We start from the raw sequence: 72,089 nt of genomic DNA, 5'->3' as shown, positions 1-72,089 counted from the left end.
TTTTTTTCCCTTTTGACATTAAATGTAACAAAAATAGTTAGGCTCCACATTTCCTCCCCCATGTATCTAATCACAAAACATTGTTCAATTGTGCAAAGTCCTAAAAACATTTTTCTTTTTACACAAGATGTTCATATTTGAATATATTTGGACCATATCTAAGATTAGCAAGGTCAGCAAAGTAAAATATTTTATCCCTTCCCACTCAAAGTCCCTTAAATTATTTCAAAGGTTATTTAGCAGCAAAAAATTATTTTGTACTCCATCTCTAACCCTTTATAATCTGCCATCTAAAAGCTTAAAGTTTCTTTAAATGTATCCCAAGTATTATTCTTTTCTTTCTGGTATTACTAATTATTTTATTAATTAAAATACCACATGCATTTGGATCTTAGGTTTTAGAATCTTAATGAAATGTCTCATTCAATGTTTTATTAAAGCATCAAATTATAAAAAGTGAAACTTTCAATAGCTTTGTTGTGATACCAGTATTCCTGTCTATTTCGTATTTAAAATATGTAAGTTACTTATTATCCAAAAAGGGGATAAGGAAAGAAATCAATATATCAAAATGCCCAATAATGCAAAATGTGCCTTTATTTATTTATTAAGATACCCTCTAGGAAATTAGCACATTCCCACCTATATTTAGAATGAAGAATCCACCTCTTTGTTAGTTAATCTTCCCACACTCTTAAACTAAAAAAGTACTTTTAATCTATTACAGTTACATGCACTGATTTCTTTTCCCATAACCTTCTGCCAGAACCAGTTATCTTTCAGATGTTGAGTACATGTTTTTTTCAGAATGTTGACTCCAAAAAGCACAGTCTGGTTTTTTGTTAGGGTAACCCCCGCTTATTCCCTCTCTTTTATAGCATATCTTAGTATGGATCTCTACCTGGACTGGAAGCCATTGTTCTTCTTCAGCTTCATTACTATTTTAAAGAATGTCTCCTTCAATTGGATTTTTTACTCTTTGTAATTCAAATCCTCCTTGCAGCAGAGTCCGGCCAGTACTCAAATGAAAGGGGTGCTCATATAATATCATGCCTAATCTGGAGACTTTTTTTACACCACCTTTTCATATCTTTTTTATTTTGAATTAAGAGCTCTTTTTATTTCAACAAACATTTACATTATCTTACACATTAATATCAATCATTTCATTCTTTCAAATAATATTACATGTTTCACACAACCACTCTCAGACACACTTGTTTATCATTCACTCACAGGGATCCCTTTAATACACTATATAACATACACAAAATCACCCAAACCATTGTATCACACTCAACCTTACCCCAGTATTTACTGTATATATATTATTACTTAATATTTATTATTACGCACTATATTTGGAAACAATGCAGCAAAAGGAACCAGAAAGAAAAATGAACTCTGAAGAAGAGCAATTTCCATTCTCACTTAACATTACCACTCAGGACAAATGAACATGAAACTGCCTCTCATGACGTTAGCTGGTGTTAACTCTAGGATACATAACACAATCCTGCTCAGCTCTAAACAGCGCTGGTTTCTGGATCAGGGAGGCTCCATTGGCAAAATGACTGGCGATAATAAGGAATTGCTTCCGTGGTGATCCGTTTCTGCGTCAATAAGGGCAAATCCAACTATCGAGAAATCACGTGGTTCAATACCACAGCAAGACGGCACTCCCAGAAAAGAGGCTAAACTGTCACTGAGAATATTAACTCAAAACAAATAACATGTAAGCTTCAACACGAATCACATATAAGGTTGAATCTTGGCATAAGTGCTAACCACTGCGCCACCACACACTCCACTGTAATGATCCCCATAAAGCACAATTTCACATACACACATCACAAGAAAAAGAAAAGGACAGAAGAAGATTGAAAGACATTGTTTCCCTTTTATGTTATAGTTATCAAAAGAACATTTTTCCTTAAGACTTGATCAGGATCCGAAGGAAAGATGCCTCACATATTTTATAAACATTTGTATAATTAAAACATTTTATCAAATGTTACTCAAATTCATTTCATCCCATATTTACTCAGACCTGTGGAAATATAGATGCACAATTCATTTTAACCCCTATTTAGTCACGAGCTCTGGAAATTTATATGCACAAGGCAATTTCAGCAAATCATAATTGAACTAAATTACCCAGTGCTCTCCATGTTTTCGCTTTCTTACTTCTGCACACACACGCACACTCACACAGAGAACAATTAACGCTCACGCACACACATAATGTGCACACACACATTGAATAAGCACAGACATATATATATATATATATGTATATATATATATATAGACATATATTTTTGTAATATATTATTTCTCTGATCTTTAATTTATATTCATCTTAATTAACTACTTTGGCTTTCATATATTTATTTGCTGTAACTCCTAACAGTAACACCATAATGTATCTCTATGAAAGAAATGCTTGGATTATAAAATCTCACTCACACTCGTTATGTGCTTGAATACTTTATTGTGTCTCTCGGTACCCACTATTTGGGTCCGGAGCGTATTCACACTCACACTTGTTTCCACACGTGTGGTTCATTTTTATTACCACTAAGAGATAATGGAGCTCATGCAGTCACTTACTCAATCATTCCTTATTCGGGGATGGGGCAATTAATATATATATGTATGTGTTTGTCTATACTTCACCTAGCTGCTTTTGCTATTTAATGGTGCCACCCTAATCACTGTTTTTCATTGTTATTTCTAATTTGGTCACAAAATCAGTTTTATCCACTTTACCCAAATGCTCTTCCTGTCCCGTTTCTTTCTCTCCTAATTCTTCCCCCTCATTTCGCATCATTATTTGTTCCTTAAATTTTCCTTTTCCTTCTATCAATGGGAACTCATATGATATGCTCGACGGTGGTGCTTATGGGATCTTATTCTCTACCTCTCTGTCAGTTAAAGACTGATTTATTCTTTTGTAGTGTTGTACTTCTTTTCATTGCTTCCTCCATAAACATTGGTATTATGTTTAGTTCTGCTTTCCTATTATTTTATCCCTTTTTTTACTAAAATCTTCTGTTTTATGATTTTTTGTGTGTTTTATAATTTCTTTGCACAATTCCATATTAAATGGACCTTTTTGGGGTTTACTATTTTAGCTTTGGAAGCTTCCTTTCCTTCACTCACGTTTTCCGTAAAATCATACAAAAAAGTTTGGGAACCCCTCTCAGCCTGCATAATAATTTATTCTACCTTCAACAAAAAAGATAACAGTGGTATGTCTTTCATTTCCTAGGAACATCTGAGTACTGGGGTGTTTTCCGAACAAAGATTTATAGTGAAGCAGTATTTAGTCGTATGAAATTAAATCAAATGTGAAAAACTGGCTATGTAAAAATTTGGGTCCCCTTGTAATTTTGCTGATTTGAATGCATGTAACTGCTAAATACGTATTACTCGCAACACCAAATGGTTGGATTAGCTCGTTAAGCCTTGAACTTCATAGCCAGGTATGTCCAATCATGAGAAAATGTATTTAAGGTGGTCAATTGCAAGTTGTGCTTTGCCTTTTCTCTGAAGAGTGACAGCATGGGATCCTCAAAGTAGCTCTCAAAAGATTAGAAAACAAACATTGTTCAGTATCATAGGGGAAGGCTACAAAAAGCTATCTCAGAGGTTTAAATTGTCAGTTTCAATTGTAAGGAGTGTAATCAGGAAATGGAAGGCCACATGCACAGTTGCAGTTAAAAAAAGGTCTGACAGTCCAAGAAAAATATAGGAGCTGCATATGCACAGGATTGTGAGAATGGTTACAGTCAACCCACAGATCACCTCCAAAGACCTGCAAGAATATCTTGATGCACATGGTGTATCTGTACATCATACTACAATTCAGTGCAATTTGCACGAAGAACATCTGTATGGCAGGGTGATGAGAAATAAGCCCTTTCTGCACTTACGCCACAAACAGAGTCGCTTGTTGTATGCAAATACTCATTTAGACAAGCCCGATTCATTTTGGAACAAAGTGCTTTGGACTGATGAGACAGAAATTGAGTTATTTGGTCATAATAAAAAGTGCTTTGCATGGTGGAAGAACAACACTGCATTCCAAGAAAAACACCTGCTACCTACTGTCAAAGGTTCCATCATGCTGTGGGGCTGGATCCAGGGGTTGGATATTCCAACAAGACAATGACCCAAAACACAGTTCGAAATCTACAAAGGCATTCATGCAGTGGGAGAAGTACAATGTTCTCGAATGGCCGTTACAGTCCCCTGATTTGAATATCATTGAAAATCTATGGTATGATTTGAAGCAGGCTGTCCATGCTCGGCAGCCATCAAATTTAACTGAACTGGAGAAATTTTGTATGGAAGAATGGTCAGAAATACCTCCATCCAGAATGCAGACACTTATCAAAGGCTATAAGAGGCATCTAGAGAATGTTACATTTGCAAAAGGAGGCTCAACAAAGTATTAATGTAATATCTCTGTTGGGGTGCCCGAATTTATGCACCTGTTTAATTTTGTTATGATGCATATTGCATATTTTCTGTTAATCCAATAAACCCAATGTCCTCTGCTGAAATACTACTTTTCCATAAGGCATGTCATATATTAAAAGGAAGTTGCTACTTTGAAAGCTCAACCAATGATAAACAAAAATCCAAAGAATTAAGAGGGTCCCCAAACTTTTTCATATGACTGTATGTATGTATGTATGTATGTATGTATGTATGTATGTATGTATGTATGTATGTATTTAATTGTATCATTATATATGAGTCCAAAAGATAAACTAAAGGTAAAATGCATACAGACTGTGCAGGCTGAGTGGAGCAATGTAAATACAGAATGGATACAAACCAAAGGTGACACCAAAAGAGCATTGAAATGGGATTGTCTGTGTAGATAATACTTGAAAGAAGCACAAAGATCAAAAACAAAACAAAAAAATGCAAAAAGCTTGAAAATTATGTATCACTTCAGATAAATAAATGCCAAAAGAGTATACAGAAACAATAAAACTACAGTAAATATATCATTGATTAGTAACCCAAGTGTATGTGCACAGATTTCTTTCCTCTATTTGTAAAGTAATAAAAAGTAATAAATAAAATAATTTTTGGGAAATCCCACTTTGTTCTGGGCTCCTTCACTGATCTTCTGGTCCATACACTAGATGCTCTTGTTTTGGTAGTTTTATATATTAGGTCAAAGATTATCCCACTCCCTATGCAAGAATCGTAAGAAATACAAAAGACCATTTAATCCTTCACGGGGTCTTATCAGCTAACAGCTTAGTTGGCATATCTTCTCTAGATACCTTTAAATGTTGTCAAGGTTTCCACTTTATCTAGATAGTTTGTTCCAGATTCCCTTGACACTTTCTGTGAAGAAGTCCTTTCTGTCTTCCTTCTTAAAGTCATGCACCCTTAATACCCAGAGTTGTCCTTGTGGTGAAATGTGTCCTGGGTCCATGGTGGATTTGAACAGGTGCAGATAGTTTTAAAAATAGTGTGACTCAGACATTGGGAGAGTGAGTAGAATTATGTCTTTTATATTGTTCTTGCCGTCTTTTCAGTATTTGCTGTCCGTTTCAGTTCTCTGCAGTCAGAATAGACGACATTGATAAAAATTATAAAGTGACTCAAATAATGTTGGATAGACAGAGAGAAATAGAGAGATGGGAGGTGCTAAAGAGAGTGCTTTGGCCACTCTTTGAGATAGACAAATGGGCAAACCATTCCACCAGGTAGACATATTTTAATAATAGATAGGGTAGGCTCAGAAATGCTACAGAGCTTTTAAGTTATACTTCTGCTTATTTGTACTATTTGATCTCTATTACCTACCGACCCTGTGTGCTTTATTTTCATAATAGATGTTGGAAACATTTTTGATACTTTAAATATCTTTGATATAACTATGGGAGATGTAGTATTTTCAATGCTGTTTATTTGATACAAATAGACTACCAAAGATATTTTGTCTCTTTTTCCTCAATTCAATTTTCTGAGTAAGATATCAAAATTGAAAATGGGCTTATTGCAGACATAAAAGTTTTCACCCTTCAGGGTTATTTTTCCCACAAAAATGTTTAAATTGCAAGGAATTCTAGATTTTTCTATAGAAATATCAATAAAACAATAATTTATAAATGAATCTACATTTTTGCAATATTCACATATCTTTACAAGGAAATCCGTATTAGCTGTACACTGGGAACACATAAAAGTAGATCATATGTACTATACATAGTGCCACATGCATTCACATAGGGGACAGCTTAAGGGCTCTGGTGATTGTAATTCTCCACTGCCCCAGGTGTTGGCACTACCACTTCTGGTGTCTATCTGCCTAGACCTACATCTTCCTGCTAGAAAGATTTAAGACTAGAAGATCCACCATCTTGAGACAGTTAAATTGAGAACTTGCATCTGGAAAGAAGTTTTCGCAATTAGTGCATTTCCGTTTTTATTAGTTGCACTTCAGTTGTACGGGGTCACTAGGGTAGCGCCCAAATTGTTTATCATGGTCTATCTGTTCTCTTACAGTAGACATAAACATAGTATTTGCAAAGGAATTTTAAATAATGCAAATTCTTTATTAAATGCAAGCACATTTAAATATTCTTGGCTGAAATCTGATTAAACTGTGAAGTTGTACATTTATTAGTTTCTACCCACAAGTCAAAAAAGTTGCTGAACAGTGAGTCATAAGAATTCAAATACAGTAACATAACAAACAGGGTATATAATATATAATACTTACAAATTAATATTTGTACTGCATATATATATTACAGTAATCCCTCACGATATCGCGCTTCGACTTTCGCGGCTTCACTCTATCGCGGATTTAATATAAAAAGCATAACTAAATATATAACGCAGATTTTTCACTGCTTCGCGGGTTCTGCGGACAATGCGTCTTTTTACTTCCTGTACATGCTTTATCAGTTGGTTTGCCCAGTTGATTTCATACAAGGGACGCTATTGGCGGATGACTGAGAAGCTAACCAATCAGAGCACGCAGTTAAGTTCTCCTGACTGAGAAGCTAACCAGTCAGAGCACGCAGGCAAGTTCCTGCCTGCTGAATGCAGTGTTAACCAGGAAGTCTCGTCTTGCTCATTCAGCATCAACGTGTTTCGCTGTGTAAAGAGTTGTGCTCTTTTGTGTTTATCTTTGTGCATAGTCAAGCCCTTCATTATGGCTCCAAAACGATCTGCTACTGCTTCAGGGGCCGTGCCCAAGCGCAAACAGAAGATGTTAACGATTGCCAAAAAGGTAAACGTTTTGGATTTGTTGAAGGCTACAATTCTTTTTATTTAAAAAGTAGGAAAGGAATATAAGATCTACGCCCGCAGTGTCCTTTTAACCAGGGTGCAAAACAAGTTGTAAGTGGATGTAATAAGGTAGTAGTCTGGATGGAATCTGCTTTAGGGATTTGGATTGAAGACTGCCAGAAGAAGAACAGCGGCAGTGCTACACAATCGCCTGAAGTGGCTCCTTTGGAAGAACTGTAACGCTCTCCTTTGTTGTGCAGTAAAATTATACTCATTGTTATCGGACAAGTCATCGTGTCATTGTTGGTGAGTAACCATAATTAATTTTCTACTTACAGTACTTAGTACATGTACGTACGTTTAGTGTCACTGTACACACATTTACTGTATACTATTTTTCTTGAATTGTACGTATTTATTGCTGGTGGCCTGTCTATCGTAATGGCTGTAACATATGTGATATGACACTCAATATCTTTAAAATAATATTTAGGTTTTACTGTATATAAACAGTGTGTTTATATACATAATTTCAATGAATCTTACCTAATATCTAAGAGAATACAAAGGGATTATGCTGTATAACTCTGCGGGGAATATTTATAAACAGTGTGGGAGAGTTTATAAGGGCTTAAAATATACAAAAATAACCATACAAACATATTGTTTTTACTTAACAGATTTTGACCTATCGCGGGGGGGTCTGGAACGCAACCCCCGCGATCGAGGAGGGATTACTGTATATATATACTGTATATATATATATATAATAGCAAAATACAGAGCGAAGAAGTAGTGTGTTAAAGAAGTAATGAAAAAGAAAAGGAAACATTTTAATAATAACGTAACATGATTGGCAATGTAATTGTTTTGTCATTGTCATGAGTGTTGCTGGCATATATATATATATTGTCGAGGATGCCAGGGGCCACGACCCGGCCAGGACGCCTTGAAGGACCGGAAGTGGGCGTGCGCCCATCTGGGATCACGTGGGGGCCGCCTTCCTGGTTGCTTTGTGGGCCACGGTTTCAGGGCATGGAAGCCCCACCTTGTAGGGACCGCAGATGTTTTTTTTTATTTAAAAGGGTTTTAGTGGGCGACAGAATCAAATAATAGAAATGGACATGAATATTGTAAACTCAAGCTGTTTTAATTTCTGAAAAAAAAAGGCTTTTAAACTGCATTTCAATTCAAAACAAAAACAAAAATATCATCCCTGGCTAAAATTGGGCAGACTTAAAAATAAAGTGGTAGTTTAAGTACTTTAAGTACATTTTCAGAATGGTATTGTCTTTAATAACCAAAATTTCAACATAAAGTGCAGTTTTTCTTCTTAAAAAAATAAGTCAGAAACATAAAAGGTAATTTGACCAACTTAATCTTTAAACTCTGAGTAACCTCAGCGAAAATTATTTTTGTACATTAGGCTAAAACAGTGTGATCATTGAACATTTTGTAATTAGATGTAATTAGAATTATTAACGGTCACGGAAGTCCAATGATCCCCATTAAGAACCACAAAGTCCGCTTTCTGTAATGCATCTAATTTTGCTTGCTTTTCAGTGTGCACAAAACCATGCTTTTATCAAGGCTTCGCTCGGGTAGTCTTTTGAAATGAATTTTGCTCCGATTAGTCGTAGGAACGCGCTTTATTCCGACTCTAACATTTTTGTAGCTGTGATGTGTGCATCAGTGTAATCGATGTACCAGGAAATCATTCATTGACAAAAGTTCCCCTTTGCTTGGAATTGAAAGTGTGATTAAATGCGTTATTTTTTTAACGCGTTATGGAGTACATGCATTGAAGCTTCTTAGCTGTGCTTGTGCTAAGAAAAGTAAACATTTTAAAAATAACGTAACATGATTCTGTGTTAACTGCATATTTTTTCATAAGTCCCAAACCAAGGAGATGCGAGGGTAAAATGAAACGGGAAGCGCACGTACATACTCAGTGCATCCCCTCTCGGGAATTGAACCTCAGATGTCGGCACTAGAGGCGAAGCCTCTACAATTGCACCATGGCGTGTGGCTTGTCTATTTGAGAGTATGCAGATCGAGGTATATATATATATTCGCAGCGGAGAAATAGTGTGATAAAGAAGTTATGAAAAAGAAAAGGGAACATTTTAAAAATAACGTAACATGATTGTCAATATACAGTAATTGTTTTGTGAGTGTTATTGAGTGTTGCTGTCATCAAGGATTTGATTATCATTATTTCTTTCAATCAGGGTCGTATTTGTAGGATGTGTTGTGTTCAAGTTACATTCCGTGTTTGTCAATCGTTGTAAAGATAAGAGGTTTCATTCATCGATTCGTTTCTTACTGCATCAGTAAACAGCTCGTCTTCCTCTTTATCTGAGATGTGACACACTGCATGCACGGGTTTTTTTTTACACTGTGTTCCTTTAGCGGGACATTGACTTTTTCCACTGTGTGCTTTGTTTCCGCAGTAGCTGCACTTATGAATATGCTTGTATGTATCAGATGCTTCATATTTTTTTGCTGCCTTCTCAATTGTGTAATTCGGTTTTTGTTCAGCACTCTTTGGAACTGTTGCTTTTTGTCTATGCACTGCGTCAGTTCACGTGAGCCGCTTGTTGTTCTTGCATAGAAGGTTCCCAGCTGTGCTGGTGCCATCTCGTGTGATGTCCATGGCTGTATGTAATGTTAGTTAAGACCCGGCACTTAAAAGTTTCTCTCGCAGTTTCGCTGAGTTTGTGCCAAACACCACCCTGACCATCTCATCTTCCTCTGCATAAGCACAGTCCTTCACCTGTGAATATTTAGCGGCAGTGTTTCTATTGGATTGCTGCTAACGGATGGCCTTATATGAGCAGGCACTAAATTACAAACGCCAGCGGCAGCCTGTCTATGAACTTAATTTAAAGTTTAGGTTTACACCTTGCTTTCTTTCCGAAGTAGCAGCACTCATGAATATGGTTGTATATGTCAGTCGCTCGCTTCTTATTGTTTCGCTGCCTTCTCAATTATATAATGCATGTTTTCTTCAGTGCTTTTTTGAGCTCTTCCTGGTTTTCTACGTACTGCGTTGATAGTCAGTTCACGTGATTACGTGGGAGGCGTGATGATGTCACATGAAACTCCGCCCCCACGCCTATCCAGCTCAACTCCATTACAGTATATGGAGAAAAATAGCTTCCAGTTATAACCATTACGCGTAGAATTTCGAAATGAAACCTGCCCAACTTTTGTAAGTAAGCTGTAAGGAATGAGCCTGCCAAATTTCAGCCTTCTACCTACACGGGAACTTGGAGAATTAGTGATGAGTCAGTGAGTGAGTCAGTGAGTCAGTCAGTCTGTCAGTCAGTGAGGGTTTTGCCTTTTTTTAGTATAGATTTTATATATATATATATATATATATATATATATATATATATATATATATATATATATATATATATATATATATATATATATATATATATATATATACATATACATATACTGTAAATATTTGCAGCTGGAGATCCACAAAGGGAGAAAATGAATCACATATCATAAAGTAGTTTTTATTCCTGAGCTTATAGTCTTCATCAGAGGATAATGCTTAGACATACAAGAATCAAAGGCAATATATAGCAAAATTAGGTGAGGGGGTGGTGGGGGAGCTAGGTTAGTGTGTTTGGGGGTATTGGTCATAAAGTTTAATTTATTATGAACATGTTTTTCTTAAGTTTACATATGGTGGGTTTACGTCCAAATGTCTGTTAATGGCATTTTTGTTTGATAGCCAAGATTCAGCCAGCTGTCTGCCACTTTTAGTACTGGCCTTAAATCTTACTTGTACATTGTCCCAGATATATATATATATATATATATATATATATATATATATATATATATATATATATATATATATATATATATATATATATGTTGCATGCTTAGTATACCTTTCTTGTATACAGTAGTATTGTATTTTGATCAACTGTTCTGATTAAACAAGCACACAGTGATAAATTGGGCTTGACCTGAAATTCAATAGCAGTAGGGTAAAGCTAAAGATGATTTTCATGTTGTTTACCCATGAGATGTTTTTTGGTATTTTGTTCTGGTTTAAACAAAATAATATAGCACTTTGGAATAAAAATACAGAAAAGCAAACCAAAACTTGAAGCTAAAATGGCAAATATTTCAACAGCTACAGTGTACTTTCCAGGTGAGCTAATATAGGCTGGAATAAAAGTGATCCAAACTGCACAAAATATTAACATGCTAAATGTGATGAATTTTGCCTCATTAAAGTTGTCAGGCAGTTTACGAGCTAAAAAAGCAAGAATAAAGCAAAATAAAGCAAGGAATCCTATGTAGCCCAAGACTGCAGAAAATGCTGCCACAGACCCAAGGTCACATTCCAGTATGACTGTATCTACATAGTGCTTCATGTTTTTGAGTGGTAAAGGAGGGGATCTCATCAACCAAACAATACATATGATAACTTGAATCAGAGTAAAACTACAAACACTCAGCCTCTGTTGAGGAGCTCCAAACCATTTCATGACATTACTACCAGGTAGTGTGGCTTTGAATGCAATTAACACAACAATTGTTTTTCCCAGAATACATGAAATGCACAAAACAAACGCTATTCCAAAAGCTGTATGGCGCAACATGCAGGACCAGTCAGAGGGCTCGCCAATGAATGTGAGGGAGCAAAGAAAACAAAGGGTTAAGGAAAACAGAAGCAGGAAACTCAGTTCAGAATTATTTGCTCTAACAATAGGTGTGTTTCTTTTTATGAAGAATACAAAGCTAACAAATCCTGTAAGAAATGCTCCCAGTACTGATAATGTGGCAAGCAATATTCCCATAATTTCTTGAAAAGACAGGTATTCTATCTCCTTCATAATGCAATTGTCATTTCCTTTGTTTGATCTGTATTCGGGAAGACATCTCAAGCAGTCAATGGCATCTACAATAAAAATGCATCAAGATGTATAAAGTGACAATGAAAATAGTAAAACAACATTAAAACAAAATAGTAAAATGTAAAACAATACTATGTAAAATATTTTACTGCATGCATGCTGTTTACTCATTCAATCCACTTCTGTTTAAACTCAATTTAATTTTTAATCAAATTAATTAATTCAAATGTGGTTAAAGAAACCACAGATTTTTGAAGCAAAGAAAACAAAAACTTTACTTTAATATGAAACTTTAGTATATTGGATAAAATCAACATATTTCTTGACTGAATACATCTGCAGTATTAATAACCTTATTTATACTGTGTATTCCTTCAAAAATAAAAATTGTATAATATATGTACAATAATATTTCACACAATTTTAAATCCTAATAAACCTTTTTTTCAGCATTCTGCGAAAGGTTTGAAAAATATAAAATGAATTTATATGATTGAAAACGATTTTTGGAAAATGATTTAAAATACGACAAATTGACATTCAGGCAACATACAGGTACAGTATATGAGTTTGGCAATTTAATATGAATGTGAATTTGGCAATTTAAACATATTGTACAAGGTTTGCAGACCTGTTGTGTTGCTAATTTCACCTTCAGCACAGGGTATACAGTCATAGCAACAGACTGGTCTTCCTTTCTGAGTTGCTTTTCGAGTGCCAGGCTGGCAGCTTCTGCTACACAAATACTGGGGAATCTTAAACAAGAAAAAATATATATGTTTGTAATAATCCACCTAGGGATAACCATGTCAACAAAACTGGACAAATTAACACACACATACACACACACACACACATTAATTAATTTAAGGGTAAGAAATAACTGAACCTGTTAAAAAAAGGTACATTTAACTAATAAAGAAGCATTTTTGTGATCATTTTACCTGATTCCCAGTACCAGCAAATACCATGCTCTCATATTTAATCTTGAATCTGTGTTCTTCTGATAAATATGCATAGTATGCTCCAACAGTTCCAAATTCTAGGACGTCTTCATTATTAAATTGCCAATTTAGGATGTCATATATTTTGCCTTTCAATGCAGGATCCCCATTTCCCTCAAAGTGAAAGATTTCTCCTTCTTTTGTTGTGAAATTTACATTTTTCAGATAATGTAGAAGCTGTAAGATAGCTATAATTAATAGAATACAAACTTAAAATCACTGAGTTATTTTAAATTAGTTCAAAATTAGATCAAGATTTCATGTAAATAGTTATTTATTTTTAACAGTTTTAAAATGATCTCTGAAGTAAATTAATTAAGGCACTGTACCTGCAGTGGTGTCTTCTTTAATTTTTCCGCACAGGTAGCATTGTCAAGTGAATTTTCTAAAACTATGCAGTCCAGCTGGTTGTGTAGGGAATATGCTATAGCATATACAGCTTTATACACATTAATAGTATATCCAATGTTTGAGACATCTGTATACTGATTATTCACTTCTCTTAGAATTTCATGTCCAGTACACAAGGAGGATGATACTTTTGCATCAGGTTTAGGCCATGTGCAATTAAAAAAGTATTCCCAATATTCATTCAACCCTGTGTTACCAGGGATAATAGAAGGAGAAACACTTAGCAAGAACTCTTTCAGTCCTGACAAAAACGAATTGCTAACTGCGAGTCCAATTGCTCCCTTCATAATTGGGTAGTATTGCAACATTGCAGTATTTCTTGAAGAAATCCATGAATCTGTTCCAATCCACTGGAAGCCAGTAATGTTCTGCAAAAACATTTCTTTTAACAGTATATCCAAAACATTTCCTGTCAGAAATGCTATGATAACTTTCGAAGAAGACGTTTTCATAATATTGATAAGTCTGAGAAATCTTTCCCTTGGGTATGTTCTGTGAATGGCCTCTGAATATTCTACACAAATACCTTCAACCTGTGCAGCTTGAAGAAAAGTGGCCATTCCAAAGTTTCCATAGTCGTCATCATTTCTTATTGCCCCAACCCAGTTCCATCCAAAGTGTTTCACAAGCTGAGCCAAAGCAACACTTTGGTAGTAATCACTTGGTACTGTTCGCAAGTATGTTGGAAACAATTTTTTATTGCTGAGACATGAACAAGTGGCACCATGCCCAATCTAATGAAAGGAAATTAAGAAAACAACACAATTACAGTACAAAAATCAAGTACATTTAGTTATTGAAACTCCTTTATTCAATTTTAGTGTTGCAGACAGCCACAGCCACTCTGGCTGTATTGGGTGAAAAGTGAAAACCAATCCTGAACGAGGTGTGAATATCTATGATAGTTTTATTTATTAATAATGCAATTATTTTTAATTATTTACATTTTTCTCAACTACATTTTCTGGAGCAATCAACATATTACTGTTTTATTTACAGGTAAATAATCAATGTCTGCTAAAGTTTAATTGAAATTACTATATCATTAACAAAATTCACATAATTTTCTTTTTGCAATAATCAATGTGAACATTTTCTAAGTAGCTTAACTGCACAGTCTATATTCTCTCTTTTAAAGAATGTGAAAATGCCTTCTTACCAAAGGAATATTAAATGATGCAAGAGTGGTTGCAACAGCTACTGTAGTTGCTGAATTAGAAGGTCCTATAATAGCTGAAGCGATTGATGGTTTTATACAGGCCCTGTCATTGATAAGTTCTTTATTATGCCCACTGAGCAAAGTCATTGCTGCTTTAATTGCCAAAAGGATATCTCTGCAATCATCATAAATTTTATAGCCAAGCTGGATACCAGGAAGCAAATTAGAATTGTTGTTTATTTCTTCAATAGCAAATATCATAGCTTGTGCAAACTGAAGTTCTCTGAAGCTGAGACTGTGGGAAGCAGTATTGGAATTTACAGTTAAAAAAATATATAATAATATATTATAATATGATGACACATATAATTACAAAGTAATAGTAAAAAACATAGTAAAATGTATAGATAGCAGAATTAAACTCAGTTTTTTACAATGCCAGTATTAAATAAAGCATGTATAATGACAGGCAGTACAATAAACATCTTTTTTATGGAGTAGGGAAACACATAAAAATATAAATATAACTTCATTCTATTGCCAATTATTTAAGTGTTTTGATAGATTTATTTTCCAGAAAGTTAAAACCAACAGGGAGGTGAAGTATACAGTTAAAATTCAAAGAATTATAAACTTTTAAATTTAGATATACTAGGTGGTCCAGATCTAATTATGCAGATCCAGATCATCTGGATGACTTTGATTTATGTGGGGACGATTCCAGTTTGGAGCAAAGGCAATGCTTCATGTCGTCAGTTCGCACACTTCTCAGTGGTCCGGGATTTTTCGGGTGATTTTTCTATATAATAAACTTAATAAGTTATAGCGTAATGAAAATTGCATAATTAGATCTGGACCACCCTATAGTAATGCAATAAAATACTTAAATGCCATAACTTGTTGCTGCATGTCAAATGTGTACATAGAATGAGCAGCAATTAAAAGTGCTGGTATTTAATTACCTTTAAATTCATCTACCATTGTTAGTGTATTTGTAAAGCTGCAAAGTTTTATTACAATATACAACAAAGTTAAGTTAAGATAATTGTTATTTTATTAAGAAATGCTGAGTAACACTTTTTCAAAATCATAATTTTAAAAACTTGTCAGAATTTTCTTTTTTTCTGAATGTTTTTAGAAGGAACAAAGACCTTCACTTACCCTTTGCATTGTAGTATTTCAGGCAAGACTGTAAATGACAGGTTAGCATCTACTGGGCTATTGTGGAAAGAAAAAATGCCTCCTATAATAACATCTCCATCTTTTGAGAACTTTAAGAATTCAGTTTTTCCTCCTAACTTGCAAAGTGGCTCTTCTGCTGTAGTTAAAAGAGACATTAATAGTAAAACCAGGAGAATCATTTCTTATTGCTCTGAATTGAAATGTAAACAGCCTGATTTATATAAATTGTTTTGAATTACAGTTGAATGAAGTCAAACATTTGTTTTACCTGAATATTCTCAAAGGAGACTGCATGGAAATAGTAAGCCTATGAACATATGGCTGTGCAATAGTCCCAGGTGGTTTTTTAGATCAAAATTCTATTTTTTTCATATTTGGACTGATCCTAAACACTTTCTTGGCTCAGGGCAAAACATTAAAGCAGAATAATGAAATGCACCCATGCCATGTCATTCCCTGTTGATGGCAGAGTCTGTCAGTCACCTTGAGGTCTCATTTCTAAGACAGCACAAATGGCTAAAGAAACGTAAAGGGAACAAAATCAAGAGTGAAAAAGAATTTATATTTCCCCTGTAAGAAATGTGTATGATTTGACAAGAGTAGCTTATTGATTGATGTTAATCAACAGTTTATTAATTATCAGTGTTGACTTTGGCAATGCCAGTAATTCATGAAAAAATAATTAGTAAATCTGTGACCTAAGGACACCAAATTAATGTAGTGTGTGTCTGGATTTTAACTTCTGCACATGTAAGGATATATGTTTCATCTTCCAGTCAGGACCCCAGAAATATGAAGAGGTCTATACATGGTTAATAAATTGACAAAAGCCTACATTAAAAAACTTTTACTTACTCATTCTGCGGTCCAGACATGGCAAAAGACTATCTTTCAATAGAGTTTATTCATAACATAAGGAGATGGATGTATACAAGTATAAATATATATACTGTACATATATTTCAGCTGTTTATTAATCTCCATTAGTGCAGTGTGATTAACGTGTTAAAAATTTCTGTGATTACGTTTTTTAATGCAACCCCTAAATGTGTTCAATTTGACCGCACTGCATACTTTATGAAGCAGCGCTACATGAATCCTAGTCTATTAATAGTAGTAGCAGGTGTAGAGGCTGGACCGTCCACAAAATTATTTTGTGACGGGGCCCTCCGCCTTGGAACAGGCAGAAAGCCCCATCTGGGATGCCATTGTGGAGGCTGGCCCGGACACAGACAGGCAGACACGTTCATGTCACCCACAAACACACTTATTTATACTATATACAAGTCCTTAAGTGCCACACAAACCCCTCAAGTCCCCAAAGTGCTGGCCACACAATGCCTTCACTCTCCTCTTCAGGCCGCCTCCTTGCCTCCTCCAGCAAGCTCAGTCCACTTCCACCCGACTCTCGCCCCGAATGAAGGGAGGCGGCCCCTTTTATCCACACCCTGATGTGCTCCAGGTGCTTCCCTGCAATCTACCACTGACACACCCTTGTGTGGCGGAAGTGCCGTCTGTATCCCCGGAAGCACTCCGGGTGTCCCTGCTCCTCTTCCCCCCAGCACTTCCTGGTGTGGCAGAAGTGCTGAGGTCCAGGGCTCCAAAGGCATGTACCCATGGCCCCCAAAGGAACCAGGGCGGTCGTCCCCAGATGGTCTGGGGAAGGCACAAGCCCTCCTCCGGTCCTCCTGGGCGTCCCGGCAAGGTCACCACCCCAGCCACGTCTGACACAGGTCATAGGCATTTGATAATATCCCATGTTGTTTTATGATGATGAACTTAATTCTCATACACCAGCAGAGTTGCTACCTGTCCTTATAATAAGGGATTTTTCCCTTATTGGAATGTAAAATGCTGCATACTAAATTGAACCAATAAGTGATTTGTCCCGTATTTTTTGCACATATTATTTCATACACTTATAAAGACCCATAGGTGTCAAGTGAATTCTGTGCATGGCTGCCTTCCACTTCTTTTCAGAAATAGATAGATAGATAGATAGATAGATAGATAGATAGATAGATAGATAGATAGATAGATAGATAGATAGATAGATAGATAGATAGATAGATAGATAGTGTCAGGGATGCCAGGGGCCATGACCCGGCCGGGACGCCATGAGGGACCGGATGTGGGTCTGTGCCCACCCTGGATCACGTGGGGGTCGCCTTCCTGGTTGCTTTTGGGGCCACGGGTACAGAGCATGGAAGCTCAACCCTGTAGGGGCCCGTGGTCACCGCCAGGAGGCGCCCCAATGCTTAGGGGACCTGTTACGGTCTTGTCCTGGTGTGGCGGAAGTGCTGGGGGGATGAATTAGGACGGCGTAGGTGGGGCGTGGCCAGAAGAGGAATGCTGGGAACACCAGGGGCTCATCCGGGGTCTGTATAAAAGGGGCCGTCTCCCTTCATTCGAGGCTGGAGTTGGGAGGCGGAAGGACAAAGCTCAGGAGAGCTGTGGAGGCGGCCCGATGAGAAAGGCATTGTGGCCAGGACTGTGATTGGGGTATTTGTGCACGTGACTGGGGTCTGAGTGAACAATGAACTGGGGTCTTTGTGACCACAGCATTTGTATATATTGTAAATAAACGTGTGGTGGTGTTTCAACAACATGTCCGCCTGTCTGTGTCCGGGCCGGGTTCACAATAGACAGATAGATAGATAGATAGATAGATAGATAGATAGATAGATAGATAGATAGATAGATAGATAGATAGATACTTTATTAATCCCAAGGAGAAATTCACATACTCCAGCAGCAGCATACTGATAAAAAAGAATATTAAATTAAAGAGTGATAAAAATGCAGGTAAAACAGACAATAATTTTGTATAATATTAACGTTTACCCCACCGGGTGGAACTGAAAAGTCGCAAAGTGTGGGGGAGGAACAATCTCCTCAGTCTGTCAGTGGAGCAGGACAGTGACAGCAGTCTGTCGCTGAAGCTGCTCCTCTGTCTGGAGATGATTCTGTTCAGTGGATGCAGTGTATTCTCCATGATTGACAGGAGCCTGCTCAGCGCCAGTCGCTCTGCCATGGATGTCAAACTGTCCAGCTCCATGCCTACAATAGAGCCTGCTTTCCTCACCAGTTTGTCCAGGTGTGAGGTGTCCTTCTTCTTTATGCTGCCTCCCCAGCACACCACCGCGTAGAAGAGGGCACTCGCCACAACCGTCTGATAGAACATCTGCAGCATCTTATTGCAGAAATGTTGAGTAAGAGATCCTTTTCCCACTGTACTTTGGGATCTTTTAAAGGAAGAGGGTTTAAAATGTTTTATATTACAGAAATGCTGTCTAAGTCTTCAAGACTGATTAACATTCTTCTGGAATAGAAATAGAAATAGGTGGGAGGTGAAGAAAAATGGGTAGATTTCATTTAGCAAAGTTTCTAATTTGGAAATAATGGAAAATTGTGTTGATGGGACACTACATTTGGAGTGTAATTGTTTGTAAAATGCAAAGACATTATCTATATACAAATCTCTAAATGATTTAATCCCATACATTTTCCTAACATTAAAAACTGTTTAAATTTGAGAGGGTGGAAAAAGGTGGTTATTGTTGTAGAGGTGCCACAGATAAAAGCTTCTCTATCTTGCAGTGCTTCATTTCTATTGCGGACCAAGCTTGTGTGTCTTCATCTTTATGTCTCAATGTCCAGGTTTTCATAGCTTAGCTTGTATACTTGCCTCCCAGTAATAAAACTGAAACTTAAATAGAGCCATGCAACCTTCTGCTGTAGGTCATTGTAGGGTCATCCTTTGGATGTGTGGATTTTTTGAATTCCAAATAAATGAGATTATGATTGAATCTAATTTTTAAAAAAATTATTTGCTAATATATCTAGGGATAATGTGAAACAGAAAGAGAAGCTTAGGAAAAATATTCATCTTGATAGTGTTATCCCTGCTAAAATGAGATAAAGGGTAGACCATCTATACATGTCTTGTTTAAGTTTTCACGCAGTTAAGCACAAGAGCACAAAAGCTGACCCATGATTTTATGTTTTTGTTTTTTAATATGTAATTGTTTATGTAATTATTAGTGCTTTTGGTATGTCGTCTTGCAATATAGCTGTTCAGGTCTTTGGCAAAAAGGGAAAAAATTGATTAGGGTAAAGTATGGCTGAAATGAAAACCTGAAGCCAGGATTCTTCATAGGTTGAACTTGAGAGTTGACACTGGACTTTATCAAATAGTATAATCATTTAAAGTAGAGTTTTATCTACAGTAATTTGACTTATTTTTTAATTTGTGTAGATTGTGAGTTAAGTCTGGTATACAGTACAGTTAATGTGTCAATGGTAAGCTAATTAATCCCATGCCACTGAATGATCAATTTGTACTGTATAGCATTAATTACTCAAGTTATTAATCTTTGTGCATATAGTGTTTTTAGAAAATGTCTGAACTAGTACTGGTTAGAGGAGGTTGTTGCTGTCTTTGCTACAGCCTTGAGTTAAATATTAAATGAGTGCAGACCATTTTAGAGTGTATGGTGGTGATAATATGTCACATTAATCAATAAACCAATACACACTGACATCAGCTAAATGTTCTGCAGTTATGGTGGGAAACTGTTTTTTGATTAAATATGTATATATTTTAACTTATAAACATCCTCTTTTAATACTAGGAGCAAGAGGAACCTGCTGTTTGAACATGTTTGTGCATGGTAAGGCTTTAAACTTAACCTTTACTTTGTCAACATCTGGGTGATACTGCTACACTTCAGTCAAGTATACAGTACATTTTCTAATAAATCCTCTACTACACAAGTTTGTCAGCAGATTAAATCTATCTATTTAGTGCCCTGTGTCATTAAGTATTGTGATATTTATAGCTTCTGCATTCCAGAACAGGGAGCCTGTATGTGGTATGCTTTGGCAGTCTTGGTTTGTTTGTGCTGCAACCAAAATGGCTGCTTTACAGTTAACTTGTGGAAATGTAAAGAATGTCATGCTTCATGTTCAAGGTGGTCTACTCTTCTTAAATACTTAAGACTCAACCACAGAGACTTTGTCCGTGGAAACTCCTATCCTTAGGCATACTCTTTCTGTCCTTGCACATTCTAAATTTTGAATGTCTTTCCAGATGCCAACCTTTACAAAGATCTTCATCTTTCAAATGTCAAACATGTGAACAGTGTGAAATTTTCAGGGAAGCTGAATATTTTCAACATATCAGACATCATCTTAGAAACTCTGGGAAAGTCACTTGCATGTGTGCAGATTTGCTCACTTAAATCAAATGTTTGTGGATGTCTTAATACACACGAATGGAGAAAACATTGGTCTAAATCTGTGAATGATTTTAAACCAGGAATTGTCTCATGTCAAGGTTCTTCATATATTGCTGAACAGTCAAGTGATCATCTTGGGAAACGTACATGGGAAGATCAGTCTGACTTGGGATTTTCCACAGCTGTGGAAAAGGACATGGAGCATCGGGCATACATTCTGCTAAAATTAGAGGGGCTGTATTTGGTGTCAGGAGCTGCTATTGATGAGCTAGTTGGTGAGTTTCTGTGTTTGATTGGTTCATTGTCTATGCACAATGTTGAAAATGCTCTAACAAGTTTACTGTGTGACCACAGCTGAGAAGTAGAGCCAGGATTTGCCCAAAACATAGCAACATCTCTTTGCAATTAACATCCAATTCAGGAAACTATAAAGTGGCATGTGCCACTATCCACTATGTGGAAATGACAGTAATACTATTAAAAAAGTTTTGTATTTTAGAACCAGATGAATATGTTCTAGATTCAATGAATAAAATATCTTTTCAGTACATCCCTATACTAAAATCATTGCAAAAGATTCTTAATCATCAGATAATATTAGACAAAACAATTAATTTGAAAGAAGTTTATCAACAGAGACAGATCATATTTATAGTTCCTTTTTTCGATGGTACTTTTTTCAAAGAAATCTCCTTTCTTTCTAAGTGTCGGTCACTAGCTTTGATTTTGCCTCTTGAAAAATTTGAAATTTGTAATTCACTAGGCATATGAAAAAAGGAGTACAAAGTTTTTGCCTTGTACTGGGTTCTTGGAAATTTGATCTCAGGTAGAAATTCCAAACTCTCATCAATATATCTGGCTGCTTTGATTAACAGTTATGATGTTAAGAATTTTGGCTATGAAAGAGTGCTACATCCATTAATTAATGATCCAGAGACACTTGAAAGGGAGGGAATGTTATGGCAAAATTGGGGGAAATGTTAAAGGGTACTTTGTAGTGTGTGGTAGTTGACAACCTAGTAGCACACAGCATTGCAGGATTTGTTGAAAATTTCTCTGGCAAATTTGTGTGTAGGTTCTGTACAGGAGAAAAGGTAGATTTTCAGAAAAAGCAAGTAAGAACAGGAGAGTTTTGTCTAAGAACAGAGGAAAGTCATTCAACTCATCTTAGAATTATTGACAAAAACCAGGAGTCAAATATTGCCGGTGGTAAAAAGAACTGTTTTCTGTCTGAAAAAAGAATCCTAATTTCATGTTATCACTGGGTTCTCACCTAAATTGTCCACCACATTTTTGAAGGAATTGTTCCTTTTGAAATTGCTGTCTGTTTGTGTTGATTTCAAAAAAGTATTTTACTTTAGCCAATTTTAAAATCTGTGAGCACAAGACAAATTTCCAGGAATTGTTTCCAGATTTAAAACTTTGTCTAAACACCATTTCTTAGAGCATTATTCTCAGATGATACACAATTTTCGACCTTTAGTAGCATTATGGACAATGACATTTGAAGCAAACCTTCTTTTAGAAGGTTGTACGATGTACTAGGTGCTTCAAGAATGTACCACATTCCCTAGCGGAGAGACTTCAATTTCAGATGGCACATCACCTTTACTTGTGCTGTCTCAAGGAATCCCCACTTGAAGGTGCAAATGTTAGCGTTGTGTCAGTTCACATTCTGAAGGAGGATATTGTACTTGCAAATAAGAAGAAGCACCTTGATGTTTATGAAGTGTATTTGGCAAAAAATGTAACTTTCAAAGGATACAACTACAGGAATAGAATGTTGCTTACCCATGGCACACTCTCCGGACTTCCAGAGTTTAATGAAATTATTCAGAAAATTTTTGTTAATGAGTAATTGTTTTTCTTGTTGTTCAAAACCTCCTTGGCTGGTATATGGAAAATTATAAAGCATATGACTTGAAGCATCCATTCAGAGAAACTTAAACTTCTTGAGGTGGATGATTTGGCAGACCAATGCCCACTTGCTGACTACGTTGCAGGAGGAAAGCAGCTGGTTACATTTAAACAATGCATACAATGCATATGAGTCAGATGTTCCAGTTTACAAGTATGTGACTTTTACAGTTTTAAGTTATAACATTTTGATTAGAAGTGTTTACGTTTTCATGTTGTTTAGTGCATTATAAAATTAATCTAACACATTTCTGTTCGTATATTTAGTGCCTAACTTAAGATGGCTCAGAAGACACCTGCGAGACTGCTTGTAATCCTAGAAGAGGACAACTCTGTAAAAATGTCACTACCAAGGGGGATACCTGATTCTGTAGTGGATCTTATCAGTGAGATCAAGAAGACCTGGTCATTACAGGGGGACATAAGGCTGCAGTATATGGATGCAGACTTGGCAATATGTGAATCTAACGTCCACTACTCTAATCACTGACCTGAGCACAATCAAGGTTATTCACCTAGCAGATACCACCACTCTTATTCACATTGTTGCTTCAGAGGATTCAGAAACCTCCTTTGGACATGACATTGATTCTGTCTCCGTAGCAAAGTGTACCTTGTCAGAAAGGCAATACCATGAAAATTCCACCTCGAAACTGTCTTCTCAGTCAAACAACAGTACAATACCAAGCAGTTCATCATCTGAATCTGTTACAATAAGAACAGCTCAATGGCCCAAAGCATTCCATATCCTAACTTTTTCAGTTAAGACAAAGTTGCAATTGCAGAAAGGAAAGAATTCAAAGGAAAAAAATATGATTTGTTGTTGGCTCAAAGTACTGTTGGACATTTTATAAAGATTGCCTGATTAAATATACCAATGCAATGCCTCTCCTCAAGATGTAGACTTCTGTGATGTTGCTGAGGCAGTGGTTAAGAAACATCCATGTCTATATGAGCCTAGATCTTTCTTTGGCTGTTATGGATGGAAGCAAAGACTGAAGTATTAAACGACTAATTACAGGACATACCTCAGAATGTAGGGGTCTCCTGAAGTGGCTTTTAATTCTTTTAAGAGGAAATCGAAAGAAGATGCCTTGTGTACAAAAAATTTTTTAAAAAACCAAGAAATGCAGAGGGCAATTTCTATCCATGTTTGTCAAGTGGATAGACCATAGAACACATGGAACATGTTAAACTACAACAACTTCTGACTAAAGTGAGGAAAAGACAAAATTGTAAAGCAGTCAGAGAGAAAAGGACACAGACTTTTACCTACTGAAGAAGAGAAATTGTTGATCAAAAATCCAGAGTGGGGAACATTATGTCCCACTGGCCTGCATTTTTTCAGGTTTCTGAGGTGAGTATTAAATTATGTGCAGGGTTTCACATACGCCATTCAGAGGTAGTGTAATATTGCAGTTTGTTTTTTAAATCAACGTGAAATATTGTCAGCAAATCAGAGTAGGTGCCTTTGTTGATGTAACATACTGTAATTTATTGTGTTTTTTCAAGACCACCAAATACATGGATGTTCACCCATCATCCCAAAACATTATAATTGCACACAAATTAAATGATTGTTGACTATGTTGTAACAATGGCACCTGTCAAGGTCTAGAATATACATTACAGTAATCCCTCCTCGATCGAGGGGGTTGCATTCCAGAACCCCCCGCGATAGGTGAAAATCGGCGAAGTAGAAACCATATGTTTGTATGGTTATTTTTATATATTTTAAGCCCTTATAAACTCTCCCACATTGTCAACATTATTAGAGCCCTCTAGACATGAAATAACACCCTTTAGTCAAAAGTTTAAACTGTGCTCCATTACAAGACAGAGATGACAGTTCTTTCTCACAATTAAAAGAATGCAAACGTATCTTCTCTTCAAACGAGTGCCGTCAGGAGCAGAGAATGTCAGAGAGATAGAGAGAGCGTGACAGAAAAACAAACAATCAAAAAATCAATACGTGCTGTTGGGCTTTTAAGTATGAGCACCGCGATAAAGCTGCATTTCTTAGAGGAGCGTCCATATCTTCTAGGCAAACATCCCCTCTGCTCACACCCCCTCCGTCAGGCGCAGAGAATGTCAGAGAAAGACCGAGAAAAGCAAACAATCCGCTCGGGGAAGCACATCGTATATCATTGAGGAGTTTTAGTTAATATGTAATACATGCTCTGATTGGGTAGCTTCTAAGCCATCCGCCAATAGCGTCCCTTGTATGAAATCAACTGGGCAAACAAACTGAGGAAGCATGTACTTTAAATTAAAAGACCCATTGTCCGCAGAAATCCGCGAACCAGCGAAAAATCCGTGATCTATATTTTCATATGCTTACATTTAAAATCTGCGATGGAGTGAAGCCGCGAAAGTCGAAGCGCGATATAGCGAGGGATCACTGTACATGGAAAACAAATAGTTGGTTCTTGTAGTTGACATGTCTGAAGCAAGAAAAATGGGTAGGTGTAAAAACCTGAGTGACTTCAACAATGGCTAGAATTTGCCTGTGTGTGTATGTATATATAATATTGGAACAATTTGTCTTTGTATGCCTTCAACTCCCCAGATCTGTGCCGAGTTTGTGTGCATCACCACATTTCTGCTGCAAGCTAAGTTTCTGGCACAGCTTGACCGACATGCTGACATACTGAAAGCATTCATCAGTCAGAAAGGGGGAGAGGTACACATGAAGACCGATGACATGAAGAAGGCTTTAAATCAGGTATGACCGATTGTCTTCACATGTACATAATGCTATGATTTCACCTGGACTAAGGCTAATAATAATACTTGGGCAGTGTACAAAATCTTAAAACACTATTTAATTGAGGTAGGGTTTTGATCTTCCTAATCCATGGTTAACATGAGGTCTTTGCAGCCTTTGAACTTTAATTTGGCATTTAGGAGTTTGCAATTATAAACAAAATTTAATTTTATACTCTGAATAAAAGACAAGTGACAGTGGAGTGTCCTTGCTGGTCGTAAAAAGTGCAGGAGTTAACATTATATTTGTGTAGTTTACAATTAATGTATTAGATAACTACAGATTTCTTTATCAAGGAGAATGTGCGGCCATGGATTAAGTGCATGTGCTTGATTTCACAACGCATAGGACATTTTTGCACTGTTTTCTGTTTGTAAATTTAATTTCTAATGGTTATAAAATTATATTGCTACTTTGTATGTTTTTAAAGAGCTGCATCTATGTTAATTGTATCTTTTTTTGCACAGACTGTAGAGATTAACTTACAGAAAGAATTTCTGTTCAAATCACTCGTCATCTTTCTTAGAGAAGTTGGAGCCCTCATCAAAGAAGTTTTGTATGAATGCAAAATTTGTATTTATTTGCAAAACAAAGATTCAATTATAACTTGTTTCAAGTCATTGATTTTAGAAATCCTTTGACAACTCCCTTAACATATTGTGACTACATTTATATATTTACCCACCTAATATTCTGAGCAAAATGTATCTATATATGGCACAAAAAAGCATGTAATCAGGTAGAATGTATTTGTTACATGAGTATTAAGAGATTTTTTATGAGTACTAATTTTACTTGCTTTTTTTGTTTTGCAGTGTGAGTGCTACTGATTTGCATTATAGAAATTTATTTAGATTGAAAGTATTCAAAATAACTTCTTGATTCTACTGTTGTAAAATGTAGATAGTAAATTTAAAACATCACCCCATTTTTGTTTAGTAAATAATAAAATTACATTCTACTACAAGTGGTTAATACAGAGGTGTTCAATGAGAGCTGCAGAATCTGCATGTTTTTGCTCCACCTCTTTAGCTAATAACCCACATTCCTTTAACCAAGAAAGCATCTTCATTTATGACATCAGTTGTTTCTCAGCTAGTTTTCCACAAAAAAGCTGCCCACGTTGTGGAACAGTTGATCATCCATTTGTTAATATATTCCTGAGAAAAATGTCCCAAAAGTTCTTTGTCTTTGCTGTTCAGAAAAATCAGTCATTTGTATCTTTAGAATTAGCTCATTTTGTTTTTTTCAGAATAGCTAAACATGTATCTATCCCCCACAGGCCATGCCACAGTCAGAAAGCATCCATGCAGCACTTGAGAAAATGCCTATTATAACTTTTGTGATTCGCATTAATGAGGACACTCTCCACACGCTCATGGACATTGTGATAATTATAGATGGCGTGCAAGTGTTGACCTCCATTGCATCTGCTGGTGCCCTACTGTTTGGTCTTATGTATGCCCTCAATTTGGAATATCTAAAAGGACTGGAATGTACCTTTGAAGTGTTTCAGAATTTCTTCTTGGAACTTAATGCAAAGAAAATGTCAAGCAAAGTGCACGCACAGAGCATTAGGCTGCTGAACCCGTAAACCTAGGAGGTGTGAGGCTGTTTTGTTTTTGTTTTCCTGTCTTTTCATATTTCAAGATGTTATCTCCTATATCAGAAAATACTGAGTCTTCATTTTAGAATATTTGCACTGTCATGTTCACAATACAGCAGTATTTATTAATATTCAGATTCAAACGAGTTTCTATTTACATGTAATCAGTAAAACAAGATTTTCAGTTCCCACTATTCATAGACTAATGTTTTCTATTTGGTTTGATTAGTCTGATTTTATTTTTATTTTTCGTGGAAGATAATCTTAAAGTTTTTAAAGGCAGCACTCTGATTTGTTTGATTTGTGTAAGACAACACTTATGGTAAAACTTTACTTCTGTTTTAAAAGTCAGTATTTTACATAGTGTTTTTGTTTAAAGAGTATTTAAGTTTATATGTTACATAGAGATGGTGGTTTTATGTTATTTTTTTTAATTGAACACTTTCACTTTAATATTTTGTAAAATCACTGTGTTTTGCAGAAAATATTTTATTTTGCTATCTTTACAATTTTATTTTATAATTGAAAATGGTTGCCTTGCTTTGAAAACGTTTTATGAATAAATTTCGATACAATTCAATTAATCTGTCTCAATTTTTGGATATACAGCAAAAAAAGATTAATGTATAAATATTAATAAAAATATTAGATTAAGGAGAATATGTTGGTTTAAATAATAATAACAACCAAACTTAAAAAGTTAATTGTGAAAAACTGAAGTACTTCTTTATGTTGATCTAGTGTTTCATTTTTTGCAGTGGTACTCTTGTGGCAAGATAATGCTTGACTGAGAAACAAAAATCTGACCTGATCCTGCGCACAACACAAATTTCAAAAGTGTTCACCTTACACTATCAAGAAGCCACTTTGGATAAATGACATTTTACTGTCACTGCTAGCCATGTAATTAGGCAACATCACCAACATTTTAACCTTTTTTTGCATTCATCTTACAATATTTATTTCATTACCATATATGTCAATATGCATAAATATTTCAGGTGAATTATTAGTTTACTCAGGCTACCTCATATGCAAGCTTTATAGTAACTGTTTTTATTTTTCACAGCATTGGAAAAGATATTATTTTACATTTTTAAATCTACAAATAATATTGAAAATATTTTTTTCCACATTTATTATGTTCAGTTACTTTACTGTATGCAAGAAACGTCACCATAAAATAAATGTTTATAAATACATTTTAATAAAGAGAATTTTTCAGTATAATGGAAGTCATTTTCAAAAAAAATTTCTAATTACCTCTATTTTGAAAAAGAATTTCCCATTTTATATATATATGTGTTATTACATTGTGAATTACCACTGCTCTCTGCCAGTGGTGTAGGATGCTGGGTACAAATCCTAGCCAGATCACTGTTTCTGTGAAACTGGCATACTCTGTGTTTGTGGATATTTTCTACAGAAGCATCAGGTTTTTTTTTTTTTCCAATTCCCAAAGACATACAGATCATATTGGTTGATAGTCTAAATCAACCTGATATGAGTAACTATTCATGTTTGTATGATTCTGTCCAACAATAATCTGGGTTCCATCGAAAGTTTGGAAAATAAACGATTTTTCAAATCTAAGAAAGCTTTAATGGGTGCTGTATAAAACATACAGAATTAACAGCAGAAAATGAGTCCAGAAATGAATATTATATGCATGTATTTTAAATAATTTCAAAAATGTACTCAAATGTAATCAATTACAAATATTAAAATGATTTAAAGTAAAACAAATATGATCATATTTAGTGCCCTGCATTTTTTCATACTTATTTCATGTGTTCCTTTCCTTCACTTATGCTTAATTACTCCTTTTGTCATGTTGTATAATGTATAGTATACACAAGAGTATGCTAAAATAACTGGTGAAATAATGGAATATCCTGTGTTTTAAAAATCTAATTCATGTGTTTTCAGTGCCATTTACTTCTTTCATATTTTTTCCTTCAGTTCACTTTGCCATAATCTGTTTTTTTGTATTTTTTTCTGGTTTTAGTAAAATAATATAGCACTTGGGGAAAAAGATACAGAAAAGCAAACCAAAACTTGAAGATAAAATAGCAAATATTTCGACAGCTACGGTGTACTTTCCTGGTGAGCTGATGTAGGCTGGAATAAAAGTGATCCAGACAGCACAAAATATCAGGATGCTGAATGTAATGAATTTTGCTTCATTAAAGTTGTCTGGCAGTTTACGAGCCAGAAATGCCAAAACAAAGCAAAATAAAGCAAGAAATCCTATGTAGCCCAAGACGGCATAAAAAGCAGTTGTAGATCCAAGATCACATTCTAGTATTATTATTTCTGTATAATGTTTCATATTTTTATTGGGGAAGGGAGGTGAACTAAGTAACCAAAGAAGGCAAATAATCACCTGTATAAATGTAAAGCTACAAACACTTAGTCTCTGCTGAGTGACTCCAAACCATTTCATGACATTACTACCAGGTAGTGTAGACCTAAAGGCCATGAGCACTACAATAGTCTTCCCGAGCACACAGGAGATGCACATGACAAAAGCAATACCAAAAGCAGTGTGGCGTAACATACATGACCAGTCAGAGGGCTGACCAATGAATGTGAGGGAACAAAGAAAACAAAGAGTTAATGAAAAGAGAAGAAGAAAACTCAGTTCAGAATTATTTGCTCGAACAATAGGCGTCTCCCTGTGTCGATAAAAAACTAAACCTACTAAAAGTGTTAGCAATGCTCCCAGTACTGATAGAGTGACCAGCAGGATTCCCATAATTTCTTGAAATGATAAATATTCAATTTCTTTCAAGACACATTCATCCTTTTGTCTGTTTGGCTTGTAATCTGCTGGACACTTTAGGCAATCTGAAGAATCTGGAAGAAAAGTAATACAAAAAAATTAAAACAATTTCACATGATCATAAAAGATTTTAGAAGCAATAGTATTGTTTTAGAAGCTTATGCCTATTGTATCAAACTTCATCTAAATTTTCAAAGATTTGTGTATTCTTTCATATGAATAAACATATGTGTTGTATTTTTTTGTATTCTTTATGTAATAATGATTTTTTTTTTTTGGTAAAAAAAAAACAGGTGGCACCCATTCTAAACCCCAAACCTGTAAGGAAAAATGATTAACATGAATTAATAAAGATAAATAAATAAGAAAAGAAAAACTATTTATTGTATTTATTTTGCATTTTCTTTTCACAAAGAAAATTACTGTTCAAAAATGTAAAGCAAGTCTCCAAACCTGTCTATTAATATTGTAATGAACTCATACACTGAATATAAAGTGGGGATAAAAATGTTATGTTTAAAAGTTGATGACTTATTCAGTAGTTCACAATTTTTAATTCTTATCAATATGCAATAATTTGTACTATTCATTGAATGAATGCACAAAATTGATTTTTTAAATATTGTAAATAATATGAATTTGTGGATACAATAAACTACCTGGGTTACTGTACATACAGTTACTGGGTTGGAATTTAAAAAGAGGATTGCCTTTACTACAGTATTGGCACATAGATTTATCTTGCTAAATTGGAAGAATCCTAACTCTCTTCTATTAAGTCAGTGGGTAACTGATGTTATATATTATCTGAAATTGGAAAAAATCAAATTCTCACTTAAAGGATCTGTGCAGAATGTTTTCAGAACCTGGCAGGATCTAATCTAATCTAATCTAATCTAATCCAGGATCTAATCATTTTAGATTAAGCTTTTAAAGCACTGAGGAAGCAGATTCTCTCCCCATTTCTTTTTCTTCTCCATTTATCGTTATTCACTTATTAATTAATCTATTTACCTATTTTTACTAGCTTTAAGTTTTATTCTTCTGCCCATGCTCTCCTTCTCAGGGGTTGGGGTGGAATTGTTTTTATCCTATTTTTGTAAAATTGATCTATTTGTATGGAATGTTGTGTGATTTCAATAAAATTTAAAAAATAAAAAAAATAATAAAAGAAAGAGGACCAATCAGCTGCAAAGCATTACTGGTAACCAACGGCACAGCCATGCTGGTTCAATTGTTTGCAGTCCCTGTTTAAATTTCACACCTGTTGTATTGCTAATTTGATCTTCAGCACATGGTATGCAGTCATAGCAGCAGATTGGTCGTCCTTTCTTCACAGCTTTCCGAGTTCCAGGCAGACAGGACTCACTGCACACTGACCTGGGCACCTTAAACATAATAGCACAAGACTATTTAGCAAAAAACAGATTAGTTCAATTCATTTTAAATGTGGAATTGGTTTGACATGCAGAATTTTAAAAACAGTTAGCTGAAAGAAGCACTGACAACTGTATATAATGATGCTTAATATTAAAACAAAGGGCTTTACCTTATATTTTGTGCCAGCAAAGTTAATACTTTCATAATTAATTTGAAATTCATATCCTTCTGACGAAAAAGCATAGTATGCACCAACTGTCACAAAATCAACATCACCCTCTTTATTTAGTTGCCAGTTTACAATGTCATATATCTTGCCTTTTGCTGCAGGATCTCCATTTTTATCAAAATAAACGTTTTCTCCACTTTTTGTTGTAAAGTTTATGGTTTTCAGGTAATGGGCTAACTGAAAAAACAAACAAAAAAACTGTAAAATACTGATTACTGGAGCGTATCCGGGCAGAACTGGGCACAAAGCAGGAACCAAGCAGGATAGGACATGAGTCCATCACCTGCTCCAGTCACCAATACAGGGTTTTTTGGAATATGGAAGGAAAAACCATGCAGACATGGGGAGACAGTGAACAGGTTTGACATTTAGACCCAGGACACCCTCTAAAACTACATTTTATGTTAATACACTGTATGTATAGTATACATTTCTGGATCAGTTAACAGAGGTTATTTGTTAAACAAGTTTTCTATTCAGAATGTATAAATAAATTTATTAGAATAAAAAAGAATAATGTCAGAGCTCAGGCAGCTACCTGCAACTGAATGTTAGTTGATTTGTTAGAGCATGCTGATCTGCTTTCAGTATGGCTACATCCTAGCAGGTTGTGTAGTGAATAAGCCACAGCGTACATAGCTTTATAGACATCATTGGTGTAACCAAGGTTTGACATATCCGTGTACTGATTGTTTATTTCACCAAAAGACTCCTGTCCAGTGCAAAAGGAATTGCCTGTTTCAGCATTTTTTAAGTTAAGAGTACAGTTAAACAGATATTCCCAATACTCATTCAGGCCAGAGTTTCCAGGAAGCGGAGAAGGATGGACGCTGAGCAAGAACTCCTTCAAGCCTGGTATGACTGCAGTGCTGACTGACAATCCAATTGCTCCATTCATTATTTTGTAATATTGAAGCATGGCAGAATTTTTAGTAGAAATCCAAGACTCTGTGCCAATCCACTGAAAGCCTGTGACATTTTGTAAGAATATCTCCTTGAGCAGTATTTCAAATACATTAACTGTCAAAAATGCTATGATGACTTTTGATGAGGAGAGCTTGATAATGTCAACAACTCTGAGAATTCTTTCTCTTGGGTATGTTCTGTGGATCGCCTCAGAATATTCAACACAAATACCCTCTTTCTCTGCAACTTCCACAAATGTGGCCATGCCATAATTTCCATAGTCATCATCATTTCTTATTGCCCCTACCCATGTCCATCCAAAATGCTTTGCAAGCTGTGCCATGGCAACACTTTGATAATAATCACTTGGGGCCGTTCTGAAGAAATAAGGAAAGAGCTTTTTGTCACTGAGACATGAGCAGCTGGCAGAATAACTGACCTGCAAACAAGAAACATAAAAGAAAAAAATGCAAAACATCTGCCATGACAAGACTACATTTTTTACTATGTGACTTAATGTCATAGTGCAATTAAAGAAAAGTCAAATTTTTTATGAAATATTAAATGCTTGTTTGTATTTGTATATTAGTTCTTACATACATCATATTGAACAATTATATACTGTATAGAATAAGAAGTATTAGTAATAGCCGTGTAAAAGATATAGTGAATATCCTCCTAACTGAAAAAAAGTTATTTTTAATGAAGTTAATGCACTGCTCTAATGTACAATCCATAAACAACTGAAGTGGCAAACTCCTAGAATTGGGCTGAGTGGTGTGTCAGTTATACCTTCCTTCCACCCATCCATTAATCTATTGAACCATTTAGCAATTTTTAAGGTTATGGAGAGCCAGAAGTTAAAGTGGCAACAACACGCATAAGCAGCCACCAAAAATTGGGCCAATCCATTCCAGAGTAAAAGACTGTATTTTCAGATTAAATCCACAACCTCATTTAAGAGGGAAAGAATTACAACAGGTGGCATGTTGGTGCAGTGGGTAGTGCTGCTGCCTCACAGTTAGGAGACCCGGGTTCACTTCTTGCCTTGCACCCTGTGTTGGCTGGGATTGGCTCCAGCAGACCCCGATGACCCTGTAGTTAGGATATAGTGGGTTGTATAATGGATGGATGGATGAATTACAACATTAATTGTATGAACTGCTATAAGTTAAGTTAAAGTAAACTAAAAAAATTAAAAATGTCTTCTTACCACTGGTATACTGAAAGGCCCCAGAGTGGTAGAAATTGCTATTGCAGGTGATGAAGTAGAAGGACCTATAATAGCAGGCACTATAGATGTCTTGGCACACAAACCATCCTGGAATGAGGCTTTGTCCTCCCCACTTAATAATGCCATCGCTGATCTCAGTGTCAAATGGACATCTCTGCATGCGTCGTAGATTTTATAACCCAAGATAACACCTGGCAATATGTCTGTATTCTTGTTTATTTCATCAATTGCAAAAATCATGGTTTGAGCAAATTGAAGTCCTCTGAAATTGAGCCTAAGAGTATTTAATAGCTTTGTTAATTAATGACCTTAGCACCAAAGAACATTGAGGGACTAATGCTATAGAAAATGGAATTTAAACTGATATGCACCGTGGCAATCCAGGAGGCTAGTTTTCTTCTTGCTTGTCCATTATATTACAGTAGCGTAAAGAAGTTAATACATTAAATGTATTTATTTACATAAAATGTAGGATGCAATAAGCATTTTTGTCATTTAAACATTTGTCTTTGTTTCAGATTTCTAATTTGTGTAACATATATAGTTCCACTTCTTGATTGTCCCTTATTTTATTGTATAAACTAAGATGTTAATGTATTAAATGTATTTATTAACCACATGAATCAACATAAGACTAGCATTGCAATATTCAAGCCTTATTTATATTAGTTATTTATGTAAGCATCTAACAAATTTCAGATAATACACATTGTTTATTTTTTGGAAATTTTGTACATAACTTGATCCTAATATCAATACATTTTATACTGAGTTTCCAAGGGAATCTAAAAACATCCTCTCCACATCACAATATAGCATGTAATTAATATTTCTGAAATGTGTAAAATATTATTCTTTATTTGATATTTCTAATTTGGACAATAAATACAGTGCACTTACCCTTTACATTTTGATACTTCGGGCATGGTTGTATATGTCAGATTTGGATCTGCTGGGCTATCATGAAATGTAAAAATGCCTCCAATAATAATGTCACCATCCTTGGAAAACATGGGCAGCTCTGTTTTTCTCCACAGGTTACAAACCGGTATTAGAGCTTCTGTAAAGAGAGGTACAAACAGTAAAGGCAAGAGAACCATTTCATTTTACTGCCAGTCCTGCTTATGTAGTTATGTGCTTCTCTGCAGAGCAGTGGACTTAAATATGTAGTATAGAAAATGATGTCAATTCTCAAAGGTGATATCCTTGTATGACTGTGTAAGAAGAAACAAAGGAAAACATTTATTCTATCTTATTATTTTATTAACATCATTCTAATAAAACAAGTTTTTAAAAAAAATATTAACCATCAACATTATGAGTCTGGACAAATTTCATTACATGTTAACTAATGTTAAATAGCTTCCTCTTTTACTCTCACTTTTTTCCCCCAATACAATGATATGTACTCATGCTATATAAAAAACTGGCCAAAACTCTCATTTCCATTTTTTTCCCCCAAATTAATTGTACTATATGGAAAGCATTAATATAAAAAAGTAAAAAAAAAAGAAAACATGTATTTTTAATATTTGTTTTATACTGTACATTGAACTATTATAGATACATTCTCTCCAGTCATTTTTGGCAAATCTGTCACTGGACTGTAATCCTTGGAGTAACTAAATGTCAGATTGAGAGATGTGAATGCTTTTATTTTTCTTTCTTCAATTTAATTATCAAATACCCAGATTTGTGTTCCCTATTGTTTTACCAATGTGAAGTTTTAATTCAGTTCAGTTTATTCTATTATTGTACACATGTTCAGGCTTACACAGATTGGAAAAAAAAAAACAGCAAAACAAATGTCATAAGCATGTATTTCAATTTTTATGTTAAAGCACATTTAAATTAATTGTAATAAATAGATGCAAAAACTAACTAAATTGCTAAAAACTGCTACATGTTAACATTATAGGCTATCACTGTAATATAATATAATGTGTTGTTACCATACCAGTAACAGCTAATGCCATAATTACTGTGACTTGTCTTTCATTGACCAGGAATCAAACAGAGCCACTGAATAGTATATTGAGATTCTGAGAATAGAAGCAGAATGAAAAACAGCTAGTAGCAGCTAGTAATGATGATTGTCATCATTATTTTATTAACACTAGAATCCCTGAAGCCTACAAAAAAGTCCACCTTAAATTCCTTCACACCTCCTCATCAGTGTCTTTGTCTTGCAAATGTGTCAATCAGCAGAAGGCAGCCTGCTCACTCATCCCCCCCACGGAGGCAGCTGAAGTCAACTCAGTTGCTAAAAGTTATCTGTCAGTGAGGTGTTTGGAATTGTATAGTGTAAATAATATAGTTATTTGGGTGTGAAGCCACCAGGGGGCATATAACCATCATAACCTGGACAAACACAGGCAGGACACCGGTTCAAACTTAACACCCGCTTTATTTACAGTTTTAAAGTGTGCACAAATCACCAACACCACAACACACAGTTCAGTCCCTTCATTACTGCTAATCCATCCGCCTCCACTCCTCCCCAGGCTTTGTCTTCTTCCTCCCAACTCTGGCCATTCAATGGAGTCGGGTGGCTCCTCTTATTCAGGGCCTAGGAGTGTTCCAGGTGGTTCATCAGTATTACCTGGAATCACTCCCAGGTGCGCTGGCGGTCCTCTATAGGGCTCTGCAGCTCCCCCTGGCGGCCCGCACGGAACCCAACAGGCCAAACTCCAGCTCATGATATGCCTTGCGGGAATCCGTAGTCCCACAGCCACCCAGGAGGGCTTCTCTCTAGTGTCCCAGGGGAGGTATTGCCTTACTAATGCCCTCTCCCCTGGTCCTTCTACTCTGTTGGCATCCTCACCAAATAGTGGCTGTGGCCGCCCATTACATTGGGATAAATACATTTCATGTGTGTTCTGTGTCTACAACAATCTGTGTAAATGTAGGATGAAAGGAAATGCGAGGCAAGAAATGTTGAACACATAACTAAAACTGAAAATTTTTCATATTACTGTAATAATGACAAAATGCCGATGTGAAGTGTATAATGTGAGACTGAAGACCAAATATCAAATAAACACTTTAACAAAAGGTATAACAAAACAAATGTACTTTTATTCAAGAATATAACGAAAGAAATCATTCAATTTGCATGGTGCTGTCAATGAGTAAAAACCCTGGTGCAGAGGTAAGAACTGCTGTCTTAGTTGAGTTAGAGGCCGGGTTATTCACTTTTTGAATAGTGAGCTGCTGTTATATAATAAAAACATACTTTTGATTTCAGTCTGTAACACCCGGTGTAAATTTTTGCTACCTATAAAAGACAGTGCCAGTACATCACAGAATAGCACACACACGTACAAGAAGATATCCAGTTCAAACTTTAATTCTCTTATTACAAGACAGCAATGCTGTCCACTGTGCCACCATACCACCTTTCTTTCCTAATTTTTGAAACATGTTAAGCCCTTTGTCACATTACCTAGCAACGTATTTATGAATATGTGAGATTTCCGAGACTATCTGAGACCCTCCCCAACTGTGCTGTACAACAAAACACGGTTGACATGTCTGTCGAGAATTGCTTCTCTGTCGCTGAGGCAACCACAGGTTCTTGGCACCACCAAGGCAACTGCAAGTTCTCAGACTCACAGCTAACATGTCTGTTATTCAATGGTTGATGCAGGGAGAATTCTAACCCAACCACTGACCTGGCCCTGTCACTGCTTGTTTGCTGTGTCAGTGTTTGTTGAAGTGGTAGTTCCTATTTGGATAAATACCTTGGCTGTTCCTGTTTTGATCAGAATAAAGTTGATTTTCTTGAAGCCTTTGAACTCAGTGTCTTCTTTCAGGTGCAAAACACATGCGTCAAAATGTATATATATGTACTCTATAATATTTATACCTTATTCCTAAATATCTTATCTAAACACTACTCAATTAAACAGTTTGGTGTCAAAACACAACTTATTTGACAAATTTGGTCTCGTCCGATGCGAGAGATGGACGTCTGAAGTGGAGCTCCGCTAGCAGTGGTGCTATTTTTCATATTATTTGCTTATTATTCTGAGATATCCTGTATTTATTCAACCCGAGAGGGGCCGCTACAGTATATGTAAACACATATAAACATGGCCAACAAGAAGGGGGGTCCGAAAGAATCGAGGACTAAAGCTACATCCAAGCTGCGATCAGCAAGCCCTAGTTCGAGATACGGCCTCTCAGAGACTGGATCAGATGGGCGAAAGTACAGACTCCTCGGGACCACGGTCCGCTACATCGTCGCCGGCTGAGAGCGAAAAGGGGAGCGAAGGTGCGATCGTGAGTGCAGATGTGGATAGTTCGCCGATTGGAGAGGATTACCTGAAACTGGAAAAGGCCGGGAGGTCCGCGGCTTCAGTTACGCAATTACGCGGCACAAGAAGGCACATTTGAGCTATCTGAACTGAAAGTGTTGCTCGCTGAGCTCACGCAAGATATAAAGAAAAGCGAGAAGGCTAATGAGAAAGCAACGGCAAAGGCACTTGAGAGATTGAAACAAGAATTAAAACAGGAGATGAAACAGGCCAATGAATGTCTGCGACAGGAAATCCAACAGGAAATCCAACAGGCAAATGAAAGGCTGCGTCAAGAAGTACAACTTGAACTTCGACAGGTGCTGGGTAAAATTGAAGAGCGCATTGAGAAAACTCGGTTAAACTGAGCACGCTTGCTGATCGATTGGAGCATCTTAGTGAGACACTCACGAATCGGATCGAAATAGCCGAACATCTAGCTGCCAGTGCCAAGGAAAGAGCAGTAAATGTCAGTTCGGAATGTAAAAAACTCGGAGAAAAACTTGGAGACAGACTGGCTGCTTTAGAAGATGGGAATAGAAGGTATAATGTCAGAATTGAAGGCCTGCCGGAGAATCGAGAAAGTTTAAACCCTGTGAAATTCGCAACTGAACTTTTTTCTAAAATAATCGGGGGCGACTTTAAAGCAGAATCTGAGATAGCAGCGGCTTACCGCGCTGATCAAACACCGTCAGACCCCGACCAAGATCTTTTATAGTTCGTTTTGAACGATTATCATTTAAGTTAGAGGTGATGGAACTCCTCAGGAAAAAAAAGGAAGATATTATATATGAAGATTGCCACATTCGCGTCTTCCCTGACTTCTCTCCAGCAACAGCTATCAAACGCCGCCTTCTATAATATTAAACAGCTGCTACGGCAAGCCAATGTCAAATACGGCCTCCTGTATCCGCAAAACTGAAAGTGGAATGGCAGGGTCATTTCTATGTTTTCGCTAGCAAGGAGGAGGCAGAAAATGAGTTAAGAAAGCTGATCCCGGGACTATTCTGATACATAATTGTGAGTCATGGCGGTAAATGATAAAGCTAGGATTAATAATCTACTGTCTGATCTATTTGTTTTTAAAATACAGGTTTTTGGACACATCTTTAACACCATCACCTGGGTTTATTATCTGGGGATATCATCTTAATGCACTAAAATTGATGAAGATTATATATATATATATATATATATATATATATATTAAATTCTTTTCTTTTTTTTTCTTTTCCTCTTTTAAAGACTATATTGGTAACAGATATCTCTATCTTTTAACCTTAAAGCGCTACTGCATGGGGGCTTGATGTGCTTTGGACGTGCTCTGTCTCTGGGTATGTCAGAGGACTGGGACTGCATGAAGTGGGTTTTAGCCTCACCTGGGGAGGCAAAAAGGGAGGGTGGGGGTCAAGGGGGGAAGAGAAAGAGAGCAGGCTTGATCTATATCTAATCTATCATCTCAATCTTTATAATTATAACTATCAACGTAATAATAAGCTGCATGGCAACAACTCTTGGGGGAATAGGAAATTAAGACCTAAACTATTTCACTTCCAGTTAAGATTATAATATGACACCAAAAACTCAGAATCAGTGTCTCCATGATGGGACAGTTAACTTCGTAAGCTGGAATGTTAAAGGCCTGAATCACGAATTAAAGAGAAAGAAAGTACTTGCTCACCTAACAGGTCTAAATGCTAAAATAGTATTTTTACAGGAAACCCACTTACTAAGTAAGGATCAGTTCCGCTGCAAAAAGACTGGACTGGCCAAATGTTCCATTCTAGTTTTACAAAGAAAACTAGAGGGGTGGGAATTCTCATACATAGAACAGTACCATTTGTAGCATCAGATGTAGTATTGGATCCTGAAGGGAGATATGTGATGGTCATGGGAGACTTATCTAACTGTAAAATGATTTTGATAAATGTTTATGCACCTAATGTTGATGATAAGGAATTTATACAAAATTTATTTGCATCCATTCCCAATCTGAACACTCATAAACTTATAATGGCTGGGGACTTTAATTGTGTTCTAAATCCACTTTTAGATAAGACTTCCTCCACAGGGGGAACGGCAACTAACACCGCAAAGATAATTACAAAGTTTATAACTGATCACAACTTAGATCCCTGGAGGTTTTAAATCCTGCAGTACTTCTTTGTATTCCTTGCTTTGTGCTCCAATAAACACACGTTATCGGCAATACACTAATAACCCAATTGTGCTCCACTCACTTAGAATCTGGAACCAATGTAGAAAGCATTTTAAGACGGAGAAGCTTCTTTCTGTGGCACCCCTGCAAAAGAACCACCTCTTTCAACCCTCACAAACATATGCAGTTTTTAATATCTGGAAAAATTTGGAATTAACTTGCTTAGAGATCTTTATATAGACAACGTCTTTGCATCCTATGAACAATTACATTCCAAATTTAACATTCCAGCTACAAATTTCTTTCACTATCTTCAAATCAGGAACTTTGTTAAACAGAACCTTCCAGATTTTCCTCATCTTGCACCCTCATCCACGCTGGAAAGATTATTGCTCAATTTCAAGGAGTTAGACTCCATCTCTGCAATATATAAAATCCTTTTACAATCCCTCCCTTTCAAAGATCCAAGAGTACACTGGGAAAAAGATCTCTCAATTAATATATCAGAAAAGGAGTGGAAAGTAGCAATGCAGAGAATTCACTCGAGCTCCATATGCAAAAGCATACAATTATACAACTTAAAATTATATATCGAGCACATCTGTCTCGACTAAAACTCTCAAAATGTTTCCAGGGCATGATCCACCCTGCTAACGTTGCAACCAAGCCCCAGCCTCACTAGGTCACATGTTCTGGGTCTGCTCCAAATTAACATTATTCTGGACAAAAATTTTTAATTACCTCTCAGACAGTCTTGGACTCACAATCCCTCCTAACCCATTAACAGCTGTGTTTGGGGTTCTTCCAGAGGGCTTAAAGTGGAGAAGGACAAACAAATTGTGATTGCATTCACTACACTGTTGGCACGCAGACTTATTCTGATAAACTGGAAGAACCCAAACTCTCCTCTTTTAAGTCAGTGGGAAACTGATGTGTTATATTATTTAAAATTGGAAAAATCAAATACTCAGTTAGAGGATCTGTGCAGACTTTTTCAAAACATGGCAGGATCTAATCAGTAATATTTTGAAATGATTTTATAAAGCACAGAGAATTTGTTGATTTAGGTATTTTTAAAAGCCTTAAATTTTACACCGTTTGGCTTGCTCTCTCTCTCAAGGGTGGGGATCGATCTGTTCTTAGCATAATTCTTTTTTTTTGTAAAACTTGATTGCTATGTATTGATTGTAATAAAATTAATAAATAATAAAAAAACACAACTTATTTGCTCAACTTGCCAACATTCCTGCATTGTCCCTGGTTAAGAGAGTTTCATCATTGGTAAACTGGATGCCACAGAGAATTATCTAGTCTATGCTGACTTGGCTGTCCGATGAGGATGGTTTCTGCTGGGAGACTGACATGGTGACAGGTTGGGCTGGATGGATGAATAGGAAAGGTACTGTTGGTGAATGTTATTGAAGAATTAATTTTGTGCTTTTGCAGATTTCACAGCTGTAGTTTATTCTCTTTGCCGTGTGTCATCTAGGTCATGGAATTCACTTTGAGTGTGGCCAGATTTTGGGTTGCCATCTGAGGGAGTTACCCTTCCCTGTCTGTTACAATACCTAAAGTTCATGATGACAGTTCTTCTGGCCTGTATATGCCTGTGTACTGTGAGAACGCTGTTTTTGAGGAATTTGCTGAGAAGTCCTGTGGCAGTTGTGCTTTTCAGAAGGAACTGCCATTGCTAAATCCAGGAACTCTTAGCTCGTATGCACTGTTGTCTAAGGGGTTGATGATACATTGAAGTTGCCTGTGGCAGAGGTGACTTGCAGGGAAGTGAACATCCTAGATCTTTCTTTGGGATGTCAAGATAATAGGCCTCATTAGTAAGCATGTTGGAGATGTTCCACCTCTGAAAATTACACTTAGAAAAGCAACAGAAAGCAAAATAAAAAAGATGTTTTTGTAAGAAAATTAACAGGAAAGGGAAAAAATGGGAGTGCACTGAAGCCAGCTAAAAAGTAGAAGGGCTGGACTCTCTAGAAACTGCACAGAAAGAAAACTAATAAGAAGAAAGGAAATTATGAAGACATAGAGTAACTAGTAAGAAAAAAGAACAGACTTAGACAATGAAGTAGAATTTTTTGAAAAGATTATACTTGAACAGTTGTGCTTGAAAGTTTGCGAATCCTTTAGAATTTTCTATATTTCTACATAAATATGACCTAAAACATCATCAGATTTTCACTCAAGTCCTAATAGTAGATAAAGAGAAACCAGTTAAACAAATGAGACAAAAATATTATACTTGGTCATATTACGTATTTGTGAATGACAAAAGTATGTGAACCTTTGCTTTCAGTTTCTGGTGTGACCCCCCTTTGCAGCAATAACTGCAACTAAATTTTTCCGGTAACTTTTGATCATTCCTGCACACCGGCTTGGAGGAATTTTAGCCCATTCCTCCGTACAGAACAGCTTCAACTCTGGTATGTTGGTGGGTTTCCTCACATGAACTGCTCGTGTCAGGTCCTTCCACAACATTTCGATTGGATTAAGGTCAGGACTTTGACTTGGCCATTCCAAAACATTAACTTTATTATTCTTTAACCATTCTTTGGTAGAAAGACTTGTGTGCTTAGGGTCGTTGTCTTGCTGCATGACCCACCTTCTCTTGAGATTCAGTTCATGGACAGATGTCCTGACATTTTCCTTTAGAATTCTCTGATATAGTTCAGAATTCATTGTTCCATCAATGAAGGCAAGCTGTCCTGGCCCAGATGCAGTAAAACAGGCCTAAATCATGATACTACCACCACCATGTTTCACAGATGGGATAAGGTTCTTATGCTGGAAAGCAGTGTTTTCCTTTCTCCAAATATAACGCTTTTCATTTAAACCAAAAAGGTCTATTTTGGTCTCATCCTTCCACAAAACATTCTTCCATATCCTTCCAGTTTGTCCAAGTGATCTTTAACAAACTGCAGACGAGTAGCAATGTTTTTTTTGGAGAGCAGTGGCTTTCTTCTTGCAACCCTGCCATGCACACCATTGTTGTTCAGTGTTCTCCTGATGGTGGACTCATGAACATGACCATTAGCCAATGTGACAGAGGTCTTCAGTTGCTTAGAAGTTACCCTGGGGTCCTTTGTGACCTCGCCAACTATTACATGCCTTGCTCTTGGAGTGATCTTTGTTGGTCGACCACTCCTGGGGAGGGTAACAATGGCCTTGAATTTCCTCCATTTGTACACAATCTGTCTGACTGTGGATTGGTGGAGTCCAAACTCTTTAGAAATGGTTTTGTAACCTTTTCCAGCCTGATGAGCATCAATAACTCTTTTTCTGAGGTCCTCAGAAATCTCATTTGTTCATGCCATGATACACTTCCATAAACATGTGTTGTGAAGAGCAGTCTTTGAAAGATTCCTGTTCTTTAAATAACACAGGGTGCCCACTCACACCTGATTGTCATCTCATTGACTGAAAACACCTGACTCTAATTTCACCTTCAAACTAACTGCTAATCCTAGAGGTTCACATACTTTTGCCACTCACAAATATGTAATATTCAATCATTTTCCTCAATAAATAAATGACCAAGTATAATATAACTGGTTTCGCTTTATCTACTTTTAGGACTTGAGTGAAAATCTGATGATGTTTTAGGTCATATTTATGCAGAAATATAGAAAATTCCAAACGGTTCACAAACTTTCAAGCACAACTGTAGATATGTATTCTGAGTTATGATTACAGTGTGTCATTGATATAGTGAATTGTACTATGTAGGTAGAGACAATTGGACTTGCCTGGCTGCCTTTAAGTGAAATAATAAAATTAATTAATAAGGGAAAAAAGCATTAAAAAGCAAGATGAGAATGTATGCAGATCTTGAAAATGTAGAAACATTGGATTGCTTGTGAATCCAGCATGTACAAATATTGATTTAAAACAAAGGTGGCTAGTAAAATGAGCAGTTACAGAAAAATTCCAGCATAAAACTTTTATACTCAGTGAAGTGCCCAAGACGACAGTAGAATTCTGCTGACGTTAAAGCAAAAAAGTATGGCGATTTAGAAGATACTTTTAATATACTGTAATGGATTGACAAGATGAATGCTTAAAATAAACAGATGAGTGTGAAGCGAAGTCACACACGTGAGAAAAGAGTGCAGTTCAGAGAGTGAGAGTGAATTGTTTTATCAGGTAGAATGATTTAGAGGAAATACTGTGAGTGATTAAAGAGTTAAAGAAGTTCTGATTGGGTCTGAAAGTGTTGTATTATGAGTAAGAAATGATGTGTGAACATGATTTCTTTGTATGGAATATACTAGAATTAAACTGATTGTGAAAGCAATTGCAAAAAATACATTGTACACACAAAACTGAAATAAAACTCTAACTTAATTTGGCTCAGAATATCATAGGTTTTAAATATGTATAATATTTAGTATTATCTACAACAGTTACTGAGTCAGAACAGGGTGAGCTAAACAATGTCCCAATCATTGGGCCCTGCAATATGGATCAGCTTCTGCTAGTTTTGGATTGGTCAATCAATGCCATCATATTCCTGAGAATGAGAGAGCAGCAGTCAGACCAGATTTGCCAAATTTTCTTATGGTCTGGGACAATCTGATTTTACCACTTCAGTCACATAAGAGACTAATTTGACACTGATCCAACAACGCTCAATGATAATTTTTTAACTGTATTTGACTTGTCCATCACACACAATTCACTTTATGCTTCTATTCTGTTTTTATACTTTATGCTGCCTCTGTTACTTATTATCTATCTGCTACTTATTATTTATGTTTATCTTTATACATTGTTTTTTTCATTTGGTGTGGACAGCAAAGAAAGAATTTCATTGTAAAGGGAAAATGTCTCCTTACTGTGCACATGACAATAAACCTTGAACTTGAACTTTAATCATATTCACCCTTCCTAATCCAAACTGAGGAGATGTTTTCAGCATGGGGTGTGGAGGGTGTATGGCCACATAAGCAGATGTCATCGCTGAAAGCAATGAGTGCTGGTTGCAATGGCATGACAGATGATGCTTCCCATTGGTTGGTATGACACGTGAAACGATTTTTACAACTGTGCCTTGAGAGACAAAATATAGGGGGTGATGTAAATCCAGATATGTGGCCTGAATCAGAAGAGAGAATGGATACCCCATGTGAGTGCCCATTCATATTATTTTACAGTATTACATACTGCATACTGTTGTCTGTGTAACAGTTATTTGATTTCATCTTTTACATCACTGTGCCATACAATTTCAGTTGTCTACAATAACATCTTTTGTCATTTTTTCAGTACTGTTAGGGCTATTTTCATGTTTATTCTTTGTATTGGATTTAATATTTCATTTTGTCAATAAATATAAGTCAGTCAGGCCGTCAGTCTGTCAGTCATTCTCCAACCTGCTATATCCTAACACAGGGTCAAGGGGTCTGCTGGAGCCAATCCCAGCCAGCACAGGGTGCAAGGCAGGAAGAAACCCCGGGCAGGGCGCCAGCCCACCGCAGGGCACACACACACACACCCACACACCAAGCACACACTAGGGGCAATTTAGGACCACCAATGCATCTAACCTGCATGTTTTTGGACTGTGGGAGGAAAGCGGAGCACCCGGAGGAAACCCATGCAGACACGGGGAGAACAAGCAAACTCTACACAGGGAGGACCTGGAAGAAAACCCAAGTCTCCTTACTGCGAGGCAGCAGCCCTACCACTGCGCCATCCATAAATATAAGTGTATACAGTATCTTTCCATGTCATAATATTTTATTGCTTTCGCCTTTGTTCCAAATGCCACCAATTTCATTTTGATGAAAAGAAAGCGAGTAATGTGGTATGAATGTTTATAAATGATGAAAGAAATCTATCCTTTTGATGAGGGTGTTAAAATAATTGAATAAATTTCTACATTTTGATGTATTGTGAAATGCTTTTAACAGTTGTGTGAGTGATGTTTCTTTATCATGCATGTCATTGCTTCACTCTATGAATGTCCATGGAAATAACAAACCGATGAGAGATTTTGAAAGATTCTCATATTAACTTTTACAAACTGCTCATGTTTAGTTGCTGTCTCGTCTAATTTTTCTTCCTGCCAAATTTATGTTAACATTTTTCTCCCTCTTCTTAACCATCCATGAAGTACACTTGGCTCCCTGACATTTGAATGGCTAAAAGTGAACTGAACTTTTCCATAGAATTGTTATTCAAATACACAGCATCTGTCTGCATTTCCAGATTCTTATCTGCTTTATCCCATTTCTTGCCTTCTGACATATTGATACAGTTTTTCCATTATTCATTCAATTAAAGTACATTCCTTACAAGCGAACCACTTCTTGACTTTCAGCTTTAACAAGCAGCAAATACATAACTTGGTGCCATGACAAAATAACTGACTGATTTTTTCCGTGTCTTTAATCCTTGTGTATATTTGACAAATATGGACAAATGCATATGGAATGCGTAAGCATTATGTTACCTTTGTCATCAGTTAGAACATTGGGAGGGATTTTACTTTTTACATATAAATATATGCTATTGAAAATACAGTAATTACAAAGTCTGTTGTAAGAATAGGACACTATATCACTCAATATAACAACAAGAAAAGTCACCATAAAGAAAAAAAGTAAAATAACTTGTATTTATAAATTTATTTTAATCTGATATTAAGTTATTAATTCACAGTTTGATATAATGTAATTCATTTCATTTTCAATTTTGTTACTTGAAAATTATTTATTCTAATTTACAGAAAAAAAACTAATTATCTAATTATTTATTTTTACTTTTTTTTTTTTTTAAAGAGTTACCAGGTAACACAATAGTTAGAGCTGCTGCTGTGCTGAGCCAACCCCTGACATGAAAAATTTTCATGTTTTTCCAATGTCTACATAAAGTTTTCGTCATAGTATTCTGGTTTGTCCCCTAAATTTCAAACTTATCCATGCCAGACCTAATGGGGACTTGAGCCAATATGAATGACTTTGGATATGCAGTATGTAAAAGTGAGCCTTATGATGTACTAGCAATACATCTAGGATTTTTTCCTACCTCACACCCAGTAGTGTTACAATAGTTCCCCCACTACCCTAATTCGGATTAAGATGATTGATTAATGTTAAATAATGCTTCAGTCTAGATCTACAGGACATCGGCCTGGCCAGATTATCATTTATGTACATTCTTCCGATTTCTTTATCTTTTTTTTCTGGTTTTCTTTTAATCGTTTGGAAATGAATGAATATTCAAATCAAAGAGAGCTTAAGTGGGTACTTTAAAATGTATAAAAGATAAAGGCAGTAAAGGCAGTAAGATGCACTTTTTCCAATAGTTAAAATAAAAATGTATGAATAATATATATATATATATATATATATATATATATATATATATATATATATATATATATATATATATATATATATATATATATATATATATATAGGACCAAAGTCTGTCAGCATCCCTGCCCACAAGGCATGAAAAAATCCTGGACAACACCACTCATCAAATGCAAATCATATTTCATGTTCAAACTTATTTCATATCAGTCCAATGTCCATTATCTTTTTTCATGTTTTATTTCTTCAGTTTATTTTGCCATAATCTGCTTTTTTGTATTTTTTTCTGGTTTCAGTAAAATAATATAGCACTTGGGGAAGAAAATACAGAAAAGCAAACCAAAACTGGAAGCTAAAATAGCAAATATTTCGACAGCTACGGTGTACTTCCCTGGTGAGCTGATGTAGGCTGGAATAAAAGTGATCCAAACGGCACAAAAGATAAGGATGCTGAATGTAATGAATTTCGCTTCATTAAAGTTGTCTGGCAGTTTACGAGCCAGAAATGCCAGGACAAAGCAAAATAAAGCAAGCAATCCTATGTAACCCAAAACTGCATAAAAAGCAGCTGTAGATCCAAGATCACATTCTAGTATTATTATCTCTGTGTAATGTTTCATATTTTTATTAGGAAAAGGAGGTGAATTGAGTAACCAAAGAAGGCAAATAATCACCTGTATAAATGTAAAGCTACAAACACTTAGTCTCTGCTGAGTGACTCCAAACCATTTCATGACATTACTACCAGGTAGTGTAGACCTAAAGGCCATGAGCACTACAATAGTCTTCCCGAGCACACAGGAGATGCACATGACAAAAGCAATACCAAAAGCAGTGTGGCGTAACATACATGACCAGTCAGAGGGCTGGCCAATGAATGTGAGAGAACAAAGAAAACAAAGAGTTAATGAAAAGAGAAGAAGAAAACTCAGTTCAGAATTATTTGCTCGAACAATAGGAGTTTCCCTATGGCAATAAAAAACTAAACCTACTAAAAGTGTCAGCAATGCTCCCAGTACTGATAGAGTGACCAACAGGATTCCCATAATTTCTTGAAATGCTAAATATTCAGTTTCTTTCAAGATACATTCAGTCTTTGGCTTGTTTGGTTTGTATTCTACCGGACACTTTAGACAATCTGCAGAATCTGGAAGAAAGGTAGTATAAATAATTAAAACAAATTCCAATGATTATAAAAGCTTTCAGAAACAATACTATTTTTTTAGAAACTTAACCCTACTTATCACATTTCCTCTAAAATTGCACAGACTTCTTGCATTCTTGCATATAAGCATATGTTCTATATTGCATGTATTCTATGTGTAATAATGGTTTTTGTGAAAAAAGATATTAATAGTAATTCAAACCCCCCCAACATGTCACACACCCCACCCCAACCATGTGAGGAACAGTAATAAGCATAAATGGGGAATGTGACTAAATGGAGCATTGCATGACTAAATTAAAAGGTTGTAATTTTATATTTTTAATTAAATGAAGTAAATAAGGGAATCAAAAATATACATTGTATATTGTAGCGACTAAGGCGGGAGAGACATAAAACTGGTGCTTGAAAAGTGGTGCTCAACAGATACCGAGTTTATTGAATGACATGAAACTGAAGAAAACAGTAAGAAAAACCCTGCTCCAGCCAGCTGTTTGGGTCACTTGGCACACCTTTGAAGCAACAAATTCCACTATGGTGTTTGCACCCCTTTTTTAACTGAAATTTTTAATTTATTTTTTCTGTTCATTCTCCCAGCTTCTTCCTCTGTCCTTGTCCACACATACACACCCCTCTCCATTCTTCCTGTCTTCCTATTCAGTCACAAGCAACCCAGAGCCTAAACATTTATTATAAGACGTCACAATATGTATGTTTTGCATGTTCTTGATGCTTTTTAGCAAGGTACAATGAATCCATTAATCCTGGCCTAGACAAGGTGTTGGGAGGACTTTGCACATTTGTCTGGTGGTCTTTCACAAGACTCATTAATACTATGCATTGGTGTCATAAGGCCTTGCAATTGACTGGCACTTTGCCAAGGGTAGCCACCTGCCCTGCGTCTAAATGCTGTCAAGATGCCCACTTTACTAACATGTTGTACACATGTTCTGAGTCAGTCTTCAATAAAGAATATTTTCAAAGAAAATTACTATTCTTTACATGTAACAGATATTCAGATGTTTAAAGCAAGTCTGTAAAACTCCCTGTCAATATTACAATGTATTCTTTATCCTGTAAGATAATGATTATTAATTACTGTACATGATTTCTTTTAAATTCTGTATGTCCAGTAATTAGGACAAACTTTCCCTATGTTATGGTGCAAACTACAAACAAACAGTTCCTGGGTTGGAATTTGAGAGCACAACCCTTGAATTGCATAGCAGTACTGCTAACTAGTCGCACAAACATTCTGGTTCAATTCTTTGTAGTCCATAATTGAATTTCACACCTGTTGTGTTATTAATTTCATCTTCAGCACATGGTATGCAGTCATAGCAGCAGATTGGTCGTCCTTTCTTCACAGCTTTTCGTGTTCCAGGCAGACAGGACTCACTGCAAACTGACCTGGGCACCTTAAACATAATGAGAAGAAAATAATTTACTGTGCCTGGAGAGTACAAGAAACATTGGGAAAATTCTAATTAAGTTGATTCATCCTTAGTCTGAAAATGGTATAACATGGAGAATAAAAAAAATATAATTTAATCGAAAGAAGCTCTAACAAATCCACATGATAATACCTAGAATAAAAAGAAAGAAAAACTTTACCTTATTTTTTGTGCCAGCAAAGTTAATAAAATCATAATTAATTTGAAATTCATATCCTTCTGATGAAAGTGTATAGTATGCACCAACTGTCACAAAATCAACATCACCCTCTTTATTTAGCTGCCAGTTTACTATGTCATATATCTTGCCTTTTGCTGCAGGATCTCCATTTTCATCAAAATAAAAGTTTTCTCCACTCTTTGTGGTAAAGTTTATGGTTTTCAGGTAATGGGATAACTGCAAAAAAACAAAAACAAAACAAAAATATAACATTGTGTAAGTAGAATCTATCCTGGCAGAACTGGGCATATGGCAGGAACCTAGCAGGAACAGGGAAGCAGTCTATCACCATCTCCACACACTCACACAGGAATTTAAAGAATTAGAAAATGGTATGGTATGGAAGTAAAAACCATAAAGAAATGGTTTTAAGTTTTTATTTTTTATCTTTAATTTTAAGCTAATTTAATTTTAAACTCAGGACACCAGCAGAAACATCCTATCCCATGTAGAGTTTACATTTTTATTCCAGTTAACAGAGGTAATTATAGAATAATAGTAATCAGATAATGAAATAATGTCAGAGCTCAGACAGCTACCTGTAACTGAACATTAGTTGATTTGTTAACACATGTGGATTTACTTTCAGTGTGGCTACATCCCAGTAGGTTGTGTAGTGAATAAGCCACAGCGTACGCAGCTTTATAAACATCATTGGTATATCCAAGGTTTGACATATCCGTGTACTGATTATTGATTTCAGCTAATGATTCCTGTCCAGTGCAAGAGAAATTGCCTCTTTCAGTATTTTTTAAGTAAAGTGTACAGTTAAACAAATATTCCCAATACTCATTCAGGCCAGAGTTTCCAGGAAGCAGAGAAGGACGGACACTGAACAAGAATTCCTTCAAACCTGGCATGACTGCATTGCTGACTGACAATCCAATTGCTCCGTTCATTATTTTGTAATATGGAAGGATGGCAGAATTTTTAGTAGAAATCCAAGACTCTGTGCCAATCCACTGATAGCCAGTGACATTTTGTAAGAATATCTCCTTGAGCAGAATTTCAAATACATTAACTGTCAAAAATGCTATGATGACTTTTGATGAGGAAAGTTTGATAACATCTACCACTCTGAGAATTTTTTCTCTTGGGTATGTTCTGTCAATAACCTCTGAATATTCAACACAAATACCCTCTTTCCGTGCAACTTCCACGAATGTGGTCATGCCATAGTTTCCATAATCATCATCATTTCTTATTGCCCCTACCCATGTCCATCCAAAATGCTTTGCAAGCTGTGCCATGGCAACACTTTGATAGTCATCACTTGGGACCGTTCTGAAGAAATACGGAAAGAGCTTTTTGTTGCTGAGACATGAGCAGGTGGCAGAATAACTGACCTGCAAACAAGAAACATAACAAAAGAAAAACATACAAAAGATCTGCCATGTCCAGACTATATTGTTTGTTTTACCAAGTAAAATAATTAGAATGTGTATTTATAGAAAAATATACTTTTTTCATTAAACATTAAATACTGTACTATCTCATATCTGGATTAATTTTTTATGTATTAGTTCTCTTATATATTATATTGAAATATCTATTCTTGCATGCATTGTGTAAATATATAAAACTATTTCAAGTACCAATATATATAATATAGGAAATGTTAATAGCCATGTATAGGACAGAGAGAGTTTACTCCTAGCTAAAAAAAAAAACACTTTTAATTAGGTTTATGCCCTACTGTAATTAACAATCCATAAGCAACTGCTATGGCAAACTCCTGGAACTGGGCTGAGGGGTGGATCAGTTACACCCTCCAATCATTTATCTATTTATTGAACTACTTAGTCCATTTGTAAGTTTAGTGGAACAAGAAGTTATCTTTGCAACACCGGGTACAAGCAGCAACGAAGCACTGCAGAGTAAAGGATTATATTTCCAGACTAGATCCACAGTGTGATTATGACCTGCCAAAATATAAGTTGAATTTTACCAAAATGAAAATGTCTTCTTACCACTGGTATGCTGAAAGGCCCCAAAGTGGTGGAAATTGCTATTCCACTTGATGAAGTAGATGGACCTATAATAGCTGGCACTATAGATGTCTTGGCACACAAATCACCCTGGAATGAGGCTTTGTCATCACCACTTAATAATGCCATTGCCGATCGCAAAGTTAAATGAACATCTCTGCATGCATCATAGATTTTGTAGCCCAAGATAACACCAGGCAATATATCTGTATTTTTGTTTATTTCATCAATTGCAAAAATCATGGTCTGAGCAAATTGAAGTCCAATGAAATTGAGCCTAAAATATATATATATGATAGTTTGTTATGTAATGGCCTTAGTAACAAATACAATTCAGGGGATAATACTATAGAAAATGCACTGCTGTTTTGAATATTTTAAAAAGGAAGAATTTAAACTGTTGTGTACTCCGGCAAGTCATGAGACTAGTTTTCTTCTTGATTTTCTGTTTTATTAGTGTTTACACTAAGAAGCTGATACATTGGATTCATTTTTACTGACTATATCATTATAAGACTTGCATTACAATATTCAAGCCATTTTTGTTTGCTATTTATGTAAACATCTAACAAATGTCAGATATTACACATTGTTTACATTTTAGAATTTTTGTATATCATTTTTTCCTGTTATTAATGAATTAGATATAACACTGGATTTCTTTGGAAATCTTCACACACAATTTACTGTATATAGTATAATTAATATTTGTGACACATTTTCTTCTTTCAGTTTTCTAACTTGCATAATACTGTATATAGTGCAACTTACCCTTTACATGATACTTCAGGCATGGTTTTAAATGTCAGGTTGGGATCTGCTGGGCTGTCATGAAATGTAAAAATGCCTCCAATAATAATGTCACCATCCTGGAAAAACATGGGTGGCTCTGTTTTTCTCCACAGGTTACAAAGAGGTTTCAGAGCTTCTGTAAAGAGGGGCACAAACAGAAAAGACAAGAGAACCATTTCATTTTACTGTGAATCCTCCTTATGTAGTTATGTGCTTCAGTGAGGAACATTAGACTTAAATATGCTGTTGACAAACTGATGTCAATTCTCAAAGGTTATCTCCTTGTTTGGCTTTCTAAAAGAAACAAAGGAAAAATTTGCTCTAAGTTATGACTCTATTAACATTATTGCAAACTATTCTATTCACCCAAGTTTTAAAAATCATATTAACCATCACCATTGTGGGTATAAATAAACTTTTTGTTTTTCGGCTAATGTTACACATTTGTTAAGTTTGTTTTTTGCAAAATATTAATATGTACATATGGTTTATAAAAACAGGCCAAAGCTGACACTTCCATTTTTTTTTTCAAATTAACTATATCATAATGGAAAGAAATTTTGTTATAAACAGAGTAATAGACATTTCTATTTAATATTTGTTTTATGCCCTGAATTGTACCATTATAGATGAAACCTTTCCAGCCATAAGTTGATTTGAAAATTCTGTCACTGGAACTGTAATCCCTGGAATAACTTAATATTAGACAGAAAGATGAGAAAGCTTGTATTTTTGTATTCCTTCACCTTAATTATCAAATGCCTAGAAAGGTGTCCTAGTTGTCTTCCTAGCTTTTTAACTTCGATGAAAGTTTTAAGCCAGTTAGAGTCATTCTGTTATTTCACACAGGTTTAGGCTTACAGAGATGGACAAAAATAAAAGAGTAAAAAAGTATATACATATGTATTGGATTTCCATGCTTAAGCACATTTAAATTAATTGTAAGACAAAACACAGATGCAAAATCTTTAGCTAAATTGTATTGTTAGAGACCATCGCTGTAATATAATGGCTTGTTGCCATACCAGTAACAACTGATATCTTAATTGCTGTGACTTGTCTTTATTCTCCAGGAGTAACAGCTCATTTAAACAAGAGCGACTGAGTAGTACATTGAGATCCTGAGAAGAAAAACAGAATGAGAAACAGCTAATAGTAACTAGTAATGATGACTGGCAGCATTAGTTTATTTAGGAGTTTATAAATGGACATTTTGCAGTAAGAATAGCCTAATTAATCTTCTAATAACAGTTTGCTTTGCTTAAATAGCAGATGTTTATGTTGCATTTAAAGGCTAAAGATGATTAGCAGCCAGATTACTCCAAAGTGTGCAAGCCATATATCTACATGTTCTTCTTCCTAGTTACATTTATCCATATAATTTTAAGAATCCCTGCATTTTGTGATCACAATATATACTGTGCAGTTCACTCATGAATATGTTCTGTTACACGAAGGAGACAAAGCTATTTTAAGGATTGAAACTGGAAGGCAATGTAGACATTTAAGAATTGAAGTTATTCAGTGTTATGCGTGTGCATTGAAGGAACTCCTCCTGAGCTTGATCCAGGTATGTGTTAACCCACCAGAGCAAGAGGGGGTGCTGACACTAACAATCACTTCACCTTCTCTCCCCGTTGCTCAGAGAAACCACCCAGTGAGGGCCCTTAGCCCCACCCCTCAGTCATGCCCCCTCGGTGCTCGCACTAAGCAAAACTAGCAGACGGAGCTCCCAAAAACGACCCGATATTTTTTTTTTAAAGAGCAGAGAATGATTTCTATTGTATTGCCCAAGAGGCTTTCTTTCTTTTAAGTCTTCTGGCATCACTTTTCTTTTGATTTCACTCAAAGTAAATGAGACATCCCGGCTGATGGCCCACATTTTCAGAATTGCCTTGACTGTCATTCTATACCGGCCAAACTGGCTGTATTTCCAAGCTTTAATAATCATTGTATTCAATAAATTGCAGTTATATTTGAAATAATTGCATAACTTTTCTAAATTTTAAATCATGAGAAAATGTTTTTATTTGTTATATGTTAGTTAAAAAAACAGCCTTTTTGGATAAAGTGTTAATGTGAGTATGAAGAGATAAAAAAATGACACCCATACTGCCTGCAGATACAGTACATCAAGACTGACATTCAGACTGTCCGAGTTAAATTGTGACAATATACTATTATTCACTAAACAAATTCAATCTACGAATAGAATCTTACATAAACGTGCATCACTTTTAGAATGTAGAAAATATTAGCAGTTGCAAAACAAACGACCCAGTATCAAGGCCTGTGCTCTATGCCCGGCGCTACAACGGGTATCGCCATAAAGGCCTGTCAGCAGCTGTATTCCACCAACCAGAAAGAAAGCAGTGAGGTGAGTGAGAGAAAGGGGAGAGGGTTGCCATCTGTAATTATCTGTAATTATTACATTGAATGTTATATTTGTTTTTGTCTAATAGCCATATTAGTTTGGTATGTTTTAAAAATAAAAAGCAGTGATTTGTTGCAAAGAGCAATTTTCAGCTAGCCATTTTGGGCACTTTTCACCCAAATCATGCAACTACTTTTGATTAATATGTGATTTGTGCCCTTGTAAGACGGAATAACAGACCACCTTTATTATGTGTTTTAACTTTTTATTGATTTTAATTAAAACAAATAACAATCCATACAATCAAATCAAACTTAACAGACCACAATTCAACCATCGCCAAAGAAAGACCAGAGAGCCAACCAACAAAGCACATCTTTAAAAGCAGCAAGGAAGGAAGAGTATCCTTTTCACCCTTAATAGAAGCTAATTCTAAAATTTTATTGATTAGATCCTGCCATATTTTAAAAACGTTTTGAATGGATCTTGTAAGTGAGAATTAGATTTTTTCCAGTTTCAAATAGTATAAGACATCAGTTACCTACTGACTTAAAAATGGTGCAGTGGTATTCTTCCAGTTGAACAAGATAAGTCAACATGCTATTAGTTAGGTAAAGACAATTACCTGTACAGTTTTTGTCCTTCTTCACTTTAAGCCCATCTGGAAGCACACCACAGCTGTTAATGGGTTAGGAGTGATTATGACAAGGCTGTCTGATAGGCATTCAAAGATTTCTGTCCAAAATAATGTTAATTTGGTGCGCGCCCAAAATATCTGGCCAAGTGAGGCTGGAGCCAAATTGCAGTGTTCACAGGTTGAATCTTGCCCTAGAAACATTTTGGATAATTGTAAGCAAGATAAATGTGCTTGATAGAAGATATGTTGAATGACTGAGTGCTTGGCTCATATGGAGCTAGAATGTATTCTGTGCATGGCTGACTTCCACTCCTTTTCTGAAATATTAAGTGAAAGATCCTTTCCCCATTGTACCCTGGGATCTTTGAAAGGACGGGACTTTAAAATGTTTTAATTTATTGCAGAAAAACTATCTGAGTCTTTGAAACTGATCAATATTTCTTCTGGAATAGGAATAGGTGGAAGGTGAGGAAAATCTATCAGGTTCTGTTTAGCAAAGTTTCTAGCTTGAAAGTTGTGGAAAAATTGAGCTGATGAGAAGTTAAATTTGAAGCTTAATTGCTTGCAGGATGCAAAGACATTATCTATGTACAAGTCTCTAAATGTTTTAATCCTAGACATTTTAAAAACATTAAACACTGTGTATTTGAGAGGGTGGAAAAAAATGGTTGTCATGTAGAGGTGCAACAGATATGAGCTTCTCTGTCTTAAAGTGCTTCCTGCATTGGTTCCATATTCTAACTGAATGAAGGCCAGACTTGTGTGTGTTCATCAATTTGTATCAATATCCTGGGGCCTCATATATAAATGGTGTGTAGGCTTAAAAATTTTGTGTACGCCTGTTTCCACACTCACATCACGATGTATAAAAACTAAACTTGGCAAAAGCCACAAACATTTTCATGCAAGTTCTCCGCTCAGTTTTGCAAAATGGTGGCACCCAGCGTCAAAGCAGTGCTCTTGTTCCTGTGTGGTTACACCTTATTTTCCTGACGCGGCATTATAAATACACTGAAACTAACCGCATATTGTTTATTAGTGTAACGCATCTGATTGTAATTAACTTGTAACAATATAATGGTCCAGGGAATAGCCATAGTATTCCAAATACCATAACTGCTTTAGCGTTGTTACTCTTACTGCACCTTCTTTTTTCAGCTGCTCCCGTTAGGAGTTGCCACAGCAGATCATCTTTTTCCATATTACTCTCACTGCACCACTCGGAGTATTTATATCACTGTATCTGAGTGTGAATCACAGCAGCAGCTGATCGGAAAGAGAATTATCGGTATATTACTTCAAGCACACGCTGTCTCAGCCACGGCAAAACGTTTTAAAGCCTTTCTTGTACGGACCTTGCAGTTCAGAAACAGTTTCATCCCAAGAACTATAAACGCACTCAATCAATTGCTCCTTGTAGAACTGTTTGTACTTATAAGTACAATCACCCCACTGTAAACTTGCACTACATTTATAATATCGCATAACCTGAGCCACTTTATAAAGCGCGAATTTACATATGATGACGATATCATTTTTAAGATGAAATGCAGCAAAATATGTTTTTATATTATACAGATAAAATTTAAAAACATTAAATAATCTGTATTGTTAATTATTAAACATGTGAGGACACGGTGTTGCAGTGCACTTTATGCTCGCTGGGGGTGGCGTGACACTGGATGGATAGAATAATTAAACATGTACTACGAAGACATTTCAATGTTCCTTAAAAGTTTTGAAGAATCTGCGTTCTATGCTTACAGATGGATTGACATCTACAACAGAGCTGATTGTGTAGCAATTGGGTACTTGGAGAAAGAAAAGGAAAGACATGAATTGGGGATAGTACATTTGAAAGAGACAGTACTGCTGCAATAAATTATTTCACTGAAGGTTGCGCATAGCACAGCAAGCATCTTGCGTGTGGCAGGAACAATCTCTGGGCAGAGTGCCAGTTCATTACTATCATTGCGCCACCATGTTCCCATGTTTAATAAACATGCCTTAATTCTTACCATCATGAAAATGATATCAAGTACATCTCAGTATTTAATTTATTTAGAGAGCTGTAATATCATGAATGTAATGGATTCTTGTCCTGTCAGGGGAAGAGAAAGCTTGTGTAGGAAGCATGTAGTGATTCACACACATAGAAGAACACATACAATACAAAGCAATTAACATGCTACTTTAGTTACGGTGGTACTTGAGAAACTAGTAAATCAAACTATTTTAAGATAAGGTTTATGATGTTCTACTTTAATGGCAAAATAAACTATGTGATTAAAGTGGAAATTTCAAGATTAAAGTTGATATTTCAAGCTTTTTTTGCCACTGTCTGCCTATTTTTTGTCTTTTCTCTGTACCTTAATAAGCTTCCATATGACTCTCAGATGGTGGGCTATGACTCACCTTTTAATACTTTGATATCAGACAACTTTTTTATTTCGGGCACTGTGCAAGTTTGTGAACTTGAACATTCGAGTTTCTCCGACACTCTATGTCACTCAATCAACTTCCTTTTGTTGTTTATACCACTGTTTAAACCAACAAATAGTACATTTTTTGTTGCCTCCATTTGGTATTCGCTGAAATTCTTTTGGTTTCCCCTGTGCTTTTGTCATTGCCTTTTCACAGAACACTGAGCTTAAGGGCTATTTATAATGATTTGCATATTCAAAGAGGCATAATTCTGGGAGGAGTTGGGGAGTGGCAGCAGGCGCGTGTGTAACTTTTCATGCTGACAGGGATTTACGTAGCAGAAGAATGTGGAAGTCGGGGTACACTTAGATTCATGCATCTGGATTTTTTTGTGCGTATGCACATTTCCGCTTTTGTCTGTATGCCATGTTTTTGTGTGAATTCTACGCACATGTTATGCATGAGGCCCCAGGTCTTTATGGCATGTATATTTGCCGCCGAGTAATAATACTGAAAGTTTGATAGTGCCATGGCCTCTTCTGCTTTAGATCACTGTACAGTCACTATTTGGATGTGTGGATGTTTAGAATTCCATGATTGAACCTAATTTCTTAAAAAAAAAATATTAATGTATATGCTTGGGAAGGATGTTCATCTTGACAGTATTGATTCTCCCTGCTAATGTGGGATGGAGGGTAAACCATCTATTCACTGTGTTTATTTTTTTTCCATGCAAACAGCAAATATTTGTTGTATATTTACTGCCTGTTAATAAAATTAAAAGTTGGGTAGAGCCATGCCACCTTCTGCCTTAGGTCTTTGTAGGGTCGCCCTTTAGGTACGTGGATGTTTTGAATTCCAAATAAATATGGTTACAATTGAATCTAACTTCTTAAAAAATAATCTATTTATGTATATAGGAATGTTTTGAAATAGAAAAAGAAGCTTAGGAAGGATATTCATCTTGACAGTGTTAATTCTTCCAGCTAAAGTAAGATGGAGGGTAGACCATCTATGCAAGTCTTACTTAATTTTTTCCATACAAATAGCATACTTTTGTTGATAAAGAGCTTTATGTTTACTTGTGATGTTTACCTCTAGGTATTTAAACTGATCTGCGATGATAAAAGGGAAGGTGTCCAGTCTAATATTGTGTGGTTGAGAATTCACTGGAAAGAGCACGCTTTTATTCAAATTATTTCTGAGACCAGAAATCTTTTGAAATTCTGTTAGTGCTGTTAGGACTGCAGGGACAGTATTTTGGGGATCTGATAGATACAGTACCATATCATCTGCATATAGAGAAATTTTCTGTTAAAGTCCTTCTCTGATAGTCCCCTTTATCTCATAGGAATTTCAATAGTGAACTTTCAGTGGCTCAATGGCAATTACAAAAAGCAGTGGTGATAAGGGGCATCCTTGTCTAGTACCAAATTCTAGTTTGAAGTAGTCATTGTTAATACAAACTGAAGCTTCTGGACTGGTATACAGTAGTTTGATCCATGCACAAATGGTCGGACCAAAACCAAATTTCTTCAATGTAGTGAAAGGTAGTTCCATTCAACAATATCAAATTCTTTTTCTGCATCCAACAATAATAATATTTCCAAGGTGTTAGACTTTGTGGGTGAATATATTATATTAAACAGGTGTCTGCTTTTAATAAATACAGTTTGGTCTTGTGATATTACTGATGGAAGCACTTTCTCAATCCTTCTAGCTAGGACTTTGGAGAGTATCTTAACATCACTATTCAGAAGTGAGATGGGAGGAAATAAGGAGAGCAAGCTAATTCTAACCTATCCTTTTAATCCTTATAATTATAAGTGCCAACGCAACAATAGGCTTCATGGCAATAACTCCTGAGGAAATTGGAAATTTAAGGTCAAAGTTGTCTTATCTTAAATTAAGACAGTGTTTCCCAAGCTTGGTCCTAGGGACCCCTTGTGGCTGCATGTTTTTGTTCCAACCACCTTTTGCTTTTAATTGGACTCCTGGGCTAATTAAGTGAACTGTTGTTTCCCAAGTTCTGTGTTTTGGGAACAATATTGAAATTAGAAAACTAAGTTTGGTAAAAGATTTTGTACCAAGCAGTCATATAGGAATACTGTATTCTTTTTCTTTTTAACAGTATTTTCATCTTGATTTTTATTTTACTTTTCAAGGTGTTCTAATTGTATAATTAATCCATTATTTACTAATTAGTGGGTCTGAGGCTAAATTAGTTGCAGCCTTTGATTATTTAGTGTTGTTTGCCTGCATGTCTGCTCTACTCATTTTTAATTGTCATTAATAAGATACAACAAAGGGGAAAAACCACAGAGAAAGGGCAAAATATAATGAAATCAACAAAAAAGATTTAAGCATTTAAATCTATAGAAAAGGCAGAAATATTTCTAAATTTCTTATGAATGTAAAAATCACGCAGCTGTGCTTTTCTCAATGTAGAATAAGAGAATAAAAATCCCAGCTAATTAAATGAGCTCAGTGTTATCAGGTGTTGTCACAGATTAGGAATCTGGTTGGAACAAAAACCTGTAGCCACAGGGGTTCACCAGGACTGAGTTTAGAAAACACTGAATTAAGACTACAAAATTACAACAAAAGTTCAGAAGCAATGTCTCCATGACCAAACAGTTAACTTTGTGAGCTGAAATACTAAAGGTCTCAATAACGAATTAAAGAGAAAGAAAATATGCTCTCACCAAACAGGTCTAAACACTAAAATAGCATTTTTACAGGAGACCCACTTATTAAGCAAGGATCAGTTTCAGCTGCACAGAGACTGGACTGGCCAAATATTCCATTCAGTTTTATAAAGAAAACTAGTGGCATGGGAATTCTTATACATAGAAAAGTCTCTTTTGTATTACCACATGTAGTATCTGATCCTGAAAGGAGAAATATGATCGTCATGGGGAATTTATTTAACTGTAAAGTGATTTTAATAAATATCTACACACCCAATGTGGATGAAAGTACAACGCTATTGTTATCACCGACCACACCCCTTTGATCATGGAGCTCAAATCATTATGCACAACATACTCAACTCGCAGCTGGTGTCTTAACCCATTTTTATTAGCAGACCTGAACTGTATAGAATTTATATCCAAACCAAATTAATTTTTTAGAGACAAATACAGCCTCCAAGGTTGCGTAAATGTTGCGTAAGAACTTTTCCACGTTCAAATCGCGACGTATAAAACCTACACTTGGCGTAAAGCCACGCACTTTTCCACGGTACCTCATACCTTGTTGTACACAAGTTCTCTGCTCGGTTTTGCAGACTGGCGGCACCCAGCATCAAAGCAGTGCTACTTTTCCTGTGTGGTTACACCTTATTTTCCTGACACAGCTTTATAAATACACTGAAACTAACCGCATATTGTTTATTAGTGTAACGCATCTGATTGTAATTAACTTGTAACAATATAATGGTCCAGGGAATAGCCATAGTATTCCAAATACCATAACTGCTTTAGCGTTGCTACTCTTACTGCACCTTCTTCTTTCAGCTGCTCCCATTAGGAGTTGCCACAGCAGATCATCTTTTTCCATATTACTCTCACTGCACCACTCGGAGTATTTATATCACTGTACTTGAGTGTGAATCACAGCAGCAGCTGATTGGAAAGAGAATTATCGGTATACAGCTTCAAGCACATGCTGTCTCAGCCACGGCAAAACGTTTCTTCAACGCCTTTCTTGTACAGACCTTGCAGTTCAGAAACAGTTTCATCCCAAGAACTTTAAACGCACTCAATCAATTGCTCCTTGTAGAACTGTTTGTACTTATAAGTACAATCACCCCACTGTAAACTTGCACTACAGTTATAATATTGCACAACCTGAGCCACTTTATAAAGCGCGTATTTACATATGATGACAATATTATTTTTAAGGTGAAATGCAGCAAAATATGTTTATTATATTATACAGATAAAACTTTAACTTCATTTAAATAATCTATATTCTTCACTGGGAATGTCGTGAAGGATAGAATAATTAAACATGTACTACGAAGATATTTCAATGTTCCTTAAACGTTTTGAAGAATCGGCACTCCCCAATTCTGATTGGGTATTTGGTGAAAGAAAAGCAAGGACTGCAGTGGCGGCTACACCAATATATATTGAATTCAAAACAGAAGGAGAAAATAACAACACATCTAAAAACGCAGCAACAAATTTCGGCAAAAGTTAAATGCTTGTGTCATGAGCACGAGGCAGCTATGCAGTGTCTGCAACGGACGTGGCCATCCACCGTGCATAAGCTACCTTACTGACATTGGCGGCGAAGGAGCCACCGATTCTTCCTCTGCCCAGTGCCACCACAAGCCTAGAGCTGCCCTTGAGTACTGCTGCAATAAATTATTTCATCGAAGGTCGCACACAATCACTGCACTGTGAAACTCATGTTTAATAACGTGCTTTAACTGCTATCATCATGAAAATGATATCATGTATACATCTCAGTATTTTAGTTAATCAGAGAACTGTAATATCATGAATACAATGGATTCTGTGTCCAGTTGGAGGAAGAGAGAAGCAAGTAGTGATTCACACACATAGAGCACATAGAAGATCAAATACAAAACAAAGCATTTAACGTGCTACTTTAATTATGAGGTGATTTGAGAAACTGGTTAATTAAACGATTTTAAGATGAAGTTTATGATTTTCTACTTTAATGACAAAATAAACTACGTGATTAAAGTGGAAATGTCAAGATTGAAGTTGACATTTCGTGCTTTTTCCCCACTGTGTGCCTTTTTTTTCAGACAGTAGACTACAACTCGCCTTTTCACGGCGACTTTGATATGTGACTTCTTTTTTATTTCCGGCACTGTGCAATTTTGTGAACATGAGCTTTCAAGTTTCTCCAACACGCTATGTCACTCGATCAACTTCCTTTTATTGATTACTAGCAAAATACCCGCGCTTCGCAGCGGAGAAGTAGTGTGTTGAAGAAGCAATGAAAAAGAAAAGGAAACATTTTGAAAATAACGTAACATGATTGTCAATGTAATTGTTTTGTCACTGTTGTGAGTGATGAGTGTTGCTGTCATATATATATATGTATATATATATAAATATATATATATATTTACACAGACACACACATAAACATATATATATACATATCTATACATATACACATATATACACATATATACACATACACATATATACATACATATATATATCTACATATATACACATACATATACATACACACATACATACATACACACACATATATACACACACATATATATATATACATACACACACACATATATAAACATATATACATATACATACATATCTACATATATACACACACAGCTATTTCGTATCAGTGCAATACGCTGCTTGTTAAAACGGATAACTCCCGCTCTTACGTGCAAGTCTGCGTGGATATTATGAACTATCGTATTTGTTCAAGTTCTATTTAAATTTTAAATAGAAGGAATTTTTATTTAGTCGACAGAAATATCTTTGGTAGGAATGGTAAAAACAGACAGGAATATTATTCGTGAATAAATCAACTCAAACCTTATATAACTTAAAAGAACAAACATTCAAATTTCTTTACTCTTATGTAAATTTATATAAAAAATAAACTTAGATTTTAAATATCCCAAAAGATTTTGCTCTCCATAAAAATATATCCTTTCAAAATTATACAAATTCAAATATGAACATGCTGCATAACAAAACCTGGAAATATAAATAAAATGTGTTCCTTTCAGCAATAACAAATCAAATCATTCAGTTGTCTTTGCTCATATGTCATTTTAGAGCTAGACGCCTGGCATCTATTTTTGGCAACAGGTTCGTTTCTGTTTGGTGTGAGGTTCTGTGTTGTGGAGATTCTCAGGATGGATTGCAGGTGCTCATCAGTGAGGCGACTCCTGTGTGCTGTTTTGTTAGTCTTTATCACTGAGAAGAGCTTCTCACACAGATATGTGCTACCAAACATGCACAAGGTTCGAGCCGCATGTAGACGGACTTTTTGTTCTTCAAAGTCACCAAAGCGCCGTGCAAACTCAGTGCGCCGGTTTATCAGCAAAGTGCGATTTGGGAACACCATAGTGACGACTTGGTTTAACATTACTTGGCAACAGGGAAAGTTGCACTGGTGCATTTGTGTCTCCCATAAAAGCAACTTCACTTGAAATCACTTTGTGATTGTGCTCGGGTAAAAACGTCCGCTGGTGTCAGATTCTTATTTAATTCTTCTGCTTTCTGTATCTTCTGCATTGCATTCAGGTCTTTCAGCCTCACTGATGAGCACCTGCAATCCATCCTGAGAATCTCCACAACACAGAACTCCCTGATGTTTTGTCTCATAGTGCCGTCTTAGATTAAATTCTGTAATTACAGCCACATTAGCTCCACAAATGAGACACACGGGTTCAGTAAACATATACTCAGCCTCCCATCGGTTTTTAAAGGCTCTATTTTCAGAATCAACTTTTCTCTTCAGCATCGTGTGAGCTAGCTTCACAATAACTTGCAGCATCATAAGCTAGACTTGATTAACACGGTAAGTGTTCGGCAAGGCAGCTGAAGCGCTGCATTATGGGATCTGTAGTTTATTGTGTTACCAGCGCTTCATATACCCGGCCATTAATAACAATAATACAGTATATAAAATGATCTCGCTGGCTGGATATAATTACACGCCGGGCGGATGTGGCCCGGGCCCTTGAGTTTGACACATATAGACTAAATAGAACTTGAAAAGGTATATTTTTTCAAATGTGATCGCGCAATTCAGATAGAGTTGACGCGCACTACAGCCTGCATGCCTCAATAAGTCATCCTCCCTCGCTCTTACTTTTTACCGTTCATCTAATGAATACACTGAGTATGGCTTTACCAAAACAATCATTGATGGCGAATAAAGTATCCATTATTCGAGTATGTAGATCGGGATATATATATACACTAGCAAAATACCCGCGCTTCGCAGCGGAGAAGTAGTGTGTTAAAGAAGCAATGAAAAAGAAAAGGAAACATTTTGAAAATAACGTAACATGATTGTCAATGTAATTGTTTTGTCACTGTTGTGAGTGATGAATGTTGTCATATATATATATATATATATTTACACACACAGACATAAACATATATATATATACATATCTATACATATACACATATATACATACATATATATCTACATATATACACATACATATACACACACACATATATAAACATATATACATATACATACATATCTACATATATACACACACAGCTATTTCAGATCAGTGCAATACGCTGCATTTGTTAAAACGGATAACTCCCGCTCTTACGTGCAAGTCTGCGTGGATATTATGAACTATCGTATTTGTTCAAGTTCTATTTAAATTTTAAATAGAAGGAATTTTTATTTAGTCGACAGAAATATCTTTGGTAGGAATGGTAAAAACAGACAGGAATATTATTCGTGAATAAATCAACTCAAACCTTAAACAACTTATAATATTTTGCTCTCCATAAAAATATATCCTGTCTAAATTATACAAGTTAGAAATAAAGTAAACGTTAAAAGAACAAACATTCAAATTTCTTTACTCTTATGTAATTTTATATAAAAATAAACTTAGATTTTAAATATCCCAAAAGATTTTGCTCTCCATAAAAATATATCCTGTCAAAATTATACAAATTCAAATATGAACATGCTGCATAACAAAACCTGGAAATATAAATAAAATGTGTTCCTTTCAGCAATAACAAATCAAATCATTCAGTTGTCTTTGCTCATATGTCATTTTAGAGCTGGACACCTGGCATCTTTTTTTGGCCACAGGTTCGTTTCTGTTTGGTGTGAGGTTCTGTGTTGTGGAGATTCTCAGGATGGATTGCAGGTGCTCATCAGTGAGGCGACTCCTGTGTGCTGTTTTGTTAGTCTTTATCACTGAGAAGAGCTTCTCACACAGATATGTGCTACCAAACATGCACAAGGTTCGAGCCGCATGTAGACGGACTTTTTGTTCTTCAAAGTCACCAAAGCGCCGTGCAAACTCAGTGCGCAGCCAGTTTATCAGCAAAGTGCGATTTGGGAACACCGTAGTGACGACTTGGTTTAACATTACTTGGCAACAGGGAAAGTGGGGCAAGGTGCACTGGTGCATTTGTGTCTCCCATAAAAGCAGCTTCACTTGAAATCACTTTGTGATTGTGCACGGGTTAAAACGTCCGCTGAAGTGTCAGATTCTTATTTAATTATGCTGCTTTCTGTATCTTCTGCATTGCATTCAGGTTACCCTGATGTTTTATCTCATAGTGCCGTCTTAGATTAAATTCTGTAATTACAGCCACATTAGCTCCACAAATGAGACACACGGGTTCAGTAAACATATACTCAGCCTCCCATCGGTTTTTAAAGGCTCTATTTTCAGAATCAACTTTTCTCTTCAGCATCGTGTGAGCTAGCTTCGCAATAACTTGTTCGGCAAGGCGGCTGAAGCGCTGCATTATGGGATCTGTAGTTTATTGTGTTACCAGCGCTTCATATACCCGGCTTTAATAACAATAATACAGTATATAAAATGATCTCGGGCCGGATATAATTACACGCCGGGCCGGATGTGGCCCGGGGCCCTTGAGTTTGACACATATGGACTAAATAGAACTTGAAAAGATATATTTTTTCAAATGTGATCGCAATTCAGATAGAGTTGACGCAAGACTACAGCCTGCATGCCTCAATGAGTCATCCTCCCTCGCTCTTACTTTTTACCGTTCATCTAATGAATACACTGAGTATGGCTTTACCAAAACAATCATTGATGGCGAATAAAGTATCCATTATTCGAGTATGTAGATCGGGATATATATATATACATATATATATACCCGTATCGCAGCGAGAAGTAGTGTGTTAAAAAGCTAGAAAAGAAAAGGGAACATTTTAAAAATAACGTAACATGACTGTCAATATACAGTATTTGTTTTGTGAGTGTTACTGAGTGTTGCTGTCATCAAGGATTTGATTATCATTATTTCTTTCAATCAGGTTCGTATTTGTAGGATGTGTTGTGTTCAAGTTACATTCCGTATTTGTCAATCGTTGTAAAGATGACAGGTTTCATTCATCGATTCGTTTCTTACTGCATCAATAAACAGCTCGTCTTCTTCTTTATCTGAGACCTGACACACTGCATGCACGGGTTTTTTTTACACTGTCTTCCTTTAGCGGGACATTGACTTTTTCCACCGTGTGCTTTGTTTCCACAGTAGCTGCATTTATGAATATGCTTATCAGACACTTCATATTTTTGCTGCCTTTTCAATTGTGTAATTCGGTTTTGTTCAGCTCTTTGGAACTGTTGCTTTTATCTGTGCACTGCGTCAGTTCACGTGAGCCACTCGGTGTACATGCATCGAAGGTTCCCAGCTGTGCTGGTGCCATCTCGTGCTATGTCCATAGCTTTATTTAATGTTACCTTATTCCTGGCATTTTAAAGTTTCTCTCGCAGTTTCGCTGAGTTTGTGCCAAACACCACCCTGACCATCTCATCTTCCTCTCCATAAGCACAGTCCTTAACCCGTGAATATTTAGTGGGAGTTTGCTATTGGATTGCCGCTGACGGACGACCTTATATGGGCAGGCACTAAATTACAAACGCCAGCGGCAGCCTGTCTATGAACTTAATTTAAAGTGTAGGTTTACATCGTGCTTTGTTTCCGAAGTAGCAGAACTCATCAATATGGTTGTATATGTCACTCGCCGCTTCTTATTGTTTCGCTGCCTTCTCAATTATATGTTTTCTTCAGCGCTTTTTTGAGGTCTTCCTGATTTTCTATGTGCTGCGTGATTACGTGGGAGGCGTGATGATGTCACAAGAAACTCCGCCCCCACGGCGTTGAAGCTCATCTCCATTACAGTAAATGGAGAAAAACTGCTTCCAGTTATGACCATTACGCGTAGAATTTCGATATAAAACCTGCCCAACTTTTGTAAGGAAGCTGTAAGGAATGAACCTGCCAAATTTCAGCCTTCCACCCACACGGGAAGTTGGAGAATTAGTGATGAGTCAGTGAGTGAGTCAGTGAGTCAGTGAGTGAGTGAGTGAGTGAGGGCTTTGCCTTTTATTAGTATAGATATATATATACCCGCGTATCAGCGGAGAAGTAGTGTGTTAAAAAAGCTAGAAAAGAAAAGGGAACATTTTAAAAATAACGTAACATGACTGTCAATATACAGTATTTGTTTTGTGAGTGTTACTGAGTGTTGCTGTCATCAATGATTTGATTATCATTATTTCTTTCAATCAGGTTTGTATTTGTAGGATGTATTGTGTTCAAGTTACATTCCGTGTTTGTCAATCGTTGTAAAGATGACAGGTTTCATTCATCGATTCGTTTCTTACTGCATCAATAAACAGCTCGTCTTCTTCTTTATCCGAGACCTGACACACTGCATGCACGGGTTTTTTTTTACACTGTCTTCCTTTAGCGGGACATTGACTTTTTCCACCATGTGCTTTGTTTCCACAGTAGCAGCATTTATGAATATGCTTGTATGTATCAGACGCTTCATATTTTTTGCTGCCTTTTCAATTGTGTAATTCGGTTTTTGTTCAGCGCTCTTTGGAACTGTTGCTTTTTATCTGTGCACTGCGTCCAGTTCACGTGAGCGCTCGTTGTACATGCATCGAAGTTCCCAGTTGTGCTGGTGCCATCTCGTGCTATGTCCATGGCTGTATTTAATGTTACCTTAGTCCTGGCACTTAAAACTTTCTCTCGCAGTTTCGCTGAGTTTGTGCCAAACACCACGCTGACCATCTCATCTTCCTCTGCATAAGCACAGTCCTTAACCCGTGAATATTTAGTGGGAGTTTGCTATTGGATTGCCGCTGACGGACGGCCTTATATGGGCAGGCACTAAATTACAAACGCCAGCGGCAGCCTGTCTATGAACTTAATTTAAAGTGTAGGTTTACATCGTGCTTTGTTTCCGAAGTAGCAGAACTCATCAATATGGTTGTATATGTCACTCGCTCGCTTCTTATTGTTTCGCTGCCTTCTCAATTATATGATGCATGTTGTCTTCAGCGCTTTTTGGAGGTCTTCCTGATTTTCTATGTACTGCGTGATTACGTGTGAGGCGTGATGATGTCACACGAAACTCCGCCCACGGCGTTCAAGCTCATCTCCATTACAGTAAATGGAGAAAAACAGCTTCCAGTTATGACCATTACGCGTAGAATTTCGAAATGAAACCTGCCCAACTTTTGTAAGGAAGCTGTAAGGAATAAACCTGCCAAATTTCAGCCTTCCACCCACACGGGAAGTTGGAGAATTAGTGATGAGTCAGTGAGTGAGTGAGTGAGTGAGTGAGTGAGTGAGTGAGTGAGTGAGGGCTTTGCCTTTTATTAGTATAGATACCACGGTTTATTTGAACAAATAGTATATTTTTCCTTTGCCTCCACTTGGTATTCGCTGAAATTCTTATATTTTCCTCCGTGCTTTTCCCATTGTCTTTTCACAGAAGGCTGAGCTTAAGGGCGATTTATATTCATTTGCATAGTCAAAGAGGCGTAATTCTGGGAGGAGTTGGTGCGTTACATAAAGCGCATGAATGAGTGTTACTTTTCACGCTGATTGGGATTTATGGAGCGGAAGAACGTGGAAGTTGGAGTACGCACAGATTCCTGCATCTGGATTTTTCTGTGCGTAAGCACATTTCGGCTTTTGTGCTTACGCCATGTTATAGTGCGTGTTCTACGCACGCCGTTATACATGAGGCCCCAGGTGTCCAAATGAGACACTTCAGGAAAACACAAATTCTGCATTCAGAACTCAACCTCTTGAAAAGCAAAGAAACAGAACCAGCCATTTTTAAATCAAGACATCATTACTATGAACACAGAGGAAGATCATAGGGTATGCCTTGTTCAGAAATTTCACCACATCTTTGTTTTACTAATGTAAGTGCCCCAGGAGACATTTCTGGGACTTGGCACCAATATGCAAAGACGCTCCCAACGATCATTTTATCCAATGAAATTTTGTTATGGGGCCATAATTTGTCCCACTTAAGACTTTCTTTAGTGACTGCGTCTGCGCTTTATTACCCCCTGGCAGTGTTAGATATTTCTGCTAATTTTTGTATAATTTGAGAGTCCCCTACCCAAATTCTTATGCTTGCAGTCATTCTCATGATGCAGTATTCAGAGTCACTGGTTCACAGGGTGCTGACATTATCCATTTTGTCAGTTTACTACGTAGGGTTTATCTCCCCTACTTTCAAAAATACACATAAAAATACACAAAAAGATGTTATTTTCAATTTTTATTGCTCATTTTTGCAAAGGGCATTGTTTTTAAATAAAAAAGTTTTATAAAATAGTTTTTATAAAAGTAGCACATTCTAATCTGCAATGGAAACTGCTCAATTTTATGTCAGTTTGACTCTTCTTGAGACATTAATCTTTATGCACAAATTTCTTCACTACTATCCATCAGATTTTCTTTTTCCAGTAGGATGCATAAGTATTCCAGTCACCTTTTCATCACTGACATCAGTGGTTAGCATGCTATTTGTATTTGTTTTGATGTAAATAATATGTGTATTATTTTGTAATTTTATTTATTTTAAGTTTACTTGGGGGCTATGCCCCCTGCTCGTTTCGCTCGCCAACAACCGGGTTTGGTCCTGTGGAAATACAATTTAAAGTGTTTTTTTTTCATGGGAGTTGTTACATATGCATTATGTTCACTTTTTATTTTACAACTTCAGTAAGAACAATATTTGGAATGAACTTTCCTTCAAGATGAATTTTGATTCCTTGTTTGGTCTTACAGCATGATAATGTAACGTATAACTGGTCGTGAGTGAATATCGTTTCTTTGTCTCTTATAAATAGACCGACTTTTTTAAATGTTTGTCCCTGTGATTTGTTAATTGTCATTGCAAAAGCTATTCTCACTTGAAACTGTAAATAGTTTAAAATGAATGGCATATCAAGATCTCCTTTATGCCCGAACACTGTTTCAAGTTCATTCAATAAAAGTAAGACTTTGTAATAAAACAATCTACTTACGCAAGTGGGAATATCCAGAGCCAATGTAGCGAGGGGCATTGTTCTCAAGAAGCTGTGGATTTCTGGCCATTGTGGATTGCACATCATTGTAAGAAATAAACCTGGCCGACCGATAGGTCTGGATATTGTCATTGCATCATGATATAACTGTTGCAATGCTCTTGGACTACCTTGATATGATGATGGTAA

At 36.1% G+C, this 72,089-nt stretch overlaps 3 protein-coding genes across 3 annotated transcripts; all 3 read right to left on the bottom strand.

Moving 5' to 3' along the window:
* Positions 1–11,294: 11,294 nt before the first annotated feature.
* On the bottom strand, positions 11,295–16,075 carry LOC120534159 (extracellular calcium-sensing receptor-like). Its single transcript, XM_039761544.1, has 6 exons — positions 15,900–16,075; positions 14,739–15,033; positions 13,498–14,313; positions 13,109–13,345; positions 12,796–12,919; positions 11,295–12,208 (listed from the first exon to the last, which is right to left on the bottom strand). Exons 1-6 carry the CDS (start codon positions 16,073–16,075, stop codon positions 11,295–11,297), a joined length of 2,562 nt encoding a protein of 853 aa, XP_039617478.1.
* Positions 16,076–29,413: 13,338 nt separating this feature from the next.
* Positions 29,414–43,275, bottom strand: LOC120534103 (extracellular calcium-sensing receptor-like; the record flags this gene model as incomplete). Its single annotated transcript, XM_039761420.1, is given in 7 exon segments — positions 29,414–30,309; positions 31,500–31,623; positions 31,785–32,021; positions 32,383–33,189; positions 33,964–34,258; positions 34,885–34,985; positions 43,081–43,275. Coding segments are annotated over 7 exon segments (2,655 nt in total), but the record flags the coding sequence as incomplete, so codon positions are not given.
* Positions 43,276–48,037: 4,762 nt separating this feature from the next.
* Positions 48,038–52,841, bottom strand: LOC120534031 (extracellular calcium-sensing receptor-like; the record flags this gene model as incomplete). Its single annotated transcript, XM_039761296.1, has 5 exons — positions 52,581–52,841; positions 51,150–51,956; positions 50,551–50,787; positions 50,231–50,354; positions 48,038–48,918 (listed from the first exon to the last, which is right to left on the bottom strand). Coding segments are annotated over exons 1-5 (2,310 nt in total), but the record flags the coding sequence as incomplete, so codon positions are not given.
* Between the last annotated feature and the right edge of the window lie 19,248 nt (positions 52,842–72,089).

This window comes from Polypterus senegalus, chromosome 1 (genome assembly GCF_016835505.1).
Source record: "Polypterus senegalus isolate Bchr_013 chromosome 1, ASM1683550v1, whole genome shotgun sequence".
Taxonomy (NCBI): Eukaryota; Metazoa; Chordata; class Cladistia; order Polypteriformes; family Polypteridae; genus Polypterus; species Polypterus senegalus.
Note: the sequence above shows the minus strand (reverse complement) of the source record. Positions and strands in the feature narration are given on the sequence as shown.

Coding starts and splice junctions, on each gene's coding strand:
- LOC120534159 (XM_039761544.1), bottom strand. CDS start 16,075: ATGTCTCTTTTAACTACAGCAGAAGAGCCACTTTGCAAGTTAGGAGGA. Junction 15,034..15,899: donor GAAATACTACAATGCAAAGG/GTAAGTGAAGGT, acceptor TGCTTCCCACAG/TCTCAGCTTCAGAGAACTTC. Junction 12,209..12,795: donor TGAAATTAGCAACACAACAG/GTCTGCAAACCT, acceptor TTTTTATTGTAG/ATGCCATTGACTGCTTGAGA.